The 72,089-nt window shown below is 38.3% G+C and overlaps 3 protein-coding genes and 1 pseudogene across 3 annotated transcripts; 3 read left to right on the forward strand and 1 right to left on the reverse strand.

Annotated features, from left to right (window-relative positions):
* The first annotated feature begins 24,506 nt into the window (after positions 1-24,506).
* On the forward strand, positions 24,507-25,052 carry LOC143544674 (uncharacterized). Its single transcript, XM_077036723.1, has one exon. The coding sequence runs from the start codon at positions 24,507-24,509 to the stop codon at positions 25,050-25,052; it is 546 nt and encodes a 181-aa protein (XP_076892838.1).
* Positions 25,053-49,640: 24,588 nt separating this feature from the next.
* Positions 49,641-50,840, forward strand: LOC143544676 (uncharacterized). Its single transcript, XM_077036724.1, has one exon. The coding sequence runs from the start codon at positions 49,641-49,643 to the stop codon at positions 50,838-50,840; it is 1,200 nt and encodes a 399-aa protein (XP_076892839.1).
* Positions 50,841-52,961: 2,121 nt separating this feature from the next.
* Positions 52,962-53,627, forward strand: LOC143544677 (secreted RxLR effector protein 161 pseudogene; annotated as a pseudogene).
* A 14,040-nt stretch (positions 53,628-67,667) lies between these two features.
* On the reverse strand, positions 67,668-71,673 carry LOC143544663 (uncharacterized). The gene is made up of 9 exons (XM_077036714.1): positions 71,529-71,673; positions 71,387-71,452; positions 70,545-70,650; positions 70,413-70,455; positions 70,172-70,244; positions 68,969-69,056; positions 68,145-68,201; positions 67,983-68,061; positions 67,668-67,859 (listed from the first exon to the last, which is right to left on the reverse strand). The coding sequence occupies exons 1-9, from the start codon at positions 71,597-71,599 to the stop codon at positions 67,846-67,848; spliced, it is 597 nt and encodes a 198-aa protein (XP_076892829.1). The 5' UTR covers positions 71,600-71,673; the 3' UTR covers positions 67,668-67,845.
* Between the last annotated feature and the right edge of the window lie 416 nt (positions 71,674-72,089).

Consider the following 72,089-nt stretch of genomic DNA (forward strand, 5'->3'; position numbering starts at 1 on the left):
TATTTGATTAATTACATCATTAAGCATGTTAATCATAAAACCTAATTGTTAAACATGTTGATTATTGATATGCTAGGGTTGTATGTATGATTGTTAGTTCATAGGTTAATAGTTTGTTGAGTTTTGGATGAAAACTGATGCTGGACAGATTCATAATTACATGTTTAAACGACTGTAACTTGATTTTAATAATGTGTTTTGAAGTGATTATTGATTCTATGATGTAGTAGGTCGAGTCTAGTTTCTAAAGATTCTGAGTTTGTACTTTTTGGATGTGTGAAAGTTAGTTTTTATTAATTTAAATATGTTGTGCAAGTCTGATTCGGGAAGCCTTATTGCAAGCTGTTTTGTAATTATTGTATCTCACAAACGACAAGACCAATTGAGTTGATTCCACTTCTGGAAGTTAATAATATGAGTGAAGAATATAACCCAATTGGCCTTGCATTAATTGGATTAACCATGTAACGGGACAGTAAATACCGTTTTGTTGCGCATGATAATGACTGTTGTGTGCTTACTGTGTTGTTTTGATCATTGTGAAAAACCGTATGTGATAAAAATATAATAAAAATATTTTTAGAAACCTAACTCAATTGTGCTTATGTGATGATTTTTGGTGGTTTTATTTACATTTTATGATTTACAAAATAGAGTAATCTTGTCGGGTTAAAATCTGTCTCGGTAAATTAGCTGCTGAATTATTTGAGTTAACATGAAAAGTGAATTGTTGATCGATGTTTGCTATGTGTTTGACTTATTGGCCATTGTGGGAGATAATATACTGATAATGTAAAATGGTAATACTTTCACAATGACCAATAAGTCAAACACATAGCAAACATCGATCAACAATTCACTTTTCATGTTAACTCAAATAATTCAGCAGCTAACTTACCGAGACAGATTTTAACCCGACAAGATTACTCTATTTCATAAATCATACAATGTAAATAAAACCACCAAAAGTCATCACAGAATCAAAATTGAGTTAGGTTTCTAAAAATATTTTTATTATATTTTTATCACATACTTTTTTCTCAAAATGATCAAAACAACACAGTAAGCACACAACAGTGGAATCAACTCAATTGGTTTAGATTCCTCACTCATGTTATTAACTTTCAGAAGTGGAATCAACTCAATTGGTCTTGTCGTTTGTGAGATACATTAATTACAAAACAGACTACAAGAAGGCTTCCCGAATCAGACTTGCACAACATATTTGTAAATTAATAAAAACTAACTTTCACACGTCCAAAAGTTACAAACCCAGACTATTTAGAAACTAGACTCGACCTAATACATCATAGAATCAATAATCACTTCAAAACACATTATTAACATCAAGTTACAGTTGTTTTAACATGTAATTATGAATCTGTCCAGCATCAGTTTTCATCAAAAACTCAACAAACTATTAACCTATGAACTAACAATCATATATAAAACCCTAACATATCAATAATAAACATGTTTAACAATTAGGGTTTATGATTAACATGCTTAATGATGTAATTAATCAAATAGAATAGGTTAAAGAGTGTATTTGATTACCTAGTTAGCACATTGGACCTAAAAACAAGCTTGTAAATTATTAGTATGTATGTGTGTGTGCCTTGTGGTTTCGATCGAACAAGAGAGGGGATGGGGGGGGGGCTTCCGCTGACCAAAGGGAGAGAGAGAGGGAGAGGGAGTTAGGGTTTTTGGTTAATATTATGTTTATACATATTATTACTTAATATATATATATATATATATATATATATATATATATATATATATATATATATATATATATATTATACTATGCGCCCTCAACTTCTATTTTATGTAAGTCTAGCATAACTAGTTTATTTTCTTCATGATATGAGGTTATACATGTAAGTACCAAGTAACACATAGATGTAACACATAATTATATCAAATACTTGTTTGTGATTTGAATTGTTTGTTCACCAACGGTTTGATTCAACTCGTGTGTGTTTCGGTGAAATTCCGAAAGACTACTTGTGTAATGATTGTCATGCGTCATTTAAACCCTAATTAGATGTAATGAGATATGCGTTAACTGGAATGACATAGTTCGTGTGATCTTGATTTTGAATTAACGGCGTTCAGATTAACAGAATTAACCTGAAATTGACGAGTGTCACATCATTCCCACGTTGAAAGAATTTTCGTCCTGAAAATTTGTGTCATGTCGTGATGGCTGTCTGAAAAAGGCAAAATTTTCAGTTTGTCACATCATCCCCCTGTAGAAAGAATTTCGTCTCGAAATTTAATTCATACCTCTGGTGTTTTCTGACGGTTTGTCGGCTTTCGCGGTTTTCGGTGCTTGGTCAACCCTTCGAAAAGGTGATGATACTTTTTCATCATTTGATCCTCACGCTCCCATGTGAACTCTGGTCCACGTCTTGAGTTCCAACGAACTTTAATGATGGGGATCTTGGTGTGTTTGAGTGTTTTGGTTTCCCAATCCAAGACTTCGACTGGTTCTTCGATGAAGCGTAACTGTTCATCAACTTGCAACTCGCCCAAAGGAACTACTTGTGTTTCGTCAGAAAGGCATTTCTTCAAGTTGGATACATGGAAAACTTTATGTATGCCACTGAGTTCCGTTGGTAAATCCAATCGGTACGCTACCGGACCAATACGTTCAGTTATCCGGTATGGGCCAACGTATCGTGGGTTGAGTTTGTTTCGCTTTCCAAAGTGAAGTACACCTTTCTAAGGTGAAACTTTTCGCAAAACCTTGTCATCCACTTTGAATTCCCGAGGTTTTCGGCGCTTGTCGGCGTAACTCTTTTGGCGATCCCGTGCTGCTGCCATGCGATTCCGGATTTGGACAATCTTTTCTGAGATTTCAAGTACTAATTCGGGACCTGTGATTTGGCTATCACCCACTTCTGCCCAGCAAAGAGGTGATCGACACTTTCGTCCGTACAACGCTTCAAACGGCGCTGCTTTAATACTGGTGTGGTAGCTGTTATTATACGTAAACTCTACCAAGGGCAAGTGGGGTTCCCAACTCTTTCCGAAATCCAATACGCATGCACGCAACATGTCTTCTAAGGTTTGAATGGTGTGTTCGCTTTGCCCATCCGTTTGAGGATGGTATGCTGTGTTCATATCAAGGCGGGTGCCTAGTGCGTTCTGTAGTAACTTCCAAAAGTGCGAAGTGAAACGAGAATCTCGATCAGATAAGATTGAGACAAGCACTCCGTGTCTAGACACTACTTCTTTCATGTAGATGCGAGTTAGTCTTTCCATTTTGTCTGATTCCTTGATCACTAAGAAATGCGCAGACTTAGTCAACCGGTCAACGATTACCCAGATGGTATCGCATCCCGTCGGTGTTTTGGGTAATCCTGTGATGAAGTCCATGGAAATGTGTTCCCATTTCCATGTTGGGATTTCCGGTTGCTGTAGCAGTCCAGATGGTTTTTGATATTCCACTTTGACTCTTGCATAAGTTAAACATTTTCTCACGTATGTGGCAACTTCGGCTTTCATGTTTGGCCACCAGTAAAGTACCTTTAGATCGTGATACATTTTGTCTGAGCCAGGGTGAATGGAATATCGGGACTTGTGTGCCTCGTCCATCACCAGATTTCTCAACTCTCCGTATCGAGGGACCCAAATCCGGTTTTCGAAATATCAGACCTCGTCCGATTTGGTTTCAAGCTGCTTAGCTATGCCTCGCATGAGTTCTGATGGGAGGTTTTCATCTTTCAAAGCTTCGAGTTGAGCATCACGAATCTGATTAGGTAGATTGGCATGAATCGTGAGTTGTAATGCTCGCACCCGTCTAGGCTTAATGGTTTCCTTTCTGCTGAGTGCATCGGCCACTACATTGGCCTTGCCAGGGTGGTACTTGTTGGCACAATCATAATCCTTAAGTAGCTCGACCCAACGACGCTGTCACATGTTCAACTCCTTTTGATCATAGATATGTTGGAGACTCTTGTGGTTGGTGTAAATGGTAAACTTGGTACCGTACAAGTAATGTCTCCAAATCTTAAGGGCAAACACCACAGCTCCAATTTCCAAGTCGTGGGTCGTAAAGTTCTTCTCGTGTATCCGTAGTTGTCGAGAGGCATAGGCTATAACCTTCTCAAGTTGCATTAAAACGCAGCCGAGACCCTGTATCGATGCATGGCAATGTACTTCAAAATTTTCCATTCCCTCGGGGAGGGCTAGGATAGGCGCGCTACGGAGTTTTGTTTTCAACAATTGGAAGGCAGACTCCTGCGCGTCACCCCAATTGTACTTAGTACCCTTGTGAGTCAGTGCGGTGAGGGGTTGAGCAATCTTTGAAAATCCCTCGATGAAATGTCGGTAGTAGCCAGCCAGCCCTAGGAATTGTCGCACCTCAGTCGGATTCTTAGGTGCTTCCCAGTTTTTGATGGCCTTTACCTTTCCTGGATCGACATGAATACCATTCTCATTGATCACATGTCCTAAGAAGTGAACCTCGCGAAGCCAAAATTCACATTTCGAGAGTTTAGCATACAATTGTTCCTTCTTTAGTAATTCCAGGATTAACCTCAAGTGTTCCTCATGGTCGGTTTTGTTCTTGGAGTAGACGAGGATATCGTCAATGAAAACAATAACAAACTTGTTGAGCTACGCCTTGCATACTCTGTTCATGAGGTCCATAAATACGGATAGTGCATTGGTTAAGCCAAAAGGCATAACCGAAAACTCATAGTGACCATACCGAGTTCTGAATGTCGTCTTCGAAATGTCTTCCTCGCGCACTCTTAATTGATGGTTGCCAGATCTCAGATCAATCTTCGAGTAGTAACTCGATCTTTGAAGTTGGTCGAAAAGATCATCAATTCGGGGTAGGGGATAACGGTTCTTGACCGTCACCTTGTTCAGCTCCCGGTAGTCGATGCACATGCGGAAAGTCCCGTCCTTCTTTCGAACAAATAGGACATGGGCTCCCCATGGTGATGAGCTGGGTCGGATGAAACCTTTATCCAACAAGTCCTGTAATTGAGTGCACAACTCCTGAAGCTCCGCCAGTGCGAGTCGATACGGGGCTCGTGCTATAGGTGCCGCACCGGGGGCTAAGTCGATTTGGAACTCGACTTGTCGAATGGGTGGGAGTCCTGGCAAATCTTCCGGGAAGACTTCGGGAAAATTTCGCACAATTGGTATGTCTTCGATCTACTTCTCATCCGCGGGTTTCTCGATTACATGAGCTAAGATCGTCGGTTGACCCTTTCGTAAATATTTCTGCGCCTTCATGAGGGTGATGATGCTGGTGGTCATGCCGCTCTTCTCGCCCTGTATTGAGATGATTTCGCCGGAAGGGGTAGTGATATGAACAATCTTGTCGTGGCATATAATCTCAGCTCTATTCTCGGATAGCCAGTCCATGCCGACAACAACGTCAAAACTACCAAGTGTAAAGGGTATGAGGTCGATATCGAAGGTATGACCCGACAGTTTCAATTTACATCCCGCTAGTACATGAGTTGTTTCTATAGACTTACCGTCAGCTAATTCAACAGGAAACTTAGCATCTAACGGAGTTGGAGTTAAGTCTAAGAGTTTACTAAAGGCTTGCGACACAAAACTCCTATCAGCTTCAGTGTCAAACAAAATAGAAGCATAGCAGTCGTTTACAGGAAACTTACCAGTAACCACGTTCCGATCGCTGCGGGCCTCGCCCGATCCAATGACAAAGGCTCTACCCTTAGTACCGCCTCCGTTACTGCTATTGCCTCCGTTACCCTCATTCTGCTTCATTTAGGACAGTCCTTCCTGAAATGACCTTCCTGACCACACTCAAAACACCCTTTCGTTGTTGCAGGCTGTTTAGGAGCGCCCTTTCCCGTGAGTTCTCCTCTACAGTCCTTAGCCTGATGACCCAATTTACCGCATCGTAGACACTTGATACGGTCGCATGGGCCAGCATGGTGATAGTTGCACTTGTTACACTTCGGTTACTTTCTAGCATAGTTACTCGAACCCTGTCCGCCACCGTTGTTGTTGTTGGAACCCTGATTATTGAAGTTCCGAGTGAGTTTGGGTTTACGGTGATGTTGTTGCTGTGGGGGGTTCGACGATGAGGACATGGTGTTATCAAACTTCCACTTTTCATTCCCCAAGTTGTTGTTGTTGTTGTTGTTGTCATTGCTCGAGTTGTCACGGGTTTTAGAGGTGGAACCTTTAGGTGGTGACGCACCTTGGGCCACTGCTTGATCCATCAGCTTGTGGGCTATTCGGATTGCTTGCTGAATAGTGGTCGGTTTGGAAGACGTCACCATACCCTGAATCTGGGGTACCAAACCATCAATATACATCTCAATCCTCTTACTTGGCGGGTCTACCATCCGCGGGCACATCTGGTAACACTAAAACACAACATTTAATTTATGTAAACCTGTGAACTCACCAACTCTGTGTTGACACTTTTAGTATGTTTATCTCAGGTAGCCGAGGCGAGCGAGCGGTATAGGCCATGCATTCTCTGAACACCAATGTTTTAAACTTCTTTTATTTTTTTATCATGATAACTGTGTTTTAAGTCGTCATGTGTGGCGCAACTATTTACTTTACAATTTACGCTTTCGCATTTTACTTAAGACTTGATGTCTTGGTGGTTTTTGAAAACTTTAAATATGGTGTTTGATATAACTAATGATTCCGATCCTGTAAGTTCACACACTCTGACGGTAAAACTCCATTAGTGGATTTAGAGGGTGTGACATCTTGTGTCTGAGTTCATGATGCACAACCTTTGTGCATATTATAACAAACCTTGCTCATGTTTTATAGATAACAAATGCTCAAAAAACTTTCTAAAGAATTTCCAGGATGAAACTTCTGTAAACACAAATGGCTTCCCATAAGACGTAACAATTGGAATTTGGTTCTAAAGTTGGATGTTAAAATTGATAACATAAGTGTTGTACCCTACAGCAAAAAACTTTTGAAAAGATATCAGTGTCACATAAATGTTAAATGGTATAACTAAAGATCATATATCAAATACCTTTTCAATTACATAAACAAAGATCCTGATCGTGCTACTATGCATTTTGCTAATGGCAGGGATGGTCAAAATAAAGCCGAAGAAGACATTGATGAGATTAAAGAGTTCTATGACTGTCGATATCTCTTGGCATGTGAGGCTTCATTGCGTATTTATGCATATGATGTCTATTATAGGTTACCCGCGGTTATGAGACTACGTTTCCATCTCCCAGGTAAACATCAGGTCATTTATGGTTTTGAAGACGATATTGAAAATTTGTTAGAAAAAACTGATAATGTTGCGTCTTCAATGTTCGAATTATGGATGAAATGTAACAACAAGAATGAAGAAGCACGACGGCTAATATATTCAGAATTCCCTACAAAAGTCGTCTGACATCTAAGTCCAAGTGGTTTGCAACGAAGAAAATCAAGTTTTTGTATTGGTAGAATCCACACAATTTCTACTGCTCTTGGAGAAGCCTATTTCTTAAGAGTGCTTATAAACAAAGTTAAAGGCCTGAGGAATTTTCGAGTAATACGTACTGTTAATGGTCAGATATACAATACTTTTAGAGATGCATGTTATGCACTTGGTTTGCTTGATGATGACACTGAATATATCGAAGGAATTGAAGAGGCAAGTTTTTCTGGTTCAGGTGAATACCTACGATCATTGTTTGCTACAATGTTGAAAACTGATAGTCTCTCAAGACCCGAACATGTATGGAACAATACATGGAAGCTCCTATTGGAAGACATAATCTATAAACAACGAAAACTTTTAAAATCTCCAAGTATGTCTTTCATTAGTATTATTGTTAATATAAACATTTAATAAAATATAAAAGATTATAATTGCTTAAATATTTTACAGATTTTAACATGACTGAAGATCAAATAAAGAATCTTACTTTGATTGAAATCTAGAAAATTCTACAACAAAACAATAACAGTTGAAGTAGATACGAGACGATGCCTTTTCCTGATGAAGAATCCATATCTATTGCTAGTAATAGACAAATTCTGGATGAGCAGTCATACAATCATTGAATTGAAAGAAATGAATTCCAAAAGCTTTTTGGAACAATTACCCCTGAACAAATTTTTTTTTTGACATAATAACAAAAGTTGTTCACAATGGTTCAGGAGGGGTGTTTTTTGTTTACAGTTATGGTGGAACAGGGAAAACATATGTGGAAGACATTACCTTTAGCAATACGATCACAAGGTAATATTGTTTTAAATGCTGCATCAAACGAAATTGCATATTTACTGCTATCAGGTGGAAGAACAACATACTCAAGATTTCATATTCCATTAACCTAAATGAAGATGCTTCTTGCATAATAGAGCATGGTTCTGATGAAGCCGAGCTATTACCAAAAAACAAAACTAATAATCTGGGATGAAGATCCAATGACATTCAAACATGCTTTTCAAGCTCTAGAGAGATCTTGCAAAGATGTGTTACAATTTAATTTATTATTTGGAGGAATGGTCGCTGTCTTTGGAGGCGATTTTAGACAAATCATGGCAGTTGTTTAGAAAGGAAGTAGGCAACAAATAGTAAAAGCATCTCTATGTTCTTCATATTTTTGGCATCAATTTCGTATTCTTAGATTAACAAGAAACCTAAGATTAAAAATTGGTCACCATATGCTGATATTGAGGAAACAAAAATATTTGCACAATGGTTACTAGATATCGGAGAAGGCAAAGTCGGTGGTCCTAATGATGGCAAAATAAAAATAGAGATTCCAGATGATTTACTTATCAAAAAATGTGATAATACTATTTCAAGCCTATTCAGTTTGTGTATCCAAACATTTTAAACAACATTGAAGATATTGATTACTTCCAAAAGAGGGCATTACTTACACCAACAAATGAGATCGTTAATGAGTTAAACGATCGTCTAATTGAAAGATTTCCAGGAGAACCTGCTGAATACTTAAGCTCAGATTCTGTATCAAAGTCTGATTATATAGATGGTAGTGCAGATCCAACTTTATACTCTACTGAGCTACTAAATGAATTAAAAAATACCAGGACTACCAAACTATCAGCTTATACTAAAAGTGGGAGTGCGAGTTATGCTTCTAAGAAATATTGATCAAAAGAAAGGCTTATGTAATGGCAATAGGCTTCGGGTTGATTCATTGGGTGCCTGTGTAATTAAAGTCAAAATTATTTCAGGAACTAATACTGGTGAACAAATATTTATTCCTAGAATCGCTTGAACACCTTCCGACAAGAACATAGCATTCAAATTTACAAGACGACAATATCCTTTATCAGTTTGCTTAGCTATGATTCTATTGACAAATGCCAAGGACAATCATTAAGAAGAGTTGGTTTATATCTTAAGAATGATGTCTTCTCTCATGGACAACTATATGTTCTATCAAAAGTTACGAGAAAAGAAGGTTTGAAGATTCTTATTCTAGACAAACATGGTAAACAAACTAACAAGACAACTAATGTTGTCTTTAAAGAGATATTTTCTTACCTAAACTAAATGTAAAATGGTTTATTATTATATATTTTTTCATCTTCGTAATATATCTAACTCCACAATGTCACTCAGCTATATGTGTTTTAGTATTAATCAAATAGTGAATTCATTTGATACATACGCACGTGATTTAAATACTGGCCTAATAATGATACTACCCAAAGACATTTCCGTCCATTCAATCAAAAAGACCTTTGCGTGAAAAAGCTCATCTTTATAATCTGATGTATAGTTGACAAGCTCAGTAACTAATTTAAGGGATTTTAATGTTTGTTTAAAAATATAAAATATATAAACAACGGTATCTACTTTGACAGTTCAAACTGACATACTTTGATCATATAAAGCCAGCTTTGCATTGTATGTATTTCTGGTCAGAAAACAAACATAGCAATAAAGAACAATTAAGTTGCAGCCCAAAGTAGTAAGAAAACTTATGTGTCTTTAAGTACTAGCACATAATCCAAAAACAACAAACGAATTTCAGCTCCATGTAATACTAATATTCCGATTATGATTGTTAGGTAACAATCAGAGTCGGTACGCAGCGGAAACACAAACACACACACGCATAAACGAAAGCAATAAATAAGAGACGAGATTTTACGTGGTTCGGTCAAGACGACCAACGTCCACGGGCTACAACTAGGGTATTTTTATTAAGCATCGTACAACGGATTACAATACATGACTAGGTATATATAGATAACAGTTAGGTTTAATAGAGTAAGGACTAAGAAAACTCCAAATGGGCAATCCTCCATAATTAAACGGGTCGTCCCCTTTTGGCTTCTAATTGTCAACCAACGAACCCGACCCAAAGGCCTTCACCAATATCATTTATACAATCCAACATATTTTAACAACAATACGTAAACTAAACATAGCATCAAAGAATAATAAAGTTACAACCATAATTCAAAAACAACTAACGAGTTTTAGCTACAACTAATAATAATATTCAGATTATGATCATTTCAAATATATAATCAACACAATCAAAAAACAATATGAAAAAGCAACATTATTAGTTTAAACTAAGTTCAAATACCTTCATAACTTTAATATTACAATATTCACATAACAAAATGCTAAGTAGAAGTTATATTTAGCATTAGCTACTGCATGATATAATCAAAAGATAGTCAGCATCTCCAAAAAACTGTCCACTTCATAACTTGTAAAGAAAACAAACAAGCACACTAAATATGGTAAAAGCATAATACGAACTAAGATTATGTAAATACTTGTCAAACTTGATCTAAGATCATGCGCAGTCAAAACTAGGCACACTCGGGCATTTTACGCCATGTGACGCCAAGTTAGCTTTTGGGCATTTTACAAAAAGTGGATGTAGTGGGAAAAATACCCCAAAACGCCTCTCTCTCTCTCCTCCCCATCTCTCTACATCTCTCCCAAAAAACCCTCAAAACTCGCGCCACACCAGCGTTTTATAGGAAACGCCTTGTCCATAATGCCTAGCCAAAACGCAACGGGGGGTGCCCCCGACGTTTTCGGCTCAAAACGCCCAAATTAAAGGCCACTACGGATGGTCTAAGTGATTCAATTCTTCACGAGTAATGATCTAACCAACCTAATAGCTCTTCCTAATAACACAAACTGTATTACAAATTTCAAAAACCAAACTGTTGTAAACTTGTAATGTTATAAAACTTACAACAATATACACAACATAATTGATTAATAACAAAAAGTAACTATTAAAAACATATTACTTAATCTTCATCATCAGACACCATATTATCAGAAACATCATCATAATCAAACTCACTGTTCAAGCAAACATCCAACCAACCTTCTTACTCAACTTATCCTCTAAATCAAAATGAGCCCTGTATTTCCTTGCATTACTAGAATTCAAGCGTTCCATCTCCCTCAACATAGGCAAATTTTTTGATTTTAATAACATCTCCCGACTCATAATTTTGACACAACCATTTTCAAACTTAACCACAACCCTGTTCTCATTGGGAAAGAAGAACAACTGCCTCACATAAACTATCGGTTCAACATTTTCAGCAAGGCGATCAAGTCTAACAACAATCTGGCCCATAAGAGCATTCTCCTCAACAGACAAAAAATTCTTCCTACTTCCTATAGAATGTATTTATTCCAGATATCTAGAGCTTAAAGAACATACCTCATTCGCATTAGCTTTTCCGATTGTAGACCAATCACTCAAAACGACACATATTTGTTTAACAACCTATCATACTTCCAGGAAACTATGTTCACCATTGTCAATCCGATTGTATTTTTGAGTTAGGGTTTGATCTTTATCGGTTGTTGTAGATAGTAATGAAGAGCATAGATAGGTGAAGATGTAGAGTCTTTGATTGATTTCTTGGAAGAAGATATGATATGATGATTGACGTAGATCCCGTGCTCTAATAAAAAACAAGTATTTATGAAGCTTAATTACCTATAACCAGTATGGGTAAGTAAGGTCGTCTCCACAGGGAATCAGTGAAAAGTGCAAGTAAAGTTCATAATTATTAATTAATTATTATTCTAAGCGGACAATCGATGTCAAGCAGTTCATAAAGATGATTATAAGAACACACGTTACTTTAATTGAACTGTAAACAATAATGAGAAAATGATTCGCTTACCTATAACCAGTATGGGTAAGTAAGGTCGTCTCCACAGGGGAATCAGTGAAAAGTGCAAGTAAAGTTCATAATTATTAATTAATTATTATTTTAAGCGGACAATCGATATCAAGCAGTTCATAAAGATGATTATAAGAACACACGTTACTTTAATTGAACTGTAAACAATAATGAGAAAATGATTCGCTTCAGGTTCAGGTAATGTGATGACCGACTAATCACATATACATAAGATTAATTGCGCGGGAATTACTAAACCTAACAGTTTGATTGTGATGACAAACGATTCCCTAACCGAATTGTTGACACAACTGAACCCCGGTTTACCCAATTACCAGTTTAATATATAAAAACCAACTTTAAGCAATGACTAACGAATACTGGTTCAATGACATAAGAGCTAACCCTACATGTGATGTACACAACCAAAAAAGTGATGCAAAGTTTGATAATCAAAATCATAAACTGTTTAAACAATTAATTCATAATGTAAAACAAGATTGAAGACGTTCAATCAAGTTCATACTCATTCAAATCATAGAATCTTATCAAAGTTAGTTTACACAAAACCCTGGCCTAAAGTGAATACAATGGTTTTAGCCTGACATCGGCATCACGAAGGATTCGCTTATCTGATGAGAGGACGAAAGCATGCGATGAACGGACGAACCGGAGGCTTCGGTATAGTGGAAAATTGCCCTAGGGCTTGTACTTGGTTGCTAGAATGAAGGTTAGGTCGAAATAGGGGCTCAAAGCTGATTATATCAAAATTATGGTAATTTTCCCGTCAGGAGGGATGTTAGCGCGGCGCTAACATCTAGGGGTGAGCCTTTAGCGACGCGCTAAAGACTAATTTGTCTGATGATCTTAGAGTATCTCTAACATCACCCTCAGGACCCCTTAGCGCCGCGCTAAGGGTGTCTGACACAATTTTCTTTATTTTCTTCTTTTATTTTGCATAGGAAAGCGTGCCAATCATCATAAGTCATCTACATTTTCATTCTAAGCCCGTAATTCCTCCCGCTAAGCGTCCTTAACGTCAAGTATCCTGAAACACATAAACACGCTTGAAGTACCAAAGTTCACATATTATTTAAACTAAAAGTAAACAAATAATATAATAATATACACGACTTTTACCCGACCATCAATGATACCCGCTATTTTCAAACACCGGCTGATAGTAATTACTAATATTAACTATAACATTAAATATTAAACCCACCCAATAATTAAGCCGCCCCTTTTTATAAAATCCTAAATGAATACAAACCCAAAATATTCTAATCCCAAATATATAACACATCTTAACTAATAAAGCCTAGTAACATAAAAACACATCTTAACAAACTTTATAAATATGCAACTTAAAACATGAAGTTAAAAGATAATATTATAAATAAATTTTGATATCAAATAATCCCAAAACATATGCCGCAACTCATTTCATAAGAAACTGTTTTAAAATATAAAGTTTGTTTTCACATAAACAAAAGGCAATATAAAATATGAAACGTTATCATTTTAAACCCAAATAGGTAACTCAAGTGATAGAATCATGCATGAAGTTAAGTCAGGTGTTAAGTGTACAATCATTTACCTCATTTGTGAGTATCCACATTCACATGGTCAAAATATTAACATTTAAACAAGAGTTTTATTTCCTAAAACATCAACAGAAATAGTTTATATATAGACAATATGATATCAAATAATTTATAAAACCAATACAATTCTATACTCTATTACATAACCAAGTAGAACTAATAGAAATCCATTAAACAAAAAAATCATATATCTTTATAAAACCCATTTACTTAAAAAGAATTAAAGCAATCCCGAATCATGATGTTAAACATAATGTATTAATAACATTTAACTCACTTAAATTATTACAAATGTTATACATTACCATATTTTAAAAAATTATAGTAACCCGCGTAACACGTGAGCTAAAAGCTAGTATAAAAATATATGACATTGATAAGATCATTAAAATAATGAGTTAACGTAGAGCATTCTCATCCTATCCCCTAAAATAATGTGAGGATAGTTTGGAAATTATAGGGTGAGATTGTGAGTGGTTGTGAGTGTAAATTATAAGGTAGAGAGATAACTGTAATGATTTTTTTTTAAATTTAGGGAAACTTTGTTTCCCCTATTTATTTTTTAATATTTGTTGAATTGATTGTGAGTAGATGAGAGAAAAACGATAATGATACAAGCATAAAAAATATTATTTAATTGAATATGAAAGAGAAATATAATGTTTTTAGTGTAATAATAGATATAAGACTATCCCCATCAATAATCTCACGATCTCAATCTCACATTATAAAATTAATTTCTCTCTCTTCAATCTACAAAATTTAACCCACTTCAATCTTTTACTCCTATTAACAACTCAATCTCATCCTTTTTTTATTAAATAAATTCAATTTATAATTAGTTTTGATTAACTATATAAATATAATTAAGTAATATGAAATCAGATAGAGATGGAAGGTGTGAGTGAATATGAAAGTTCTTATAATATTAATAGGGTTAAAATACGAATTTAGATATTTATTTTATTTTTGTGAACAGATAATGTTTAATTTTTTAGATTATAAATCTTATCCAAAAAATCTGACTAACCAATAGAAAACTAGTGGTTCAAATAAGATAATTCAATAATGGTTAAAACTAAAATTTTATATAAAAAATACGATTTTTTAAACAAACTTTATTTTTAACGAAATTTATACCGGAATGCTCACAAAAAAAAACTAAGTAAGACTGTGTTTTTAGATTTTTTTAAAAAGTCAAATATAATAAGTTATAAAACAAAAACCAAAATATATATATAAATAATTGTTATGAATTAAAAAGGAAAAATCAAAATAAAAAGTAACAAATGAAAATGTGACATGTGTGAATGAGACAAACAAATTGGGTTTGCAATCTGGTTTGCCATTCCGATCGAGATTGCCCCCTTTACTCCTTTTTTCTTTTTTTTTTTAATTCTCAAAATCTCAAGATTGCAATCTTGAGAATGCCAATGGTTGTAGTCTAAGGATGGAGGATAAGTTGAGAATGCTCTTATAAATAGTATATAGTAACCTACATGCTTGAACTTTGTCAAGTAGTGACTTGTCCTTCAAGTCTTTTAACACATGAGTCAAGTGTAATTTTTAACCGTATAAACAATATATCAGGCATTCTGCATGCATGTTTAACGTTTTTGTCCTTTGAAATCCTTTTAACTTTAGGACACTTTGAATTACAAGTTATTATTATGAAAAAGTATGATACCCAAACCACTTGTAAAGAGCCATAACATCTAAATAATTTTGAATCATGCAACGTGCATTGCCGGTAAAAGATAAAGACAATATTGCACATTGTCTGGTGTTGGTCATATAAAATTTTCCATTATATAACTATAAAATATTCATATATTTCACATCTAGTTACTTTTTTGTTGGCAACGTACTAAGAAAAGCTTTTTTCTTTCAATCATTGTGTATGGTCAACTAAGAATTGTTGAAAAATCCTTCTTGAGTTTAGAATAATCTAGTTCACTTATACGTTCAGCGGTCATGCTTGAGTATTTACAATAATAGGTATATGAAGAAACACGGATCTACTCCCCTTAACGGGTTCTAGATCCAATGAGTCCACAGGGTAGGATACGGATAACAACCAACAACGATATGAGCTCAATCTCCCAAAGTCCAGTGAGTGGAGGCTGCAAAACAGACACCGTGAGCTCATTACGGGAAGGACAAGAGGGGGGGGGTCTACCCGTAACCACCCTCCGGCGTGAGAATAAGTACAGTTCTTACAGAGAGAAAGTACTTAAGTATTGAGAGTAGATAGTTGGGAGTGAATGAATACCTCATGAAGATTGAGAGGGTATTTATAGCCGAAGAGCGAGGGAATATGATTGAGCCAGTTGTCCCATTCTAGAATATGCTCTCGTAACCACCTGGACACGTGTCCTCATATGATAGGTTGAGCTATGCGTTGCATGTGCATGGGCATAACAACCTAGACACGTACCGCTCAGTAATAGGACGGGTTATCACCCTGGCCATGTGCATGTCTATAACAACCTGGCCATGTGTCCTTCATTCATTGGTTGATGGGCCACGTATTCTCCAAGTAATAACCTTGGTGATTCTTTTAGAAGGTAATTGGTTAATTACAGATGTCCTGTTGGCATTGCCTCATGGTCATTTTGGTGGGTGAATGTGCTATCACGCGGGTGACGTTTGAGGGTGCCTGAATGTTTCAGCGTATGAGTAAAGGATGTTCTTCCTTTACAAAGCTATGCGGGTGATCCATATGTCCCGCGGGTATCTTGTGAGGAGCTTCCCTCTGACCCGCGGGTGATACTTAAGGGCATTTGGGTTTTGGTACCCAAACTCTATAAGTCCCCCAGTCCAGTGTTTCTTCCGCGTGAAGTTTTTATGCGGGTGGAATATTGGACTTAAGGTAGAATTTGGGGATTTTAGATTTTGGAGTTGGTGGAAATATTTTCTGTTGGTGGTGTGGATAACCGTGAAAAAAGACAAGTTGACCACTTTCAGGCGCGTGGGCAAGTGATGGGACGTTTATGCCAGCTGTCACTGTACCTGACTGTACACCTATTCCTCTTTTTCGAATTTCCCGCATGACGTGCCGTCTGCTGAATGGGTGATGACTTTCTCTCTCCACTGTTCATATCCCATCACATTAATTGCGATGGGCGTAAATAGAGGAGGTTAACTCCTTTGCGAAGTTTTATCACCCTTCATATTTTTATTATTCTTTGTTTTCTTTCGGTCTTTCGACCGAGCTTTCGATTCTTTTCACGATTGATCGCTGTTTTCCATTCACGATTAAATCGATGGCTAGTGATACAAAGATCCATGGTACCAGGCGTTAATACTGTAGAAATTAATTGGGATATCGCCGAATATGAAACGTTACTTCATACTTACGGTATCCCACCTGAATGGGGACCGGAATTCCTTAGCGTCGGGTCTGTTGCATGTGACAACCGCCAAAAATTAGACTAATCTGGTAATTATCTTAACTGTAATCCCGTATTAATTAGTAAGATAAACATATAGGAATAATATTTTTACCTAAAGTCTTTGATTTTAGTTGAGTTTTAAAATATGGAACCCGAAAAAGTTCAATTTTGTCATGTAGCTAACACTGTACAGATTGACACCGGGTAATATCTCGAAACAGATAAATTTGTAAACATGTCAAGATGACCTCGAAAAATTAATTTTTGTGTTAGGATATTAGAGATAGTATATAAACTTAATTTTAGAAGGTTCGAATCGCGAAAATCAGAAAATAAGTAACCGAAAGCCAGTAGAGGACACCGTAAGGGCCCGACATCAAGTTTTTCAGAAAATTATGTTTTTAGGCAGACATTGACTGTAATCTAATTTCGTTTAAAGTCTGATAAATATTATTAGAAACGGAAGTCGTTTGGCTAGATAAATTATGAGATACGTTAAACCTTAACACCTGAACAATACCACATATAATATTATTAACCACCAAACTCTTCCAATTCCCTCTTTGTTCCAGCCGAGCCACCCTCACACAAACCCCAACCCACTTGCATTATTTTATTCAAAAACACCTAATGATTACTAGGTTACTTGTAAGAACTATAACACTCCAACACAACACCCTATGATACAATTTATCAATCCTATACTCCTCTCTCTCTCCATATATACGTATATCACCACCATCATTCCACCATCTCACCATTTCAAAATCACCATACCCACCATTTTTGAAGATTAGGAGTTCTTGATGGAAGCTTAAGCAAAATAGGATTTTAGGAAGCTTAAGAAGGAGTCATAAACTAACTTAAGGCCATATTATCACCTCCTTAGACACCAAATCCGAAAATCCAAGGTAACCCACTTCAAGATTTGTGTATATTAGTTGTTAATTGATGTTTAAAGCTTGATTTTAGTATGCTTGATAGTGTGCATGCAAGTATAATATGGATGTATGCATGCATGTGTGTGACCCGTGAGTTTGCATGTGAATGTATAAGATGGATTTTGTTGACCTTAGGGCTTATTGTGGTTGTATTTTAACTTGTATAGATTGTCCATATTGATGTTACTTGAGTTTGTTTAACAAATGGGTTAAGTATTGCTTTAATAATGGAAGTAAATATGTAAACGGTCAAAAGATTGGAAATGGGTTATGGGTAAAAACACCCATTAGATCCGTGGGTTTTGGTTTGGGTATTGGATTGAGGTTGTTAACTTGATTAAATGTTAAAATGGTTAAAAATAAAAGATAATTTTGAAAACCCACTTGGTTGATTTTTTTAAAGATTACTTGAAAAGTTGTAAGTAATAATAATAATGGCTTTGAAAAGGTAAAAAGGATCTAGGAAAAGGGTTGACAAAAGTGTAGAGATTTGATTATTTGAAAAGTTACTTACACATGCAATTAATACAAAAGTTTGATTTTTGATCATAAAGCTCATACTTGTCTTGTATTGATTTGATATGGATTGAAAATGACAAACTAAGTGATTGAATGGGACATATGGAAAAGAATAAAATCTACTAGAAGTACTAGGATGCATGAAACATGGTAACTTAGATAAACAAGAGTTTGTGTTAAACTTACTAATAAAAGAAACTTTGTAAATTATACAAGATGTTTTGTAAGATGATTTGATAAGTGAACATAATCTTGTGTGGATAATTAAAGACTTGTGGTTAGGATTACTTTAGTAAACTCTATTGTAAAGATTGTTTGTATGATAATAAGGTTGTTAAAAATTGCTACTTACTAGTAATAGAAACTTTGTTGTTAAATAATCAAGAATGTGTTTGTTTAAAGGATGATAATGGGATGAAATAAGAGGTTAATATGGGTTATTAAGATCTGGAAATTTTGGTACATAAACACTTTGTAGAGATTGTAGAAATAACATGTTTATTGTATAGTTGAAAACTTAAGCTAAGGCTTGAGCATGTGTAGTTAAAAATTTGTTTTGTGTGCATACTTGGTGCTAGATGATCAAACATGGATGTGATGATATATTACTTGTTATTATATGTATATTTGCTGTACCAAATGGTTTGGTTTTGACATTGTGACTTAAATAGCTTGTCGGTGACTTTAACGGTCGGAAAGTTCGACTTTTAAAGTGAACCGACATGAATTTTTGGAACTGAACTAAAACAGCTCCTAAATTCATAATATTCTTATATTTAACATAAGTTAAAGTATAAGAAAAGTCAGGAATAGCAAAACTTAAACCAACCCGGTTCGTGTCACAAAAACCGACACGAAAACGTTAAAAATTAGCATTTTTAAGAAATTGGCAACAAAACAAAAACCATAACATTTTTTATTTAATAACCAATAAAACTTGACTAAAAACTATATAAAAAGTGTTTTAGATAATTTAAAACTAAAAGTTTTCACAAAATAACAACCGGTTCGTTTTTAAGCTCAAAACCGACGAAACCGTCAAAACCGACAAAACCGACTATAATAGAGTTAAAACTTTAAATAAAATAATAACTTAAATTTTCCAAAACACTCCAGCAACTAAAGGTAATAATTTTTATAAATTTTAATAATTAATATAAAATTATTAAATAAAACAATTATTAGTTGATTATTTCTTGTTTATATTTTTAAGTGTGTATTTATAGAATTATAAGTAGTAAACTTTATGTATTGTGTGCTTGTGTGGGTTTTTAGAATAAGAATGTATATATATATATATATATATATATATATATATATATATATATATATTGGTCAAACATATATATAGTTAACTAATTATGGGCAAACCCGAATTTAAAATTAACGAACGTGTACTAATATAGGACATGAGCGTTTATACAAACATCGGATTCAAAGGTGAGTTCTTCCTCCGAAAAGCATATTGTATACTTTTATTCGTATTTATATATATGTTTTGAAAGCGCATTATACTTTACAAATTGTCATTATTGTGGGATGAATCAATTTGGTTAAATAACTGTTAACCGAATTGAGGGCACAGAAATGTTGGTAGATCTATCGGGGTGACACCCCCCACTTCCATCCGTGTTGGGTTAAAAGTGGGAATATTTCGAGTATGGTACGTTTCGAGTTATCAAATTGGTAGTTATACACGCGTTGTATTCTTAGCTAGTTTACAACTAACGCTTTTTGTGCTTAAAGGTAAAATGCGGGTTTCGTTATTATGTTGTACCGTGTAAAGATCGGTATTGTTGGGAATATAATGGCCGTACACTATTATATTCATGTGTTGTTTATATATATAAATTGTCTATATTTATATAATAAGTTTTTCTCGGGAATAACTCACCAACATTCGTGTTGACCCAAATATTATTTGATAATGTTTTGCAGGTAAATGATGGTTTCGTGTGAAGGCGTGGAGCGAGGCGTCGGTGTTTGTATAAAAGTGTTGTATGGGACCATTATGGTAGTTTTTAAATAATAAAAACTATGTGTACTCTGATATTTAAATAATATGTTTAATATAATATATATTAAACGTTGTGTTTTATGATTGGCTATTCGTTACAACAACTGTCACCGCCCAAAAATTTGTTTAGTTGTAAAGACTTCCGCTGAAATTATTATTATGAGATTTTCGGGGTGTGACATTGCAAGCATGCCTCCTGCCGGTAAGATGGCAATATACGCTGACCACTTTATTTATGGGAATTTCCGATTTCCGATAACCAAGTTCTTCATGAAGGTGTTGAGCGCTTACGAGATCCATTTATCCCAGTTACATCCTCTCACCATTATGCAAATTCAACACTTCGAATTTCTGTGTACGGCCAGAGGAATGCTGCCTCGAATCGACCGATTCCCGGTGTTCTATCAGATAACCAACCGTGGAGGGTGGTTTAAGTGCTACCCAATCGCTGAAAGGATTATCGGCCTTGTCTCCAAAGGAGGCTCTAAGGATTGGCGCAGCAAATTTTTTGGATTTTGGAGGACGTCGTTCCAAATGCTATGGTCCATTGTCCGGCCACTGAGGCGCTTCCGAAGGTCGTTACTGTTCCTCACGAAAAACAGGAATGGTTCCGCGTCTTGGTTTCGGAACCATCTCCAATGCGGGCGCTGCCGGAGGAAGCCCTAGTATGGGCGGATATGAGCCGCTTGTGGCCATATCCAGATTTGGATCCCGTCTTTATGGGAGTGAATGAACGTAAGTTTTATTCTTTTGTTCTCCTTTTTGTTTCGTATAAGGCTTTTCGACCGACTTCTTGTGCGTTTTTTAGCTGAAGGGCTTATGATGAATGCCCTCTTTGAAAGTAGAGGTTGCACGAAAAGCGTATCCGTGACGTTAAAGAGATCCCTGTCTTGGAAAGGACCTGGAATCAGTTTCTCTTCCCTACTAGAGTATGTGCTGAGCCAGTGGCGTCAGAGGCATTTTTCAGACAGGTGCGTATATCTTTAACCCTCATCCGCTCAACGCACTTACTTCTGATAGGGTAATCGTCATTCTTTCTTCGAGTGACGGGTCATTATCCCAAGAAGAAGAAGATTCTGATGATGCTTCTGAAATTTCATCTGTCTCACACCTGCTGGCAGAACTGGAGCGGAAGAGGGATCTTCAGGCTTCTCAGGCAAGTGGCGCGGGCGTGAGTCACGCGAATGCCGAAGGAGGTCCAGTGAGGAAGAAGCGTCAGACACAATGTCCGAAGAAACAGAAAATCAGCCTTGCGAAACTCATGGAAGGAATGGTTGGTAGGTCAAAATGACGTCTTTTCTTTAAACATTAATGCTTTAATTGATATTCATGTGTGATCTTATTGTGTAGATTCGTCTGTAGTTGTTGGAGGAATCACTGTATTAGACAAATTACCGTCCCCAACTCCTGAGAAGGAAGGCAAGCCGCCAACTCCTCCATTTGAGGAGAATCAAGAGGACCCACTTCCTCCGCCGGAAACTGAAGATCCCCTAGACTATCTGTTTAGGACCGAGGATGCTTCTAGCTTCAAAGGAAGGGACCTGGGTGCGGATGAGGAAGCACCCAAAACACAGGAAACTCCTCGGTCTCCTCCACATTTTTCCTTCTCATCTTCACCATTCTCCATGGGTGAAGGAGAAGGGTCTCATTCCCGACGTCCTTTACAGAACGTCTAAGGGGTGGTGACACGTGATGCCCCCATCAAACTTCCTCTATCCTTGTGCGTCCCCAAGCAACAAGTTCAGATTATTACGGGGAGCCAAATCCAGGGGAGGGCTATCACATGTTTATCCCTCACTGGGATATTGTGAATGGGTTCTGTTTCACTAATCCGGACATTTGTGCGGCATTCGTCGATCAGTGTGTGCCTCATGCGGAGCGGATCCACCAGCGTGGACGCTCTCTTCATGACCTTCATATTGACTATTCCTCGTCCTTAGCCAACACTATATGATGTGGGCCCAGGTATTGAAGACCGGCTATTATGTATTTGGAGGCCCAAGATCGCGCTATAAAAGGTGGCCCATGAAAACGGGCATAAGTTGGCCCACGAAGCTCCGTTTCAGGCCTATTACCAGTCAAATCGAAGCTTGAGACGAGGAGCACATTTTGGCAAACTTCCCAAGGCGCTTTGGCCCCTGTCCAAAGCCCAAAAACGCCTCTTAAATAAAGTTTTGGGCCTTTTTATGTTTTTCAGCACTTTTTATGTTTTTGTTTTTAGGTTTGTGTTTGGCCCATGGCCCATTTTAGGCCCATTTCGTATTAGACTCTTTATTTATATGCTGGTTATGTAATCCAAAGAGACAGACTTGAATTTTAATAATTATCAATTTTCTCTTCATTTTCCCTAAACCTTTAGGTGGGATTTGGGAGTTTCGAAGTTCATCACAGGTATTCTCCGAATCAACTTGATTCGATCTTCTTTATTTTTTATACTACTGCATCAGTTGGTATCAAAGCCGAATTCCTGGCTCAAAAATGCCTCCAAGAAGACAACAGAGACCGCTCGATGAGGTTTACGAACGAGAGTTGGACCAAGATTTATGGATCGGGTGGAGCAACGATTGGATCAAGTGGTCGATCAACTCACTGATTGAATGGTTGACTTGATGAATCGTAGAAGGCCGGCCCCATAAAACATGAAGTTTGATAATCCATTTTTTGGTAATTATGGTTCGTCTTCCGAAGAAGGTTACGAGAGGGGACCAAGACAAGAACGTGGAGATGGAAACCGACGTTGGGATGCTGGGATCCGTACTGATATCCCAGAATTTGATGGGACTAGTTTGGATCGGAAGGGTTCATCGATTGGTTGGTTATTGTAAAAGAGGTGTTTGAGTTCCGAGAGGTCCCGGAAAATAAGCGGGTATCTTTGATCGCTGCCAGGCTACGTGGGATGGCATCGGCATGGTGGAAACAATTGATGATGACACGAAATAGACTCGAAAAGTCACAGATCGTGACATGGGCCAAGATGAGAAAGTGTTTGCAGGATACCTTTTTACCTCACAAATTTCAACGGTTGATGTATCAACGTTTGCAGAATCTGAAGCAAGGATCCTGATCGGTTGATGACTATACGACCGAGTTTTATCATTTGGTTGCTCGTAATGATATTCAAGAAACCGATGAACAACTCGTTGATCGGTATATTGGGGGTTTAAGGGTTCGGATCATGGACTTTGTAAATCTTTTTAATCCTTTAACAGTCGTTGAGGCGCACCAACGGGGGTTGGCTTTTGAAAAACCCAACCGTCGGGTGGGCGGTTCGTATTCACCAGTCCCTACTGGAGGAAATTCGGGGTCAGTAGTGGAGGACCTCGTGTCGTGCCAAGTCAGCAGAGGTTATGGGCCAACAACACTAGGTCGACTTCTAAAGGGGCTAGTAGTAGCGGGGTGAAGTGTTTTAAATGTGGTGAGACAGGTCATCGACAAGTTGACTATAAACAGGCGGGTAAGAGGCATTTGTTTGTTGAATCTGATGATGAACAATATGAAGAATATGAAAAGTCCTCAGAGTATGATGAAGAACCCGAGTATGAGGAGTTTGTGACCGGTGATGTGGGGGTGAACTTGGTGGTTAGGCGTTCTTGCTATACACCAAAGGCTGATGAAGACGGATGGCTTAAGCATAACATCTTCCACTCCACATGTACCATTCTGGGGAAGGTTTGCACGTTTTTTATCGATTCTGGAAGTTGTGACAATCTGAGGCAATCCAAACGTTGGCCTTGAAGACGGAGAGTCACCACAAGCCTTATAAGCTTCAATGGCTTAAAACGGGGGGGGGGGGGGGGGGGAGGTAACAGTCTCAAAAAAAGCCCTTGTTTCTTTTTCAATCGGGACCACATATAAAGATGATGTTGTGTGTGATGTGGTTCCTATGGATGTGTGTCACTTGTTGTTTGGTAGACCTTGGCAGTATGATCGAAATATAGAACATGACGGATGGTCAAATTCTTATAGCTTCATGTTTGGTGGGGTAAAGATAATGCTTGTTCCTAGCAAGCCCAAGCAGCTAGCCACAAAGCAGTCGGGTAACCTGTTGACAATTAGTCAGTTTGAAGATGAGTTGGTGGGGGCAGACAATGTGTTTGTTTTGATAGGGAAACCGGTGCCCGAGGAAGTTGAGATTACTGAAGCTATGATTCCTTTACTTGAGGAATTTTCTGATGTTTTCCCTGATGACTTGCCGGATGGGCTGCCACCTTTGCGTGACATCCAACATCATATTGATTTGGAGCCTTGTTCACAATTGCCCAATAGGCCACATTACAGGATGAGCCCGAGAGAGCATGAAGAGTTGCGTAGACAGGTTGAGGAGTTGATTTCTAAGGGTCATGTTCGTGAAAGTATGAACCCTTGTGTTGTTCCTGCTTTGTTAACTCCAAAGAAGGATGGTACCTGGCGGATGTGTGTCGATATTTGAGCCATCAACAAGATTACTGTGAGGTACATGTTTCCTATTCCTCGACTTGATGATTTGCTTGACCAAATTAGTGGTGCCACTATTTTCACAAAGTTGGATTTGAAGATTGGTTATTACCAGATTCGTCTTAGACCTGGGGATGAGTGGAAAACAGCCTTCAAGACTCATGAAGGGTTGTATAAGTGGTTCGTGATGCTTTTTGGTTTATCAAACGCGCCTAGTACTTTTATGCGTGTGATGAATCAGTTGCTCAGGCCTTTTATCAGGAAGTTTGTGGTGGTATATTTTGATGATATTCTTATTTATAGTGCTTCTTTCAGTGAGCATGCCGTGCATGTCAAGAAGGTTTTGGCCTTACTTCACAGAGACAGTTTCTATACAGATACAAAGAAATTTGTGTTCATGACCCCTAAAGTTTTGTTCTTAGGGTATGTTATTTCAGGTGATGGGATACAGGTGGATGAATCTAAAGTTGCAGCTGTTCAAAACTGGCCAACTCCTACCACCATTACAAAAGTCCGCAGTTTTCATGGGCTTGCTTCTTTTTATAGGCGGTTCATTCCACACTTCAGTTCCATTATGGCCCCTATGACAGATTGCATGAAGGGAAAGACGTTTGTATGGACAGAGGGAGCAGAGTTAGCTTTTCAGGTTATCAAGGATAAGCTCACTACCACACCAATTCTGGTATTGCCTAACTTTTCACAAGTTTTTGAACTTCATACTGATGCCTCGAAGGTTGGGATTGGCGGGGTTCTAAGTAAAAGGGGTCGACCAATTGCTTATTTTAGTGAGAAGTTAACAGGGGCAAAGTTGAGATATAGTACTTATGACCTGGAGTTTTATAAAGTGGTCCAAGCTGTAAAACATTGGCGTCACTATTTTTTTCATAAAGAGTTTGTTTATTCACTGATCATGATTCTCTAAGTCATATTCGCACGCAAGATAAGATATCTCATAAGCACTGGCGTTGGTTAGCTTTTCTTGAAAAGTTTACTTTTGTGGTCAAACACAAAACTAGTGTTTGAAACCGTGTTGCTGATGCCTTGAGTAGGAGGGGAAATCTGCTTGTTTCTGTGAGAATCAATGTGCTGGGGTTGGATGTTATTCGTGAGCAGTTAACCACTGACCCGTATTTTTCAGTTGTGTTGCAGGATGTGCAAGCGGGTCAGAAGTCAGACTTTCTTTTGCATGACGGGTTTTTGTTCAAAGGGAATCAGCTATGAATTCCTGACTCCAGTCTTCGGTTGAAAATTATTCAGGAGTTACGTTGGTCGTGACCGTACTTTACATTTGGTGCAGTCTTCCTACTTCTGGCCTACTATGAGGAAAGAGGTAGATCATTATGTTAAAAGGTGTCGAATTTGCCAAGTCTCAAAGGGCACGGCTACTAATGCGGGTCTTTATATGCCTTTGCCGGTCCCCTCACAGCCTTGGAATGATATTAGTATGGATTTTGTGTTGGGGTTGCCACGGAATCAGAGGGGAAATGATTCGATCTTTGTTGTGGTTGATCGGTTTTCTAAAATGATGCACTTTATTCCTTGCAAGAAGACGACAGATGCAGTTAATGTGGCTCAGTTATTCTTTCGGGATGTCTATCGTTTGCATGGTTTACCATCTTCTATTGTTTTTGATCGGGACACTCGTTTCTTGAGTCATTTTTGGCGCAGCCTGTGGAAGATGGTGAACACTCAGCTTAACTTCAGTAGTGCCTACCACCCTCAAACGGATGGGCAAACGGAGGTTGTTAATCGGTCCCTTGGTAATCTTTTACGATATCTTGTGGGTGATCATGTGAAGTCTTGGGATCAAAAGCTATGTCAAGCTGACTTTGCTCATAATCATGCTGTCAATCGAAGTACCGGGTTTAGTTCTTTTCAAGTGGTTTATTCTGCTCAGCCACGGGGACCTCTTGATCTGATGTCACTTCCTGTTCCTGGTTCTGTACCCAATAAGGTGAAAGATTTTGTTGAAGGGCTACGTGAAATTCATAAAGATGTGCATGACAACCTGGTTCGAGCCAATTCAAAGTATAAGCAGGTTACGGATCAAAAGCGAAGACATGTTGAATTTGAAGAAGGTGATTTTGCCTGGGCTGTTTTGACAAAAGATCGTTTTTCTGTTGGGGAATATAACAAATTATCAGCTAAGAAGGTTGGACCCGTGGAAATTGTGGAGAAGATAAACTCAAATGCTTATCGTCTAAAGCTGCCGAGTCACGTTCATTGTTAAGATGTGTTTAATGTGAAGCATTTACTACCTTATTACGGGGACACTTCTGATAATGAAGATGTTACGGATTCAAGGTCAAATTTTTTTTATCCAAGGGGGAATGATGTGGGCCCAAGTATTGAAGACCGGGCTATTATGTATTTGGAGGCCCAAGATCGCGCTATAAAAGGTGGCCCACTAAAACGGGCATAACTTGTCCCACGAAGCTCTGTTTCAAGCCTATTACCAGTCAAATCGAAGCTTAAGACGAGGACCACATTGTAGCAAACGCTCACGAGGGTTTGGCCCCTGTCCGAAGCAAAAAAAAAAGCCTCCTAAATAACTTTTTGGGCATTTTTATGTTTTTTCAGCACTTTTTATGTTTTTGTTTTTGGGTTTGTGTTCGGCCCATGGCCTATTTTAGGCCCATTTCGTATTAGATTCTTTATTTATATGTTGGTTATGTAATCTAAAGAGACAGACTTGAATTTTAATAGTTATCAATTTTCTCTTTATTTTCCCTAAACCTTTGGGTGAGATTTGGGAGTTTCGAAGTTCATCACGGGTATTCTCCGAATCAACGTGATTCGATCTTCATTCTTGTTTATACCGCTGCATCACTATGGCTGTTGGACAGGAAATTCTGCGCGAATGGCGGACGATGGGTGAGAGGTTGGGAGAAGTGACCTGATCCGCCGAGGAGGCTAGGAAATAAGCCGACGAACACCGTGCGGCAACCAATACAACCAAATGGAAACTATCTGATGCTGAGATTGCTCTCAGAAACGAGAAAGATAGGCACACGGCTGCTACACGTTAATGGGAGGAAGCTTGTAAGAGACAGAACTCTGTTCTTCAAGCTGCCCGGGATGAAGCCCATAGAAAAAAGGAGGACCTGTCTAAGGCACTTGAGGCCAATTCAGCCTTAGAAACCGAAGTGACCCGCCAAGGTGCCAAAATTCAAGATCTTGAAGCGGAATTGAAGCTGCAGAAGAAGCAGGCTGAACTTAAGATAAAAGGGATGATGATATGCAAGTCGTGTATGACTCGCTTCTGCAGGTGTGTAATAAAGCGAAAGCCTGTGCAGCTGAATACCTAAATGACAAGGAAAAAATTGTCGACAGAATCTGTGAATTTCAAGAGCGTGCGGAGCGGGCAGAGAGGGAGCAACAGTGGCTGTTGGGCCAGGGTCTTAACGCGGTACATTATCCCAGTCTTCCACTTGTTATATTTTTTTCTCTGCCAACTATTTAAAGGGGTGTTTGGTAGAGGGAATTGAGGGGTGAGAAATGGAATTGGAAAGAATTCTCTTGTTTGTTTATGAAAGAAAGAGGTGAGAAATGGAAATAAACCATTTCCATTTCTCTGATTTTGTTTCTCTAAAAAAAGCGGAGAATTGGATTTCTAGGGTTTCATTTCTCAGCCTCACTCTCTCACGCCTCTCCCTGCTGTTCGATCCACTTGCAGCCTCTAATCACCCACAAATCATCTCCAATCCAACAACCGAGTTCGTATTCGCGATCCTTGCTTCGATTCCAACGATCCTAGGTATGAAACTTTCATTTTTTCGACTTTCTTATGCTCGACCAGACCTAAACCTCGATCCAAACTCAGCTGCTGATGTCGATTGTTATCGTGGGATGTTTGTATGTTGTTGGTAATCGATTTAGATATGTTAGATTTCAATGGTTTATATTTAATTCGACTCTTGATGAAATCTTTGATGTCTAGGTTGGGAATTGAACATTATATGGTATGAAATTGATGAGTTTCAATCATGAATTTTATGTTAGAATGATATTTAGATGCTAGGTTGAATGTTGGAACCGATAAATTGAATGTTTACATGAGTTGCTTGAATGTTGTTGCTGATGAAATCTGTAATGCTGTTTTGTTCAAACAATATTTTGATCATAACAGATGCAAATTGATCGTTTCTTGAGTCTAACATTAAGTTCAAAGAGTCTAGTTTCAAACCCCACTGGTTTCGTAATTTTTAGAGAAGTTTTGATTACCCAAACGTGAAAAATAAAACCGAAGGTCAAATCTGTTTTTGACTGACAGATTTTAGGTCCACTTCTAAAGAGCATAACTCTCTTGTTTTTGAAGTTTTAGACTTCATTCCTCTTTCTAATGAACATTTTAAGTGTCTAGAATACTTCTCAATTGGCCTTGTATGCAAATCCTGAGTAGTCAATTTTTGAGAAATTTTGACATTTACAAACTCTGAACAGTAAGTTTTAGATACCTTTGATAATTAGCATTTTAGTTGAAAACCTTATGCGTACTTTAAAATTTTGAGAAAAATATATAAACACCTAGAGATGTTGAAGTTTCTGTGAAAATATTTTCATAATTTATTTCAATTGTTTTGTTGATAAATAAATCTATATTTACAAACTCAAATCTGACCAAAAAACTCAGATTTCTACATATCAACAAATCATCACTTTTTACACCATTTTTATCTAGAAATTGACTTGTAACTCACATGGAAACCTTAGGGATCTTGTATAACATTGACTTGTAACTCACATGGAAACTTGGATGTTCAATTTCATCCAAAATAACATATATATTGATGTAAACATTGGCAATTAAACAACATTCAGCAAGTCAGTGAATAAAGTAGCCTGTAATCATTTTTCTTGCTTTCATGATCACTTTGTTGCTAATATTTGGATTATATTTTGGAGTTATTTGCTTTTCTTGATTTTTCTTATATTTTCATGTGTAGATGGCAAGATCACCTTCCAGACAAAGAATAGTTGCCATAGGTGCATTTTATGTCATTTATGTTACGATTCGTTGGTGGATGTTGTGTACTTATCATTTGCGTCGGTCGATTGAGTCAATGACTTTACGTACAAAATATTTAATGAGTTACCATAATAGGCGTGAAAACATGGTGAGGATGGTTTATGAAAGTGATGTTACGAGTGTTGTTAACATAAGAATGAATATACATGCATTTACAACACTTTGTGATATGCTAGAAACTAGAGGGGGACTAAAGAATAGTAAAAACATGATAGTCGATGAGCAAGTTGCTATGTATTTACATACCCTTGCTCATAATGCAAAGAATATGATACTAGTCAACAGATTTCATCGGTCCGGGGAAACTGTAAGTCGGTATTTCAAGTTAGTCTAAAATGCTATATGTCGATTACACAAAGAACTCTACAAGTCACCCGTGCCAGTGCCAGATAATGAAACTGATGAAAGATGGAAATGGTTTAAGGTTAGTCAAACACATTTTTTATTAAAGATATTTTTTGCTAACATAAATTAGTAAGTAATGTTTTCTTTTAACTCAGGGTTGCTTAGGAGCATTAGATGGAACATACATTAAAGTTAAAGTCCCTGCTATTGATAGAAAACCTTATAGGACAAGAAAAGGGCAGATTTGTACTAACGTACTCGGAGTATGTACGAGAGACCTTTTATTTACGTATGTCTTAGCGGGATGGGAGGGTTTTGCAGCTGATAGTAGAGTTTTGCGTGATGCAATCAGTAGACCCAATGGTCTTAAAATAACTCCGGGTATGTGATAGACAATTTTCAAAGAATATACATAGATATAAGTATGATAATTAACATAGAGTTTATGGTTAATTGTAGGAACATACTACCTTTGTGATGCCGGTTATACAAATGGTGAAGGATTTTTAACTCCATATCGAGGTCAACGTTATCATCTTAACGATTCGTCTTGTCCTCCTACGAATGCTAAGGAGTTCTTTAATATGAGACATTCATCGGCCAGGAATGTTATAGAAAGATGTTTCGGAATGATTAAAGATAGATGGGCTATTTTGCGTGATAACTCATATCATCCCATAGAGTCCATGCCACGTATCATCATTGCTTGTTGTTTATTGCACAATTTCATACGAACAACAATGAGTGAAGACCCTCTTGATAACGAAATCCCAGTAAATCACACACAACTTGCAAATGACCATGACAATGTTATTTCTATGATCGAGCCCTCACAAGAATGGACCTATCGTAGAGACCTTCTTGCTAATGAAATGTTTAATAGTTGGACTGCGATGCGTGCGCAGCGTGCCAACAATGTTTCTTAATTATGTTTGACAATTATGTATTTTTTATTTGTAGAACCAAGGATGTTTCTTATTAATGTTTATTTATGCACTTTATTTGTTTCTTATTAATGTTTCTTGTTATATTTGTATTTGTAGTTACATGAATTATGATTTTTAATTGTATAATTATGCATTTGTACGTAGACATGGCAGATTCAAATATAGTGAGAGGAGTTACTCGGAGCAAGCATACCTGGGCAAATGATGAAGATGCAAAGCTAATTGATGCATTAATGGAGATACATGCATCTTGAAAGTATGCTGGTGCTGACAATGGATTCAAACCAGGTTATTTAAATGGTGTTCAACAATTGCTAGATGTAAGTCTTCCTAACTCTGGCCTCAAAGCAGAACCACATATAAAGTCTAGGATGAAGACATGGAAGACACACTTTAGCATTGTATATGATATGGTGCATACAAGTGGGTTTGGTTGGGATGAACAAAAATGTTGTATTATTGCCGATGATAGTGTTTGGAATGAATACGTGAAGGTATATTCTAAAAAATATATTTTTTAGATTTTAAAATTTTAGTCTAATTTATTTGTAATTGTCTTGTAGTCTCACAAAGATGCTGTGAATTTTCGTGACAAGTCATTTCCTTTCTATGACAAATTGTGTACCATATTCGGTAAGGATAGAGCTACTGGTAGTAAAGCAGTTGACCTTGGAGAAGAAGATGTTGTTCAAGAGACGCAAAAAAGCTCACCTGTTGATATTGAAAACTTTGATTTTGTTGATGAAGCCGTTCCAAATGTTGATAGATCTGAAGGACAAACAGGAAGTGTAACAAGCAAGCGCAAAAGAGGTAGAAGCACGGATGCAGATGAGATATATCGAGAGTCTTGCAAAGATATCAAGGAAGTTTTGCTTCGATTTGGGGAGATGGTGGGTGAACAACTTAGCAAAGAATGTATGGAGGCTCGTGAAATCTATGAAAAGGTTAGTGATGAGTTGAAAGCTTTACCAGGTATCACTACGAAAAAACGGTTCAAAGCAGCTCATTTGATTGGTAAAGATGTGGATCTAGGACGTTCTTTTCTTGCGTTGACAATAGAAGAGAAAATTGAGATAGTCGAGTTGTATACCAATGGTTCAATGGGATAGTTGTGTATGGTTGAAGTATGTTTTGTATGTGAATTGGTTTTAACTATGGTTGATGTTTTTTGCTTAAAAACTATGTTTTGTATGTGAATTGGTTTGATCAATGCATATTGTGGTTGGAATTTATGCATCTTTTTATATGTTTTTTATTTTTTAATAAATATTTGTTATGAAAAAAATACTTGTGCTAATGATAAAGTTGATATAATTCTCTGTTTATTTCCTATGTACCAAACAAGAGAAATGATTCTCAGCTATATTTCTCTACTGAAATCTCTGTACTACCAAACAGAACAGTCAATTCTCATTCTCCAGACCAATTCCCTTTCTCTGCAATTCCATTTCTCTATTCCATTTCTCTACAATTCCATTCTCTGTACCAAACACCCCCTAATAGAATTCTCATTCTTTGATAGGTTATTAAACATATCAAGGAGGGGCATGAACTGTCTGATAGTCTTGCCTTCTTACTTAAAGCATCTTCTCAATCCGGCCTCGTAACCGGTTTTAATGAAGGGATGATGTATGCCCAAACCAGCCGTCCTTTTGAAGAACATTCGCTTCATGGGCTTGACGTTGCTCAGGAATATGATATGTGTATCAAGCGAATATGATAATTTATCATTTCCTTTGCAATACATGCTTCCGGAGTTTGCTGCGGCAAGTGATGGGGTGGATCAATTGAAGGAGTACTTGGAGGGAGAATCGGAAGACACTCCGCCTACACCTCCGGAAGGCACTCCGTCCACTCCTCTGGAAGAAGCTTCCGTACAAGACCCTTAGGATAGTTTAAGACTTGTAATTTCTTTGATGTTTTGTAATTATTTGTTAATCATGAATGAACAGAAATCTTTTTGTCTTCTTTTGAATCTTGTATGGTTTCGCATTTGAGATATTATCTTGTGGGATATTTTTTGCATTATCCATTTTTGAATATTTGCAAGTAGTACGAGAGCAATGACGTGGCGGGAAGAGAAATCTCGCAAAACAACTGATAGGACGTGCATGACGTCTTTTGGCAGTCTAATTTTGCTTTTTCGCCTTCCCGACTGACGTGTCAACCCCCAATTGGGCCACTTCTTCTCTCTCAGTTGGCATCCAATCAGTCGCATTAATTGCGATGTGTATAAATAGACCAGATCCCACTTCTATTCATTTTTATCTCCTTCCAATTCTTCTTCTTTTTCTCTCTAATCCTGAGATCTAAAATTGCTAAGGCTAATCCCCAACCTTCAAACTTTTCTATAACTTCTGCCCAGTTTGTCTTTATTCCTGATGGCAGGAGACAAGAAGAATGCCCCTTGTATCCATGAGGTCGTTGTTAACCTCAAGGAGAAGGATTTCAAAGATATTGTAAACGTTTATACTTGGCTCCAGAGTGGGAGCCTGAACGTCCGGCGGACGGTTCCATTGCTACTAACCCTCCGACCAACAAAATAGCCGTATATGCCGATCACTTTACCACGGGAAACCTCCGGTTACCCGTGACAAAGTTTGTTAAGGCCATATTGATGGCGTATGGCGTTCACTTATCACAGGTCCATCCTTTTGGGATGTTACGAATCCATCATTTCGAGTTTTGTTGTCAAGCCCGCGAGATAGAGCCTACAGTTAGTCGGTTCGCCGTTTCTTTACAAAATGACGAGTCGTGATGGGCGGTATGGCTAGGCCACTACCGGGAAGGGTGTTATCGGTACCGAATGGTATAGAAATCTTCATGAATGGAAGCCCAAGTTTTTCTGGATCCGAGGAGATGTCATCCCCTTTGCGATGACCTATCGCAAGTCGGATGAGAAACTGCCGACGGTTCCTGCCACCACACAGGTGGATCTTCCATAGTTCAGGACCCTGACTGGTGCACCTACTCCGATGCGGCCGATACATGAGGGAGCATTAGTAGGTGCGAAAATGAGCCGCTTGTGGCCGTATCCTACTCTGGAACCGTTTTATGAAAAACCTAATAAGAGTAAGTTTATCCTTGTTTTCCAAGATTCCGGCTCAAGTTCTAACGATTACGTTTATGCAGGTGAAGGGTCTATCCTCAGCTCGCTTCTTGACAAAGAAGAGGGTCTTATGGTGCGTCGTCCTATTGATCCCAAGGACGCACCTATCCTTGAACGTACCCGCCTTAATTTTTGTTTCCCACCACACTCCGCCTGGAACATGTGGTTTCCGAGGAGATGTATGCGAAAGGTGAGGAATTTGTTGAAAAAGGTGAGGGAATTCTGAAACCCCGACTAATTACTGTTGCCACTTCTAGCGGGGTGATAGTACTCCTTTGTTCTAGTGAAGAGTCGTCACCCTGTGTAGAAAGATTAGCAGTTGATGCTATTGACACTTTGCATACCCTACATTCAACTGTAGGTCTGACCCGCAAGCAGAATCATAAGCCAACTACCAACAAGGTGGTGGGTGGTGAAGGTGCTGATCTCACCATCGAAGGTAAACATCAAGCCACTAATGATGTCGTCATCGAAGGTGAGCATCAAGCTGTTGACGTGGGTGTTTCTAAAGTGGCCGGAAAACGCAAGTTGCAATCAACCAAAGCCGCCCCGTCCAAGAGACAAAAAGGGGCGACGTTGGGAGCTCATCTTCAACAGCTTGCACCCAAAGAAGTTTCTTCAGGTAATTTCATTACTTTTTAATTGTTGTTAATCATGTAAGGCACGTTTGTGGTGAAAAAGTATTGTTTTGCAGAGATTCTGGAGAAGTCTTCTAAGGACCCTTCTGGTCAGAGGGGATCAACTCCGCCACCGTCTCCGCCGAAGACTGTTCCAGATCCAATGATTATTGCGAAAACTTCTCCTTTCAACTGGAAGAAAGACGGTAACTCTGACGACCCTGACAGTTCTACGCCTCTCTACACACTCTGTCGTTTTAAAGATCAGGGAGGGTCTAGTGATTTTGCGGGTGGGCCGCAGGCGTCCACGTTCCGCCGTGAGGAGGACCCTACGGTGCATCGTCCGCATTGGTCCGTACGCCGGGATTCGAAATTTAATGACGCGGACGTGTGTCTAGAATACCCGCAAGAGAACCTTCCTCCCGCGGAGAGGGAACGCCAACGTGGGCGCATCCGTCAAGAGTTATTGAACTATTATTCCTACTGCCTGGCTAACGCTGTCTCCACCAGTCAAGAAATATCCCGAGACTGGCTAGGCATGAACGATGCGTGGGATGATTTGGAAGAGAAAGCAGCCCAGTGGAAAAAGAAGCCGCTGAGGGTATGAAAGAAGCCAAGGACAACCGCCTGGCTACTGATACTGCTGAGCGACAATTAGCGGATGCCAAATTGGCATTAGAGGCAGAGAAGGCCCGTCACTCAGTTGTTGAGGATGCTACCGTTGCTCTTCAGCAGCAATTGGAAGAGTATAAAGCCTCTATGGAGGCTTTAATATATGAATCATCCGCTAAGGATGAACGCCTTGCTACTCTTGCTGCCAAAAACAAGGAGCAAGCCTTAGAGTGCGCAGGGCACAAGATGGATCTTGTCCGAGCCAAGGCGGACAAAAAATGGTTGCTAGCGGAAGGAGTTCCCCAGGTAAATGTTACTTCTTTGTTTAGGCAAATAGTCATATCCGAAACAATTGTTCACATCTGATTGTTTTAACAGGTTATTCCCCACATCTGAGAAGACGATGAACTTGGGAATTGCCTTGCCGCGCTATTGATCGCATCTTCTCAAGCTTGCTGTCAGATAAGTTTCCGGGAGGGTTTTAAATTTGCTAAAGAAGGTAAACTTCCTGAGGAATTCGTCTTGCACGGCCAAGATACCGCCAAAGCTCTTGCTGATAAAACGAAGACTTTTGATAATTTAAAATTCTCTATTGAGGATCAAATATCAGAGCTCGCGGACAAAGAAGATCGGATCGAGCAGTTAAAAGTCCTTCTTGCAGTTGATGTAGGAAATCAAGAAGATGCAGAAGGCGAAGGCCCGGAGGATGACAATGCGGAAGATGAAGATGTAGCTTCCTAATTGTATATGCATAGGTCCATCTTTCTTGTAATCATAGTGTAAAATCTTTTGTAATCCCATTTGATAATTAATAAGAAGTTTGTCTTATCCGGTACATTTGTCTTATTTTTCATAATATAAGTGTTTGTAGCATCTTCTTTGTTGTCAATAAAGGATTACATACTAGTGAAAACACATATTACATGAAACTAGAATGTAGAAGTAATAAGATTTTTCATAAAAATGCGTAAGCCATACGCAATTACAAACAAATGACATTAAATGTCTCTTTACTAATCTATTAGGCGCGCAGGACAAAATAAAAAGTGAACATAATTTTTGCTAGATATAACACTTCTTCAACTATGCCACATTCCATGTTCTGGCAATCTCAGTCCCGTCTAATTTTTCTAACTTGTAAGCACCTTTAGACAATACTGCTTTTATCTTGTAAGGTCATTCCCAAGTTGGAGCTAACTTTCCCGGAGGTTCCTGCCCGGAATCCTCGTTACTTCGGATGACAAAGTCTTCCGCATCAAATGTGCACTTTCGGACCCGCGAGTCATAATATTTCTGCAGCTGGCGTTTATAGTTATGCTCGCGGATCGATGCCAACTCTCTCCTTTCTTCAAGGAGGTCTAGATTCATCCGCAATTCTTTATCATTATCATTGATCATCAAAATTCGTGCGGATGGAATCCCAATCTCAGCTGGGATCATGGCCTCAGTGCCATAGGTTAAACTGAATGGCATTTCAGAATTACTAGAATTCTTTTGGGTGCGAAAGGCCCAAAGTACATGGGGTAGTTCGTCGACCCAGCCGGCACGTTTAGTACTCAATCTCTCCTTAATCCCTTCTTTAATCGTTCGGTTGGTCTGTTCGACCTGACCATTGGCTTGTGGATGAGCTACGGACGTGAAAATCTGGGTGGCATGAAGTTCTTTCAGCCACTCATGTAGTCCGCTATCCGCAAACTGAGTTCCATTGTCAGTCACAAGTTCTTGCGAAAGACTAAACCGAAAAATTATGAATTCCCAAAGGAATTTCTTGACATTTGATGTCGTAATGGACGCAACTGGTTTAGCTTCCACCCACTTGGTGAAGTAATTAATGGCCACAATTAAAAATTTGATCTGTCCCGGGGCTTCTGAGGAAAGGACCCATAATGTCAATAGCCCATTTTTGGAACGGCCAAGCGGATGTCACCGGAACAAGTTCGTTCTTTGGACGCAATGTATTGGGAGCGTGGCGTTGGGAAGAATCACACTTCCTGATTTCTTGCACAACATCTATATGCATCCCTAGCCAATAATACCCAACGTTCATTAACTTCGCAATGACCATTCTAGGGCCCGCATGAAGGCCACAAATGCCTTCGCGAACTTCCCTGATCAAGTAATTTGCGTCCTCGGCGTCCACACATCTGAGTAGTGGGCCGAGGAAGGATCGTCTGTACAAGATGCCAACTTGGTAGTTCAAGGCCTTATGCTTAATATTTCGAGCCGCGGACTTTTCTTCTAGTAAAATTCCTGATGATAGATAACCCATGATTGGCGTCGATCAGGATTCTACGCCAGTTTGAATTACTAGAACTTGATTTTGTGGAAATGACTGGCGATCTAGGACTTCAACACGTATGTCCTTTGCGAAGTGCTCAAAATTTTTCGACGCCAACTTGCTAAGGGCATCCGCCGACTTGTTCTCGCTTCTCTTGATGTGAATAACTTTGAAAAAAGAAAATTGGAGAATCAAGTCTTTCGCTTGTGACAGATATGAAGCCATTACATCATTTTTTTGCTTCGTAAGTCCCATTAATCTGTCCCGCAATTAGCATAGAGTCCACCCGCGCCTCCAAATGTTCACCCCAAGTTTTTTGGCTATCCGCAAGCCCAGAAAAGCCTCATCCTCCGCATAGTTGTTATTACTCTTGAAGTCTAACTTGATGGCATAAGTAAACTCATGACCCTCAGGATTGACTAGCCTTAAGCCTGCGCCAGATCCGTCGTTGCTTGAAGCGCCGTATGTAAACAATGACAAGATTTGTCCTTGTTCAGGAGATGCTTGGGGTTGTTGCTCAATCAAACATTCTTTTTCTTTGTGTTGCACACCTGCCCTTTGATTGTTGGTCTGAGTTTATATTCGATCGCGTGTTCACCCAACTCGATGGCCCATTTTTCCAATCGTGAAGACAATTCTGGCTTACTCAATACGTTGTTGAGTTTGTACCCAGTTAACACGTTGATGGGATGACCTTGAAAATACCTGCGTAGACGTCGGGCAGCATAAACCAGTGCCAGGAATAGTTTTTCAAGAATTGAGTACATGGTCTCCGGATCTGACAACATCCTACTGACATAATAGATTGGTGTTTAAACATTCTTCCTGCCCGTCAGTAGTACAGCCCCGATGGCAATATCAGACGCCGATAGGTACAACGTCAAAGGTTCTCCCGCATACGGTGCTGTCAGAGTGAGTAACTCCATTAAGCACTTTTAGACCTCCAGGAATGCCTGTTCAGCTTTCGCGGTCCATCTGAATTGTGCCTTCTTGAGGCAATTTCTCAAAGTCGAGACGAACAGGTAAGATTTGGCCGCGTGATTTGCTAGAAATTGATTTAATGCAACCAACCTTCCGTTGAGTGTCTGAACCTCTTTGAGGGAAGAAGGAGAAGGCATGCGGGCTACTGCTTGAACTTTATCCAGGTTGGCCTTAAAACCCGCGCCTGTGACTATTACTCCAAGGAACTTTTCTTCTTCCATCCCAAATGAACATTTAGCTGGATTCAGCTTCATGTTGATACTTCTCAAGGTTTCAAATGTTTCTTCGATGTCCCTCAACATCTGGTCTTCTTCCACGCTCTTTATTACCAAGTCATCCATGTAGACTTCAAGATTTCGACCAATTTGATTCTTAAAGGCTTGATCCATCAATCGCTGATATGTGGCACCCGCGTTTATCAATCCAAAAGGCATCATTTTGTAACAAAACGTGCCTTGGTCAGTGCGAAATGTTGTCTTGTCTTCATCGCCTGCCGCCATGCGGATTTGGTGATAACCTTTGTAGGCATCAAGGAAGCATTTAAACTTGAACAGGGCCACCACATCTACCATAAGATCAATTTTGGGTAATGGATAGTAGTCTTTTGGACATGCTTTGTTCAAATCCTTGAAGTCTATACACATCCGCCATGTTCCGTTGCTTTTTGGAACGATGACCGAATTGGCTACCCATGTTTGATACTTGATTTCACGGATGATACCAACATCTTGCACTTGTTCATTCATAGCTTTGGTTTGTTCTGGGTCTATATTTCGCTTCTTCTAAACAATTGGTGTAAACATCGGGTTTACCCTTAATTTGTGTTCCGCAATACTCCGCGAGACACCAGTCATGTCCGCGGGTTGCCAAGCGAAGATGTCCACATTCTTGGTCAACAACTGCTTCAAAAAAGTTCTCACTATCTCTGAGATAGCAGGTCCAATCACAACTGTCTGATCCAAGAACTTTTTGTTCAATACCCATTTTTCCGGCTTGGTCCTCTGAGTTTGTTTTGGGACTTTGCTGGGCTTTGAACTTTCCGTTGTGAAGCAGTGCCGATTGACATGAATAATTTCTACGCTAGTGCGGTTTGGAAACCCTACCGCACCGTGAGCTGTGGACGGATGAGCATTCAAGTCACCGATTTCTTCCTGCCCCAAAATGATGTCATGCTTAGATGTGGCTGGTAGAACCAAAAATTCCACATCTTCTGTTCTCGAATAAGTTCTGTCAGTGAGAGTGACTGGAAAAGATATAACCCCTCGCGGGTGCATCACTGCGCCTCCGAATCCAAAAACAGGAGCATGAATTGGTTTTAACCTCTCTTTGTGTTCCTCATCCAGCTGTTTTAAGCATTGCTCGTACATAATATCGGATGTACTTCCTGTGTCAAAGAAAACATATTGTGATCGGTAATGACCAAAAAGATCAGTAATTATCAACGGATTCTTATTGCACGGTCCACCCTTGACCAGAGGAAAAATCACTTGTTCATTTTTCCATTCCTCATCCAGGAACTCTCTCCTCTTTCCTCCAACCATATGTCCGCCTTGAATCATGTGGGCATTTAGATCTTTAACTTGCTTTTTGGATGGGCCCTGGTTGTCTCGTGCGGGAGCCTTACCAGTCCCTGGTTTTGCACCCTTGACCAAATGTTCAAGTTTGCCAGACTTCACAGCTGCTTCAATTTCGTTTTTCAAGGCCACACACTCGTTCGTATTATGCCCTATGTCGTTGTGGAATGAGCAGTGCTTTTTGGTGTCAAGGAACGATCTCCTGGTTAGTGGTTGGGGCTTCCTGAAATTCACATTTTCGGTGGTGAGGATTTCTGAAGGTGTTTTCGACAATGGGGTCCAACTGTTGGAGGACCGTGCTGAAGCATTCTGCTTATTTTTGTTGCCAATCAAATATCTGGTGTCAAATTGTTTCGATGGCTCGGATTTTGAATATCTGGCATCAAATTGTTTCGTCGGCTGAAGTCTTGACCAAATTTTTTCTTTGGCCTACCTGTTCGGCCTCGGATTTTGAAACTCTACCTTTGGCAGTTGCTTCTGGCTACCGCAGCTCAAAGTTTTCTCGGTTCGTGCATACAGTCTCGCCGCCGTCATGATTTCGTCCCAAGTTTTGGGCATTCCATCCCTACCTGTCAGAGTACGGATCAGATCATCACACTTCACGTTCTTGCGGAACGCTCCCCTCAGCATATCTTCGTTGACCCCACTGATGTTAAGGCTTTCATTGTTGAAACGAGTTATGAAGTCCTCAATGGATTTATTGTTCCGCCTTATAACATCCAATATTTCTGAAGGGTCACAAGTATGTTTCTTCTGTTGACTGAAATGTTGGGAAAATTTGGCCACAAAGTCATCCCAGTTTCTAATCTGTCCGTCAGGCAACTTCTCAAACCATTCCCGCCCCGCCCCGGTGAATGTTAATGCAAACAAGTGGTCGCTGGGATCCGTCATCCCATCGTACTTCCCAACAGATGTTGGAATTTTTGCATTGACTGGGAACGGGGCTGTTGCAATGCGCGAAATGAAATTTGATTTTTTCAGCAAAGGCTGCTGGATGATAAGGTTTGGAGAAGTCCCGCGCAGCATCACTGTGATACTCCGTGTTGCGGACTACCGTACGCGGATAGCTAGTTCCTCCACGTAAATGAAGTCTGCTATCACCACTATAATAACTGATGTCATCCGGGTGGTACATTGAATCATGACTTTCATACTCCTCTAAGTAAGCAGGTACACGTCTGACCATACGAGGACGGTCATGTGGTCTCCACACTTCCGCAGGATCTCTCTCTGATTGTACACTTTGACGGATCTGGCTCTTCCTCGCTGTTGGAGGAGGAGAAAGAGACCTCCTAGGAGATTCATCATAAGTTAGAGTACGAGCATGGAGTCGCTCTTCACGCACTCTACGCTCGTACTCGAATATCACACTTTCTTGCTGAACACGGAGCCACTCGTCAGGAGATAGGAGTTCTCTAGCTCTGGAACAACGATGATGAGTTCTCACCGGGTCAGAATAGTCAAAATCATCTTCTAGACCCAATTCTGAGCGAGTTCGGCGAGTTTCTCTCATGATTCGTCCCAGGTCATCAAGATTAGAACCTTCTGGTGCTGTGACATGTCCTAAATCAGTAGGAGTAGGACCGACCGGTGCTGTAACACGCTCTAAGGTGAAACCTCCAGGTGTTACATCAGCAGTTCGTGAACCAGGTGCCGTGATACGTGCAAAAACACTTGAAGTCATACCTCCAGGTGCCTTTGTATCAGTAACACGTGAAATAGGCGTAGGAGTTCTCGTCGGCCCTTTAGGAAACTGGCTCATATTGTAAGAACCAAAAACCAAATAATTATCGTAGTTCTAACAAAAGCACGGATGGCGCCAATGAAGAAACACTGATCTACTCCCCTTAACGGGTCCTAGATCCAATGAGTCCACATGGTAGGATACAAATAACAACCAACAACGATATGAGCTCAATCTCCCAAAGTCCAGTGACTGGAACCTGCAAAACAGACACCGTGAGCTCGTTACAGGAAGGAAAAGAGGGGGGTCTTCCCGTAACCACCCTCCGGCGTGAGAATAAGTACAGTTCTTACAGAGAGAAAAGTATTGAGAGTAGATAGTTGGGAGTGAATGAATACCTCATAGAGATTGAGAAGGTATTTATAGCCGAAGAGCGAGGGAATATGATTGGGCCAGCTGTCCCATTCTAGAAGATGCTCTCATAACCACCTGGACACGTGTCCTCATATGATAGGTTGAGCTATACGTTGCATGTGCATGGGCATAACAACCGGGACACGTGTCGCTCAGTAATAGGACGGGTTATCACCTTGGCCATGTGCACGGTTATAACAACCTGGCCAGGTGTCTTTCATTCATTGGTTGATAGGTCACGTATTCTCCAAGTAATAACCTTGGTGATCCTTCTAGAAGGTAATTGGTTAATTACAGTTGTCCTGTTGGCATTGCCTCATGGTCATTTTGGCGGGTTAATGTGCTATCACGCGGGTGACGTTTGAGGGTGCCTGGATGTTTCTGCGTATAAGTAAAGGATGTTTTTCCTTTACAAAGCTATGCGGGTGATCCATATGTCCCGCGGGTATCTTGTGAGGAGCTTCCCTCTGACCCGTGGGTGATACTTAAGGGTATTTGGGTCTTTTTGGTACCCTACCTCTATAGTATATCTTCAAAAGAATCACCAACGTCTCCAACAATTAAAGCAACATGTTCAAATGACATCAATATGTTATATGTCCTTCCATCTTGTTGTCCATCTCCAATAAGTGGTAGCCTTACTTCAACATGAGGGTTTTCTTGAAAATACTCTTTCATCATCCTATAAGTTTTTATCAACTCGTTTTGCATATTATTATTATATATAACATTTGAGAGGCTTGGTGTCACAAGGCCATAATTGGTCCATGTGACGGCACCAGCTTTTGACACATCTTTTTTTTTTGATTTTTTTAAAACTTTAGTTCCAATATCGTAACGAACATAACCGAAACCAACACAATTCAGATCAACTTTCCGCCTTAATGTCTGGGTTTTACCGACCGTTTTTTTTTGTTCTACAACCATAACAAACATCATTGGTTCACATGGCGCACCAGCTTGTGATGCGTTAATACAATATTTTGATTATTTTTTAGTTCAATATTGTAATGAAAGTAACTGAAACCGAACCAATTCACGTCTATCACCAACGTTACGCCTAGGTACCGACCAATTTTTTAGTTCTTGTGCCGTAACGAACGTAATCGGAATCGTTCCAATTCGCTTCTACTTGCCGTTGTAATGCCAAAGTTTTACCGACCCAATAAGCATCGTTTTAAATGAGTTATTTTTTAGTATAATATGTTGTATTCTGGACATTTGCTAATTTAATCTTTAAGTTTAGTGTCAGTTTATGCCTTTATTTGCCAACATGCTAATTGTCTATCTACGCCAAAATTGGTTCGGGAAAATACATGCAACTATGCAAGTATTTGGTAGATGATGTTATTCACAAACAATAACGTATTTACATTGTCCATGTATTTGTCATTTATATTTATCTAAAACCTATTAATACATTTTTTACATTAATTATGTAATTTTTGAATTATGTAAGTGTAAAATTAAAGGTTTAAGAAGTATTGAAGAGCAACTCAAGAATTTGACTTTGGTAGATATTGAGAAATTCTGCTTTGTCAAAATTCCTTAAATTTGCTGATTTTGCAAACAATCTACTTATAACTTGTAAGAGACGTCATTATGATATGCAAAACTATAGCAGAAGTTTGATCGTCTTTTTATCTCATTGACAGATGAACAAGGATTCCTTTGTAATGACATCATGAAAGTTGTTCAAGAAATAGATGTAACATCCAAAATTTGTTTCCTATATAAATAATAATGAATTGATGATTTATATATGTAGAGAGTTAAAAATAAACCATTAACTTTATAAAATTTCTTAACTTGGTAAACTAGAGTTGCACACCCTAGATAGTACAAGGGCTACAAAATTTCCAATTCTACAATAAGAATCAGATTGTGGAGAATGTAATCCATGTTTGTATCACCCTGAACAAGAATTCATCGACTTAATTGATGGTGTGGTGAGTTCGACCCAAAACTTAAGAGCAAGAACACAAAAATGGGTGGAAATCTTGTGATTGATGTTATGCATGTTGAGCATATAAATTGATAGTGTTGTGGTTTCCTTCCATCTTGGGTATTTATATGTATAGTTTTTTCTGATGTCGATATGCTGTTTATATGTTTTGATACTATAGTAAACATTATTTTATATTTTATGTATTTACTAAACCTCACCGGTCAAGATGTAACGCGTTTTGCGTTTCGCCCCGGTACCAGGTGAAAACACATAGACAAACTCTTCACATGGTGCCACGTAAAAGATTACCAACTTTCAAAAGTTTCTAGAGTACCGGAAACTCACTTTCGTATTTGTATGTAACAGTCACTCGATTGGAGGCACTTTTAATATCTGCATTCACTAGTATGATAGATTATAATCTCACGAATTAAATTGTTTTTTTTTTCAAATGATGCTGTTTTTTATTAATTTTATTTTATTATCACTTTAAATCATTAGTTATTGATCTTTTTCCATTTAAAACATAACAAACGACCAAGTGAGAGTATGCATTGTAAAATGTAATGATTAAGGTGTGAAATTGGAGATATGGGTTCAAGCTTTATAGAGTGTAAAAGTTAGTCGTTAAAAAAAAAGTGAGTCTATGACTTGTAAAAATGTAAAAGTATAGTATCATAAGACAATTATTCAGTATTGAATTTGTGGGCCATGTAAGAATAAAGATTGGGCTAGATATGCTCAACAGTTGTTGACTTGTTGGGCATTTTGAAGCCCAGTACAAGATTACCGGTTAAAACTTGCATAATGTATATATTTAACTCAAAATACATTTTATTTGCATTGTTTGTTGTAACATCACGTCTTTTACCCTTTACAATTAAGGCTTAAGTATACTAACTTAGAAAGTACGGGGACCAAAAATGTAAATTCTGAAAATTTGCTCCCATCGCGGTACGTGACGGGGGTAACAATCAACCCATCGCGTAGCGCGATGGGCTTGCTGAGTCAGTGGACATGTGTCTAACAACGTGTCAACACGTGGCACGTTGTGACAGGCCACGTGTCACCACCGCATAAGGCGGCGCAATATTGCGGCGCCACGGTACTCGACGGGTCCCAAGGAACCCATCGCGTACCGCGATGGGGTCCAAAATCGCCTATAAAAGGGGGGTGACGGGCATGAGCTCCATTCATCCCAAACACACCTCCATTTACACACACTTAACCTCGAAAGGCGTGCCCCATTGCTATAACAAGCCGACGTGCCATTTTCTAGTACTTCGTGCAAGAAACGAAGTTATAATCAAGTAGCAATCACTTAAGCGAGTAGATCAAGATCCTGCCTTTTTCTTATTATCAATCTAAGCATCCAATCTGAGGTAGGAGTTACGTTTAAGTTATTTGAATTATTGCTTAGACTATCAATCGAGACTATGGCCTTTAACCTTGATCGTATTTTACAAATCATTCACAATCATGTTTTCAAAAGCGTTACTTCATGATGAAATAATGATTAAATAAAAGATATCTTGACGGGCATGTAGTAACTGGAAAAGGGATATCACTGGTAGTAAGTTTCTTGCCTAAGGAAAAGTAATTCGTATAAATCCCAATCAACCGAGGGACCCGTTTACTTACCTGGAGAAACTTACCAACGTGTTGAACCTAATAGGCCAAAGCATGCTATATCAAACGTCACATAAAACCAAGGGTTTTCATTCACAATCAAAGATAAACGATTTCAAGGTTAAGCTTACAATCATAGCTTAATCATCATTCATGCAAACCTATTTATGTATAGGTTAAAATCATTCACAATCAATCAATCAATCAGTCAAGGGTTTTCAACACCGACGGTACAGGTGAATACGTTCAAACCTTTTATAACGTGAATACGTTAACCTTTTTAATCAGTCAAAACATATTCATACTCAATAAGATGAACGGGTGTTTGTCTTAACGAGTTAATCAATGTCTACATGAGATCTTTTGATCTCTAAAACATTATAATACAATATAGAAAATAAAAGCAACTCAGACCGAGTACGCATGTGTCTGGATCCAAACATAACTGTTCAGCCTAATCAGTCAAAGGCCAGGTGGCCGTGGGTTAACGGTCATGACTAGTTCTCCTTGCAGGGGCGCCATAGATCGGGAGAACATTTGTGTGTGTGTAGGGTAGTGGTACAAATCCCAGATGTGGCCGTGTATCTGCTGAGTGTACAGAAAACTATAATTGCATTATTATCGTCATTCAAAATGCTTTATTGAGTCATACGTGTTCACCAGCATATAGCTGACGTATTTTTCCAACCCATTGCAGGTAATTAAGCATAAGTAGCATTAACAAGGATTGGAGTCTTAATGAAGATAGAGGCGCGTACAAGATGGCTCCGTTTTTTATAACTAAAAATCCTTGTATTATGAAACATATATTTTGTAAACCGATACTTGGGTTTTTAAATCCCAAGTAAATTTTCAATATAAATTAATATTATATTCAACTTAAAGTCTTCCGCTAAAATTAAACCATAAACTCTGATATATTTACAAAACAGGTATCAACTTGTGGTCACACGTCTAGGCCCTAAATCGGGGTGTGACATTTGCACTATATGATAATTCAATATTTTTAAAAATTAAAGATGCCCATATTGGAAGGTTGATACAAGATTTACAAGTCAAACTCAATATTTATCTTTTATGATTGTTTAACTGGAAGTAGCCTATATGAGAGGTTGGTAGTAGTAGCACAACGTCAATAGAAACAACATTGTAATTTGTCAACAAGTGTTGGTGTAATTGTGGATCCTCTTATAAACAAGTAGAAACAATGACATTCGTCAAAAAAAAAAATATAACGTTATACACTATAAAGTTTCAAGCACATTATTATTATTATTATTATTATTATTATTATTATTATTATTATTATTATTATTATTATTATTATATCTTGGTTTGACACACTACAACATGTGGGGGTCTAACACTAGTTGGTAGAAATAGCGAAGTGTTAAACCACCAAATAAGTAAAAGTTTAAGAATTAAATTCTAAAAATTGTCTATTTTGTTTTGTCTATCACTTTTATTGTCTATCATCAAACAACTTTAATACCTTGTTTTTCAAAGTTTTAAACTATTGACAGATTATTTAAAACATGACATTATATGATATTAAATAAATATCACACGTATAAACATAAATAAAAGAAAAAAGTAGAATAGAAGTTACTATAGAAAATATAAATCCGATAAAAGTAAACCTTAATCTGACACATAAATAAAAGAATTTTTTTAGAGGGTTGCAAGTGATTGTGAGTGAAGAAAAGAGAAATTTTTTAAGAGATAAGTAAATTTAAAGAAACAATGTTCACTCTCTATTTATTTTTAAATATATTTGAAAGTGATTGTGAGTGTAGAGAGAAAAAGTAATGATAAAAATGTAAAAAAATACTATTTAATTGTATATAAGAGAGAAAATGTAATGATTTTTAGTGTAATTATAGAGAGAAAGATAGAGGGGCTGTCGGGAATGCTCTAAATCAAATTGTGACATCTAGTCGACTAAATACCATTGTTTAGATGAAAGGCCTTAGTTTGATTTCAGACTAACTCAAGACAGGTGGTCTAAGCGACCATCTTAATGGTGGTGCACCACTTAGTGTAGCAGTCTGCATGATGTTGTGGCATAAAACAAAGGTCGAGATGGGATGACCCCTATCATACCGTCTAAATAAATCCATACCTCCAAGTAATCGTATTCGTTTGTTTGTTAATTGGCGTTATACATTATCGTTGTCGCATCGCGCAGGTTTATGATATTATTATTTAACTGGTCATAATATAAAATTGATGAACTATATATAGATTAAAATAGGCAGCACCACGCTGATAGAAACGTCTGATAGAAACCCGTTTAATAGGTTAAATAACTGGTTAATCTCCAAGAATGAGAAGAAAAGAACATTTGGCGAAATTTACTAACAAATTTATTAATCAAACCAAATGTATAGTATAGAGGAAAACAATTAAAAAATTTTAATCATAAGAAAACCCAATATCAAACAATGTAAGAAAACTATATATAAGATTAAAAAAAGCCATTGATCGCCCTTTCTTGCAAGCAAATGAGCTTTCTTTTTAATAAAACAATTTTTTAGGAGTTGTTTGCTCCTATCGGACTTCAGATTTAGTTGTGACTTGTTTTGGGCTTGTTGGCTTGTATCATCAGTTAATGTAATCTTGCGTAAGTGCGTGGACCTAGTTGTCGTACTTACAAACCTAGGGGGTTATTAAGTTAGTTTTCGTCCTATTCTTGTCTAACAAGTAATTGTATGGTTATAAATAGGGGTTATTTGTAATCAAGTAATCATAACAACAACTTATTAATCAATCTTATTGTCTTCAATTGGCATCAGAGCCTAACGTTAAACACCACCTGCAGGTAAAGTAGTTTTTCCGATCAAGAGAAGTCCGGCCAAGAACAATGAGTTCTTAACTGACCATTGTGTGCGACGGGTTCTAAGGAGAGTTGAGAAACAAGCCGCAGCAGCTTAATCTTCAATCGGTTATCGATTAAAGAGGCGTTCTTAATACAAAGGCGGTGAAGCAAGGATCATCAATCAAAGAAGGTGGTCACCTGAGATCACAATCGCGGGTTCCGAAGAAGGATTGAAGGTCAGGAGCAACACCGGTAATCGACGGTGAAGTAAATCCGATTAAGAATCGAATTTGACGAACGTCTTTGTATTTGTGCCCAGAGTTGTTTGGTTGGTGAAAGGCTATTAAAATTTGGTAGCAGGGGCATCTTTCGATTTTTGTTATTAATAATTGAAAAAGAAAAAGGGATCCTAAAAGTCAACAAAGTGTTTTGTTGTTTTCTGGATTAAAGGCTACGGAAGAAAGCAAACAAAATTATTTTGTTTTGACACGAACTCGTCCGAAGCAAAGCAAAACACAATTTGTTTTGTTTATTGTTTACGGTTAAAGAAAATTGAATCAAGAATTCAATTTAAGTGCCAACAAACAAGATAGAAAAGATGGGTGATCAACCAAATAATCAAGTTGAAGGGTCAAGCAATCAAGTCAGTTTTCCCAAAGAACCGAGTTCCCACTCGATTCAGTTTCCGATTATTACGTCCACTAATTATACGATTTGGACGGTAAAAATCAAGGCCATATTCAAGGTTCAAGGGTTGTTGGAGGCTATCGAACCAAGAACGGGAACGGTGGTTGACTCGAAGATAGACGGGTTGGCGATTGTGTACCTTTATCAAGGCATGCCGAAGGCTTTGGTGATGAAAGTGGCTCACCTTTCCACCACTAAAGAGATATGGGATGCACTTAAGACTCGTTTCGTTGGGGTTGATAGAGTTCGAGAAGCACGTATTGAGTCTCTTCAACATGAGTTCGATGTACTCAAGATGAAAGAAACTGACACGATTGATGACTTCTCGACCAAGATAAGCCAAATAGCTTCCAAAGCAAGTAATCTTGGAGAACCGTTTGAAGAAAAGACCCTTGTGAGAAAGCTTTTGAAGTCCGTTCCAAGAAAGAGGTATATAGCGATTGTTGCTACTATTGAACAGTTTGCCGATATAAAGACCATGACGTTCCATGAAGCCGTTGGACGCCTAAAAGCGTTTGAGGAACGATCTGGAGATGAAGACAAACCCGTGTCTGGTAAGCAAAAACAACTCCTATATACATATGAAGAATGGAAAGCTAAAAGCAATCAAGAAAGGCGTCATGGGAAAGGCAAGATGGGAACTGAATCAAGTCAAAAGAACAAGGGAAAGGGTAAGGTTGTGGATCGGGAAAAGAAAGAATCCCGGGTGAAGAAGGATCGGTCAAATATTAAACGTTATCGGTGTGATGAACTAGGACACTTTGCCACGTCATGTCCTAACCGAAACAAGGACACAAACGATCAAAGTAACCTCGCTCAAGATGGCGGACCGGTTCTAAACATGATGACGGTAGCTCGGAGTAAGGAAGATATCGTTTTTCTAAAAGAAGACCGGGTTGATCCGAAGCAATATGCTTCAACCCCATGCGATAAAAACACGTGGATTCTTGATAACGGGGCGAGTAACCAAATGACGGGAAATTCGGAATGGTTTTCCAACATCGATCGTAACAAGACCGGTAAAGTAAGTTTCGGTGATGGTTCGTGTGTTGAAATCGAAGGTCGGGGCACGATAGTAGTAGAAGGTCAAAGGGGAGAAAACGAGCCTTGAGTGACGTTTATTTTATTCCATCTCTAAAAAATAATATTATAAGTCTCGGGCAATTAGACGAAGGAGGATGCAAGATCGCAATCCAAGACGGTATCTTATGGATATTTAAACAAGATGGAAGACTTCTAATCAAGGTACCGCGTTCCTTCAACCGGGTTTATAAAATTAATTTAAAGGTCGTTTCTCCGGTTTGCTTACAAGTCAATTTGCATAATGTTGCATGGATATGGCATGCTCGATTGGGGCATTTGAATTTCGATGCCCTTCGGGGTCTCTCGAAACTCGCGGATGGAGTGCCAAGAATCGAACACCCGATGCAAATTTGTGATGCATGTATGCTAGGCAAACAAACAAGATCGGATATCCCGAAAGAATCCAATTATCGTGCAAAGGTACCGCTCGAGCTCGTTTATGCCGATGTTTGTGGCGCGATTACTCCCGAGACACATGGTGGCAACCGATACTTTTTACTAGTTGTTGACGATTACACCCACTATATGTGGGTTTTCACAATAAAGACGAAAGACCAAGTTGCGGGTTTACTCATAGATTTCGTGAAAAGGGTGGAAAACGAAACGGACAAGAAACTCAAAACCATACGAACCGACAACGGGGGTGAGTTTACATCCCACGTGTTGGAAGATTACTTATCAAGTATAGGAGTGGCACATCAGTTTACGGCCCCGTACACCCCACATCAAAACGGAGTGGTTGAAAGAAGAAACCGAACCATACTTGGTATGACTCGAAGTTTGTTAAAAGCGATGTCACTACCACAAGATCTATGGGGAGAAGCGGTTCATCACTCGGTTTATTTACTAAACCGGTCACCAACAAAATCTTTGGAGGATTCGACTCCGTTTGAGCGTTTTAAAGGAAGAAAACCGAACCTTTCACATGTTAAAGTGTTCGGATGCACGGGGTATGTAAAAGTCCTTGGTACCGGTCAAAAGAAATTGGACGATCGAAGCATGGTGATGATTCACTTAGGTAATCAACCTGGAACAAAAGCCCACCGTATGTTTGATCCGATCAAAAGGCGAGTACACGTTACGCGGGATGTCAAGTTTGACGAGTGTAAAAGGTACGCGTGGGTTGATCTTGAAAAACAAGAGGGCGAAAAGGGTCCTGAATGGACCGAGTTTATGGTTAGGTGTGATATTGAACCCGAATCAGAGCATGCGACATCCGGGTTTGACACCGGGTCCGTAGATCGACATGATACCGGTGAGTTGGTTCGTCTCAGAAACGGAAGTGAGTCATCAAGTTCAGAAAGTGGCAGCCCACCTGTAATCCCGGCTAGGCCCAACACAGGCCTAAACAAAGAACCGTTACAAGTTATTCAGCCGCGTCGAACTACTCGAAAGACGGTTTTACCAAAAAAAATTTAGCGACTTTCTGGTTGAAGGTATACCGACACCCGCCGAGCAAGACCCGACAACCGACGAGGTAAATCTCCTATTATTATTTGATGATGAACCGGTAAATTTTCGTGAAGCGAATAACGAAAAACATTGGAAAAAGGCAATGGAAGCGGAGATCGAGTCGATTGATAGAAATAAGACATGGCGGTTAGTCGAAGCACCACCTAAAGTAAAACCGATAGGTTTAAAGTGGTTCTATAAAATCAAAAGAGATGAAGCCGGGAAAATAACCAAGTATAAGACCCGACTCGTAGCTAAGGGGTATGTTCAGAAATATGGGATCGATTTCGAAGAGGTGTTCGCACCACTGGTGAGAATCGATACCGTTCGACTTTTACTCTCGTTAGCAGCAAACCGAGGTTGGGAAGTTCATCACTTGGATGTAAAATCCACGTTTCTTCATGGTGATTTAAAAGAAGAGGTGCATGTGTTTCAACCGGATGGGTTCGTTAAGAAAGGTGAAGAAAGAAAAGTGTACAAGTTGGCTAAAGCGTTATACGGTCTACGCCAAGCTCCAAGGGCGTGGAATACTAAACTAGACGGGTCGTTAAAAGAACTCGGTTTCACTCGATGTAAACAAGAACAAGCGGTTTAAAAACGGTGTTCCGGTCAAAGGCTACTACTCGTTGGAGTTTACGTTGATGATTTGATAGTCACGGGTACAAGTGTGCAAGAAATTGCAAATTTCAAAAGACAAATGGAGTCAAGGTTCGAGATGAGTGACCTCGGGTTGTTGCATTACTATCTCGGGATCGAAGTCAAGCAAAGTGATCGTGCGATAAAGTTAAAGCAAAGCGGTTATGCAACGAAGATCCTAAAAGAAGCAAGTCTTTGGGAGTGCAACTCGACTCAATTTCATATGGAACCGGGCTTAAAGTTGTCTAAAGAAGATGAGAATCTGAAGGTAGATCTGACCGGTTATAGAAAGATAATCAGAAGCTTGCGGTATTTAACTCATACGAGACCTGATTTGAGCTACTCGGTTGGTTATGCAAGTCGGTTCATGCAATCACCAACTCAAGCTCACGCTCAAGCGGTTAAATATATTCTCCGATATCTAAGAGGTACACTAGACTTTGGTATTACTTACTCGAGAGGCGGAAACAGTATGTTGCACGGGTATAGTGATAGTAGTCATGCGGTGGATATGGATGATGGTCGGAGCACCTCAGGTTTGATTTTCTACTATGGTACATCACTGATATCATGGGTTTCTCAGAAACAAGGAACGGTGGCGTTATCATCATGTAAGGCTGAATTTATGGCAGCTACATCGGCTGCATGTCAAGCCTTATGGCTTTCGGGGTTTGTTGTCAGAGATGACCGGAGAAAAGGAGGAAATCGTGATGTTGAAGGTGGATAATTCATCGGCTATTGCCTTGATGAAGAACCCGGTTTTTCACGGGAGAAGCAAGCACATCAACACTAGTTATCACTTCATTCGGGAGTGCATCGAGAGAAAACAAATCAAGGTGGAGCATGTCAGTGGAGATTTACAAAGAGCAGACATCCTTACAAAAGCGTTGCCACTGTTGAAGTTTAACGAGATGCGAAGCTTCATCGGTGTCACAAGATTAGGGGGTGATTGTTAGTGTAATCTTGCGTAAGTTCGGGGACCTAGTTGTCGTACTTACAAACCTAGGGGGTTATTGAGTTAGTTTTCCTCCTATTCTTGTCTAACAAGTAATTGTATGGTTATAAATAGGGGTTATTTGTAATCAAGTAATCATAACAACAACTTATTAATCAATACAATAAAGGTTTAGACTTGAAATCTTATTGTCTTCATCATCAACCCGCTACCCCTGCCAACCACCCACCAAAAAAGAAAAAGAAAATATGACCTCGTCCTCAAGGTCTAGCTGAAAAATTAGAAACAGGGGATCAAACTCATCCTTATTTTCCCAAGTAGACTCCATCAGATCTTTGTCACACCATTGAATTAACATTATCCTGCGTCGTTCATCCGACTTGCGTTTATTGAGGATTTCTTCAGGAACGTAATCATCCTTGACAACCGTCGTATGCACACCCAGTGGAGGTTCCTCCTACATGACAATGATGTGGCTTGTTTTAAGGGGAGATATGTAGAAAACCGGATGAATCTTAGATGTGGTTGATGCTAGTCGATAGGCCATGTTACCCATCTTCTCCATGACCTAAAAAGGCCCGAAAAATAGCTTAAAGAGTAACTATGTAGTCGTTTATCGATCGAACTTGACGGTACTTCTGTAACCGATTGAATTATTTTTTTGTAACCGATGTTTTTTAACCTATTGTGCTATGGATTCCCGGTCCCATTCAATGAAAGATTAAGGTTGGCAATGACATTTTTGTCTTCAATTAGAAAGGAATCGACGAACACCGTTTTTGATTAATGGTCATTATAATCATGAATGGTCGTCACATAGACAACACAAAAGTAGATCATTTGTATAGAAGAGTGGTAGCTCGTTTTATAACAAAATTATGTTAAGTACAGGAAACAAGACTATGTTTTAAGATGTTGATGAACGAATTCTTTTAATTATGCTTCCAAACAATGATAAACGGCATTTGTTTGTGCGTCGTTTGTCATTGATACACATTGGAGCATAAAAGCTTGGTACCAAGTTGTCTAATTTCCAAATCGGCTAAAAGAATATTGGGTCGTGGTCCAAGATGATGGTTTTTGGCATACTATGTAACTTGTAGAGTTCCGTGAGGACTAAGGAAGCAAGTAAAGTTGCATTGAAATTCAGTGGTAAGGGAATGAATCATGCAAATTTGCTTAAACGATCGTCGAGTACCAAAATTACCGATTTCCCTTGCAATAATAAAAGTCATGTAATAAAGTCCATTGAAATGTCATCCCAAAGAAATCAAGAGAGGTTGTAATAACCTGTGAGGTCGATGATTTAAGAATGTTGTTTGACACATTTGCAATTGACAAATGGATTCAGAAATGTCGATTTTAGATTTGACCACGAAAAATAATGTCATCCTTTTTTACGTTATGTGAACTCCCAAGTGTCCACCCAATGTTGTATCATTAAATTCCTCCAACAATGTTTTCCTTAGCATAGGCAGACTAGGGACGCACAATTTCCTTTGAATGCAACAAACCCTATCACGAATGGAATGGCTAGGTAATGACGTCGGTTTTGTGCAGACGTGCATCAAAAACTTTAACGTCTTTGTCCGCTTAAACTGGAGCTCATATTCTAAGCCTAGAAATTTGGCAAGCCACTTTTGTTGATCGAGTGTACGAATTGTTTGTGTTAGGAGATACTGAAAACTATGGTGGTCCGTGAATACTCGTAGATATTGAACTAATAAGTATTGCCTCCACTTTTTGATGGCTTCAGTTACAATATATAATTCGCAGTTGCAGCATTGTAGTTGGATTGTGTTTGCATTCGTGGGTCGAGCTAAATAAGGAAATATATCAGTCTTTTTGTGATAAAATGGTGGTAATGGCCACATCGGATCATCCATTTTGAAATCAAATGTATGGAAAAAGTCGGAAGTTCATTGATAGGGATGTCATTGTCTGTTTAAGAGCTATGAGGAGCCGCTTGCTGCTGTTGACCGTTGAAATTTTGGTAGCTTGAGAATGTTAGTTAAAAGTGAAGCAGTTCGAGCATAATTTATTACTAATCAACAAAATAGCATGTTAATCCAATGAATGCATGAAGAGTGGTCATGGAATGTGATGGTTGCCACTTATGGATGGCCTCAAGTTTGTATGGTTCAACTTTAACACTGTCAACCGAGATTATGCGGCCCATAAAAGAGAATTCGTTTACAACAAATATTCTCTTACTGGCATGGTATTGGGGAGAATGGAGCATACATAAGACACATTGAAGGTGTTCGTAATGTGGGTCCCATGAGGCACTATAAACGAGAATATCATCGAAATCAAAGACCTAGAACGTTGATGTCTTATTAATTGAACCGAACGAAATAACCAAGAATTCGTAGTGACATCGAAGTGTAAGAAACAACGTTTTTCGTACATATTCCGAGGAAACACAAATTTGATGATATTCAGCCCATAAGTCTATTTCGGAGAATACATTCGACCCATGCAACATGTCTTGTAATTCATCTTACATAGGGATAGGAAACCGATTGCGTATAATGATTTCATTTAATGGCTTAATAGTCCATACAAAATCGCCATGAGTTGCCTTATTTTGAATCAAGAGGACCGTGGACGAGTACGGACTATTACTATGTTTAATGACCCGTTTTGAAGCATTTCATATATTAAGTTGACCATAATCTGTTTATGAAAGTGCGAATATCGATAAGGTTTGACATTGATTGGTTTGGAACTGTGTAATGTCAGGATATGATGGGCATGTTCACGAGGAGGTCTTAGGATGTTGGTATATTGAAGAGGCTACAATAGGTTCGCAGTAATTTGTGAGTATGCAGGTTTACAAGTGAAAGTTCACTGGTACGATTTTATGGTTTTGGCGTGTTTTGAAAAACTAAGGTGTGTAATCATGCAATCGAGTCTTTGAGAATTAGGTACTTGGGGTAATTACATAGTTAAGGTGTTTACCTGTCAAAACATAATCAGACCCGTTTGAATGATATTTTTATAACAGAAAAATCAGCAGTGATTGGTCCAAATGTACTTAACCATTCTATTCCCAGCACAATGTTCACGCCCTCTACTGGAAGCACGTAAAACGAAACCAAAAAAGTAATTTCACTTAAAACGAGTAGAACTTTAGAGCAACAGGAAATGCAAGCAATACGTTGCATGTTTCCGACCATAACCGAAAACGGATTAATTAATTATGTTGATAGGTGGAGTAAGGATGCAACATAAGGTTGAATAATATTATGTGCGACCTAAATCAACAAAAAAACTTACCTTGTGACTGTGTATACTGCATGTGAGAAGAAGTAAAATGAGGAGACGATGAGATGGAGCGACAGTAAAGAAACCTAGTATCAAAACAATAAGTAAACCTAATATCAAAACATTGTATCGTTTAACATGTTGAAAATGACGACCAAAAAGACACACAAAATTTTAGCTCAACCAAAATCAATTCTGTTAATTATAATTCTTGGCACACCAATTACATAGACCGTAGCCATCTATTTATATTATAACACTAACTAGAAAACAAAACAACAAATTCTAGGAAACTAAATAACCCATAAAATTCTTACCGTACTAAATGAACATACCAAATAAAGTAAACCTATTTTTAAAACTCATACGATTTAGCCTTTCAACTTTTATTTTCCTTCATACCCGACACGTTAAATTCCAATATTTCCTCTTAATCCCGAAATGGAACTTTTCTCTTGCTCGTTTCCTCGAACCACATGGGTCATAATTATTCTTTCTTCTTGTTGGTTCTTCATTCTCTCTTGCTTCTTCATGTTTTCTTTCTTGCTTTATTTCCTTCTTTTTCTTTCTATAACTCCAAGTAAGTTTCTTGCTTTTGTTATAGCTCCAATTGGGTTTCTTACTCTTCCTCTTGGTAATCAGAACCACCACGGTTTATGATTTCTTACTCTTACTACTGATAATAAAAAACATATTACTACGTACTTTCTATCTTCAAAATTGGTTCTTGTCTGACTTTTTTCTTCAAAAATATGTCTCTTGAATATCTTAATTCTTTAGATTTGGCTATTAACTACCTTCTTACTTACTTTCTTTAATCACTACCTTATCATTTTGACACCCCAAAAGGGAAGCTCACTTTTCTCTGTAAAACACGCTTAAACCTTTATGATCTAATACTAATCGTTGAAAATCAGGCCCAATAACATAAACACAAATTTGATCTTAACAAAAATTGACTCTTTTTATTTATTATAATTCTTGACACACAAATTATCTTGATCATAGTCATCTATTTATACTAAAACTCTAACATTAAAAACAGTGGCGGATGTAGTGTATTACGAGGGGTAGCCTCTACTACCCCTCAACTTATCGTCGGTAATGTAGCAAAAAAAATTAGGTCGGTTTTCGTGTTTCGTTACCCTAGAAAAATATAATGTTGTCCCTATGCGTTTTAAGCCCAACCAATTTAAATATTCAACCCAACTAAAGCCTAAAAAAATGTGTAAAATCCAAACCAATAAAACCCATTAACCCTTTAAATAATATATGTTACACTTATAGTTATATATATACACTTGTTGGACGATATTTTTGGCCTCACACATGCTCTATCAAAATATTTTAAAATAATAATAATAATAATGATAATAATAATAATAATAATAATAATAAGACTTGTTAGAAGCGTTTAAGCTAATAAGCAGACAACCAAGCATTGAATATCTAAAGACAAAACGGGTTTGACAAGATGTTAGATATGACGGAAAGTTATGATAATCAAGAAACCGAAAAATATCATTGCTAATCGACATAATTTTGAGGTTGAAGTTTTTAATACCGTTTTGGATATGCAAATTCAAAAAATTGAATAGATTTAGGGTATGTTTGGTTGAAAGTAATGGAATAAAGAGGGAATGGAATGAGAGAAGGAATGGAATAAACAAGGGAATGAAATGGATCATTACCATTCATTTGTCTTGTTTGGTTAACCTATGGGAATGAAGTTAATAATTACTTTATGTTGTTTGGTATCCAAAAAAAATGTATGAATGAAATAGAAATAAGAAAAATATTCCTATCCCAAAATATATTTTTTTTACAAAAAAACTGAAATGGCGACGAAAATGGTGGTGGTGGTGGCGGCGGCAGTTAGGCGGGGTGGTTGTGGTGGTCGGGGTGGGGGTGGGGTGGCGGTAGTAGCATTGGTAATGATGACGATGGTAAGGTGGTGGCGACGGTGGTGGTGGTCAGGCAGCGACAGTGGTGGTGGCAGTTATGGTCAGGTGGTGGTGGTGGTGGCAGAGGTGGTGGTGGTGGCGGCGGAGGTGGTGGCGACGGTGACGGTCAGGCGATGGTAGTGGTGGTGGTGGCGATGGTAGTGGTGGTGATTGTTGTTAGGTGGTGGTGGTGTTGAGAAAGTATGGTGAGGGAGGAATAGAATGAAAAAGAAAAAGGAGGTGGGAATGATTGGTTTTGATGGAATGGAATTCCATGTGTAATGGATGATTTCATTCAATTGAGTAACCAAACATCACTTTCTTCATTTCCACGTACTGAATCATTCCATTCCCCTTGTCATTCCTGCATACCAAACGCTGTCTTAGTGAGATCTCAACTAGTTTGATAGAAAATATGTTCGGTTTAAATCCTTGTAATTCATTTTCTAATTTTGACATATAGAAGTTAGTAACATTTTCTAATATGTATCCGAATGACTTTAGTAATGAAGAAAGAGAATGTATTTCGGGTGATCTCACAACATTTTATCACACTTTAAATGAAGATGATAAATTTGCAAAATTGGGTGGAATGTGTGACAATGCTCGGGTAATAGTGGAAACCGAAAAACACGCCACTTTTCCTTTGGTTTATCGTGTAACATCCCGAAATTTCAAGATAATATTAATTATATTACTTAATAATAGAGGGAAAGTTTACTCGGGTGATCAGGAAATAAATAAAAGAATAGGAGTTGGTATGGGTCGGGCTAGTGTCGGGTAATGGACGTTGGTTATGGATTTGGATTAATTGAGATGGGTTAAATGAGAATGGGATTTCAGGGATATAAATACCCCCAAAATCCCAAAATATCTTCATTTTCACCAAACTCCTTAACACCCCAAAACACACACACACCACACACATACCGCCGCCGGCCGGCCGAGCCAAGGGAAGAGTCGGGCAGGTCCGAGAGAGAGAGATTAGTGTACTAGCAAGTAAACGAGATCCAAACAAGCCCAAAAAGGTATGATTCTTGATCTTTAAAGTTTAAAGATCCAAGCTTTTTAGTGTATAAGCGACCGAAAATGGTCGGGAAGCGTAGTGGATGATATTGAACCATAGCAAGGGTGTTAAAAACGCTCAAAATGCTGGAAAGAAACCGAACAGCGGCTGTCTGGGTAACTTCGCCTGCATCTGGGCAACTTCGCCTTCAACGCGATGAACTTCGCCTGCAAGCTAAGTTCGCCTGATGAACTTCGCCTGCAAGCTAAGTTCGCCTAATGGCAACTTCGCTGTAAAGTTAAGTTCGCCTAACTGGTAACTTCGCCTGAGGCCAAGTTCGCCTGATGACAGCTTCGCCTGAAGCCAAGTTCGCCTGATGACAGCTTCGCCTGAAGCCAAGTTCGCCTGATGGCAACTTCGCTGTAAAGCTAAGTTCGCCTAGCTGGTAACTTCGCCTACAGCTAAGTTCGCCTAAGGTTAACTTCGCCTAGAGCTAAGTTTGATTAGAAAATAAATTAAAAAGCGATAAGTTAAGTAAGCCACTACTAGGCCACCAGATTAGATCAGGCGAGTATTGATACGTGTAACTTGTACAGTCAGCCGAGCTCAGATAGAGAAGGGATTTACAGCTATCAGAAAAAGAAGCAGAATTCAGGTGAGTTTCTAGCCCCATTCCTTGTTATGTTTTCGGGGCTGTGTGCATACTCAATGTGATAGTTAATACACTTATCCTAAGAGATAAGTGTATGCCTTATGTGGATAATGTGAAATGTATGAATTATTGCTTGATGGTACGTGAACGATCTTCGGATATTGCACGTACTGTCAGGTTGTAACGCTATGTATAAGGTAAGTATGTTAGGTATGTTTATGTGTATGAACATGATGGAGATAATAGAAGAAAGAAATGACAATGTATGGTTGTATGGTTACGAAAAGGGTACCGAGCCCTACTAAAACTCGAGGTATGATGTATGGTTGTATGGTAACGAAGAGGGAATCGAACCCTACTAATATTTGGGAATTAGGGAACCGAACCATACCAATATCCGAGAAAAGAGGTGTATGCCGTGTATGACATATGTGATAGAAACGATTGATTGTCTGACGGTACGTGAATGATCTTCGGATATTGCACGTACTGTCAGGATATAAATAAAGATATTAATATTGCATGTAATGTAAGGATGATGTATGAACATTATGAATGAAAGCTTGTCGGTACGTGAACGATCTTCGGATATTGCACGTATCGTCAAGGGAAGTGATTAGCTCCTTACATGGATATTAAATAATAACGTATAGATAGTGTTCCTTTTATGGAAAGTATAGTGTTCCTTTTATGGAAAGTATAGTGTTCCTTCTATGGATAGTAAAGTGTTCCTTCTATGGAAAGTATACAGAGTGTTCCTTCTATGGATAGTATAGTGTTCCTCCTATGGAAATTATATATGGTAGGGCAATGGTAATGGTTCTTTTAATAAATATTACGTGACGATCCTCCTATGGATATTTATACAAGGTTAAGGTAGTAATATGTGTCTTCGGATATGGGAAGTAATATATGGGAATAGATTGTATGCTGCCTGATTAACTAGAACTCACTCAGTGTAGCTGACTTTTAGTATGCACGCAGGTGAGCCGATTACAGAGCTAGCATGAGGATGACACACGGCATGGATTGAACGGCTGGCATCTGAAGAAAGAAGTAAAGATGTTTTAAAAATAAAGTTTTGTGTTATGGTATCAAAGAAAAGATTTAATGTTTTGTAACAAATGATTGATGTTTTATATTCCGCGAAAAGTTTTAATAAACTCTGATTTGAAGGACTGTGTTTATGAGTAAATCCGACGCTAAAGTAGGGCTACCGGGTTCGGGGCCTTACAAGTTGGTATCAGAGCATAAGTTCGAGAGATTTAAGCATCCTACATGCTTAGACTCGAACAGAGAATGGGATTTAAGTAAGAAAAGAAAGAAGATGCCAGTTCAAGAATGCCATGTGTCGCTCAAGCAAAAATCAGTAAAGGTAAGGTGTATGATTAAATGATATATGTTAATGAGAAAGAAAAGATATGTGAACGATAAGGATAGAAGTAATTGATTGTTTGATTTGACTAACTGCTTAAGTAGAACCAGCACAAATAGACTCATAAAGGGAAGCGAATAGGACACGGAAAGCAACGTGATCAGCTAGTCACAGCTGGCCACTGTTATTACCTGTTAGCCTTGCTATCCTTGTACTAAATAGTTCCTTGAGTGATGATGTTTGTGTTGTCCCTTTAAGAATACTGATGGCTGGAGCTGGAGAAGTTGTGGGAACTGGGGGTCGCACTGGACGTCGTGGCAGGCCTCGTCTTGTCCGGCAACCCTCGGTAGAAGAAGCTTCCCACACCGAAGATGAAGGAAGCGCCGCTGGAGGAGACCAGAACAACAACGAAGGAGTTCAACTTAGCCCTGCAGTTCAAGCAGCCATTGTTCAAGCTGTAGTTGCTGCGGTGAAGAACCTGAATCCCGAAGGATCTGCTGGAAGCCGTGAACGAACTGCTGAAGGGGCGGGTGGTGATGGTAGGAAGGATGGGGAAGGAGAAAGAGGGGCCTCGAGTGAGGATAAGTCTGTGGGAGATGATGATAGGAAGAGGGGTCGAGGCGGTTGCAACTATAAGTCCTTCAAAGGTTGTGACCCGCCTAAGCTGACTGGTTTAGGAGACGCAATCGCTACTCTTCAGTGGATAACCGCCATGGATAAGGTTATCCGCATTAGCGAGTGCCGTCCTGACCAAGCTGTCGGTTATGCCACTCAATCTTTTGAAGATGAGGCTATGTATTGGTGGGAGAGTGTGGAGCAGAGGAAGACCCGTGAAGAGATCAAGGCGATGAGTTGGAATGACCTAAAGGACATGGTGATGAAGAGGTTTTGCGCTGATACAGAAGTTGAAAGAGTAGAGATGAAGTTTCTGAATTTGAAAGCGGGAGAGATGACACAACGGGAGTATACTACTGAATTCAACCGCATGTCTAGGTTGGTACCTGACATGGTGAACACCGAAGCTAAAAGGATCAAGTGTTACGTAAGGGGACTTCCGCGGAATGTTCGCACTTTTGTTAAGTCTAGTAAGCCCGCAACATTTGACTCGGCCGTGGAATTGGCCGAGATGATTTATGAGGACCTTGCCAACTGTGAAGGGGAGAAGATGGAACCGAAGAAAAAGAACCCAACCCCAGAACCAGAGGAAGCCAATGAGGTGGATCCACGCAAAAAGAAGGCAAGGCAAGAGGGGTTCACTGCTTGTGAAAAATGTGGGAAGAGACACCCCGGAGAGTGCAGAAAGGGATTAGGTGTTTGCTACAGGTGTGGAAGAGCAGGACATTCCTCTTGGGAATGTAATGATTACCATAGGTGTCACAACTGTGGAGGACGTGGGCACCTAGCAATGGATTGCAAGAAGCCAAAGGGAGGACATGAAGGAGAGAAGAGTGCTTGAGGTTTAACAGATTCCTCCGTATGCTTAGAGAAGCCATTCAAGAAGGCTAGATGCTAGCCATAAGTATTAAATCTATGTGTAACTTATTGATGACTCGATGCGTGTTGTTTTATGTTGAAATTTAGACTGGTGTTTATTAATTATGGTACGAATTGTCTGAATGCATGTTAGTCATGATAAATTGACGTGTTGTGATAGAGTGTCGACTTAGGTTTTAGCATTAATATGATATAAGACAAAGCCTCTTAAAGATCGAAACGAGACTTGGTACATTGAGGGCCTCATGGACAAGCTACCTTAAATAGCTAATACACGTGACCACCATTCGATGACTGCAAAGTCGGAAGTAAGAAGGGTAACTCAGAAAACGAAGGCGATTCAATAAAGCGTGTAAATATAAGAAGTTTTCCTTTTATAGGGAATAAGTTAGGTTTCGGGGACAAAACCTCTTTAAGAAGGGAAGACTTGTAACATCCCGAAATTTCAAGATAATATTAATTATATTACTTAATAATAGAGGGAAAGTTTACTCGGGTGATCAGGAAATAAATAAAAGAATAGGAGTTGGTATGGGTCGGGCTAGTGTCGGGTAATGGACGTTGGTTATGGATTTGGATTAATTGAGATGGGTTAAATGAGAATGGGATTTCAGGGATATAAATACCCCCAAAATCCCAAAATATCTTCATTTTCACCAAACTCCTTAACACCCCAAAACACACACACACACCACACACATACCGCCGCCGGCCGGCCGAGCCAAGGGAAGAGTCGGGCAGGTCCGAGAGAGAGAGGTTAGTGTACTAGCAAGTAAACGAGATCCAAACAAGCCCAAAAAGGTATGATTCTTGATCTTTAAAGTTTAAAGATCCAAGCTTTTTAGTGTATAAGCGACCGAAAATGGCCGGGAAGCGTAGTGGGTGATATTGAACCATAGCAAGGGTGTTAAAAACGCTCAAAATGCTGGAAAGAAACCGAACAGCGGCTGCCTGGGTAACTTCGCCTGCATCTGGGCAACTTCGCCTTCAACGCGATGAACTTCGCCTGCAAGCTAAGTTCGCCTGATGAACTTCGCCTGCAAGCTAAGTTCGCCTAATGGCAACTTCGCTGTAAAGTTAAGTTCGCCTAACTGGTAACTTCGCCTGAGGCCAAGTTCGCCTGATGACAGCTTCGCCTGAAGCCAAGTTCGCCTGATGACAGCTTCGCCTGAAGCCAAGTTCGCCTGATGGCAACTTCGCTGTAAAGCTAAGTTCGCCTAGCTGGTAACTTCGCCTACAGCTAAGTTCGCCTAAGGTTAACTTCGCCTAGAGCTAAGTTTGATTAGAAAATAAATTAAAAAGCGATAAGTTAAGTAAGCCACTACTAGGCCACCAGATTAGATCAGGCGAGTATTGATACGTGTAACTTGTACAGTCAGCCGAGCTCAGATAGAGAAGGGATTTACAGCTATCAGAAAAAGAAGCAGAATTCAGGTGAGTTTCTAGCCCCATTCCTTGTTATGTTTTCGGGGCTGTGTGCATACTCAATGTGATAGTTAATACACTTATCCTAAGAGATAAGTGTATGCCTTATGTGGATAATGTGAAATGTATGAATGATTGCTTGATGGTACGTGAACGATCTTCGGATATTGCACGTACTGTCAGGTTGTAACGCTATGTATAAGGTAAGTATGTTAGGTATGTTTATGTGTATGAACATGATGGAGATAATAGAAGAAAGAAATGACAATGTATGGTTGTATGGTTACGAAAAGGGTACCGAGCCCTACTAAAACTCGAGGTATGATGTATGGTTGTATGGTAACGAAGAGGGAATCGAACCCTACTAATATTTGGGAATTAGGGAACCGAACCATACCAATATCCGAGAAAAGAGGTGTATGCCGTGTATGACATATGTGATAGAAACGATTGATTGTCTGACGGTACGTGAATGATCTTCGGATATTGCACGTACTGTCAGGATATAAATAAAGATATTAATATTGCTTGTAATGTAAGGATGATGTATGAACATTATGAATGAAAGCTTGTCGGTACGTGAACGATCTTCGGATATTGCACGTATCGTCAAGGGAAGTGATTAGCTCCTTACATGGATATTAAATAATAACGTATAGATAGTGTTCCTTTTATGGAAAGTATAGTGTTCCTTTTATGGAAAGTATAGTGTTCCTTTTATGGAAAGTATAGTGTTCCTTTTATGGAAAGTATAGTGTTCCTTCTATGGATAGTAAAGTGTTCCTTCTATGGAAAGTATACAGAGTGTTCCTTCTATGGATAGTATAGTGTTCCTCCTATGGAAATTATATATGGTAGGGCAATGGTAATGGTTCTTTTAATAAATATTACGTGACGATCCTCCTATGGATATTTATACAAGGTTAAGGTAGTAATATGTGTCTTCGGATATGGGAAGTAATATATGGGAATAGATTGTATGCTGCCTGATTAACTAGAACTCACTCAGTGTAGCTGACTTTTAGTATGCACGCAGGTGAGCCGATTACAGAGCTAGCATGAGGATGACACACGGCATGGATTGAACGGCTGGCATCTGAAGAAAGAAGTAAAGATGTTTTAAAAATAAAGTTTTGTGTTATGGTATCAAAGAAAAGATTTAATGTTTTGTAACAAATGATTGATGTTTTATATTCCGCGAAAAGTTTTAATAAACTCTGATTTGAAGGACTGTGTTTATGAGTAAATCCGACGCTAAAGTAGGGCTACCGGGTTCGGGGCCTTACATATCGTATATTGAAGCTAGCGTTGGTTTTACCGGCTGCAATCGCAACCGTTAAAAGGTGTTTTTCTGAAATGAAGCTTTTAAGACGAATTTGCGCAATCGAATGGGTGATGAGTATTTGAATAATGCTTTAATTTGTGCGGTCGAAATAGATTCTTAATAAAGTAAAAGAAGAGGATGTAATGACTGGATATCAAGCTTTCAAAAACCGAATGGGATAAATATGCAGCCCATGTGTTTAATTTATTTATCATCGTATTTTTATTTTTGTTTAATTTGATTTACACTGTATGAAATACAGTTATATTTTTTTTTTAAACGTTACCCTTGACATTTGGTTCTAAATCTGCCACTGATTAAACACACAATGTCATATTCTAAGAAACTAAGTAAACAATAATACTCTTACTAAACTAAATAAACATTCCAAATAGATCAACCATATTTTTAAAAATCTTGTGATTTAGCCATTCAACTTTCACTATCCTTCAAAACCTACCCGTTAACTTTTTTAACGACCCGTTTCAGAATTAACCTCCAATATAACATGCTTATATATTTTTAAAATTATTTATAATTTGTGCTTATAACCGAATTAGTTTTATGCTTCCCACTGCAACACATTTCTTATATCTAGCTTAATTAGATACATACTTTTGGGAGTGGTTTAACAAGTACACAAACAAACCTTGCTATTTATAGAAAGAAGATAACCTATTTATAGTTAAAAAACCGGTTCCAACGGTCAAAAACGGCTATATAGCCGTTGGAACCGGTTCCTAACGGCTATAATGTTTAAATTTCAAAAAAAACCGGTGGAACCGGTTTTTACGTAAAAACCGGTTCCGGTTCCACCCTACCCGGTTCCTAAAAGTTTGCATTTCTGGGCATCGGTTCGGGTCGGGAACCGAACCGGTTCCTGACTGGAACCGGTGTCATTTTGTACCCGGGGTGAAAAAAACCGGTTCCAAACCGGTTCGGGTTTTCAAGGTGAACCCGAATTGTGCACGTCTAATGACAAATGATATAAGATATACTTTTTGGACATATTCAAGGTATTCATGTCTTGAGTTTAACACATGTACTTGTGCTTAAAATTAAACTCGTTGATAGGTAATCCAACTGTGTTATATGCTAGATGCATAAAAGGGGACTTTTAGTGCAATTAACCTAACAGTTCAAGCTCAGATATAAAACTGGAACCAACTTATTACTGAACTTGACTAATACTAATAATCAAAAACTTGAAATTAATCGGTTTCCTAAAACCAGAAAACTAAAATTTAGGTTTTGGTTTGATTTTTCATCTCTTTTAAAACAAAACAGATCTTTGAAAACATATATCTCAAACGCTACTCTTTTAAAACAAAACAGATCTTTGTTCACATCTCGTATTTGTGTCATAAGACAAAACCCATAAAATAAAATGACGACACATTCTTGGAGAACAATAAACAGTTGTAACAACAGCTATCAGCAGTTTGTGCAAAAACTATCATTAAAGCTAATCAGGAATAACATGCAGTAACAAACTTAAACATCATATTCTTGGAGCTGCAACAAGAACAAAAGTAAGAGTTAGTACACTTGGGAGTATGATTAGCGGGTTGATTCGATGAAAACCCAAAGCCATCTTTTATTAATGCTTGCAAGAATATTTAAGGGTGATTAACCTACCTCCACCCATTGTTGCTTCAGGCAATCTTTCAATCGAGTACTTGTGCTGAGTGATATACATAATTGGCACACCAGGTATCTAATTCCAAAAATATCAATCCAATATAAGTTTCTATGTTCAAAACAAAAAGAAAATAGAAGATTTGCTGAAATACAACATACCTTGCGAATCCTACGCTTCAGATCTCTATCACAAGTTGCTACCATATAACATTTGTGCTGTTTCAACAGAAAAACTTTATCAGATTCAGTAAATAGTACATGATGGTTTTGAAAGTGGTTACCTTTGGTTCATACATTAGTAACATATAAAAATTTTAAAATTTTCTTGTTACATTTGTAACAACTAATGATGCAGATTAATTTTGCACCCATTTGACACTATGTTTATAATCAAGAACCATGGACGCTATAACTTTAATACAAAATCTCAAAACTATAATAAATGGTGTTTATATACATACATACACAAACTGTTATCAAATACAATTGTTTTGTAGATGTGAAAGTCTGGCTAAGAAGGTTGAGGCTTGTGAAAGTTGATGTTCTATATCTATAGATTTGAAAGTTGAGATTGTTTAAAGAACAACAGTTTCTTTGACTTTCACAACCCTCAAGTTCGTTTGTTTACTTTAACGACCTCAACTTCCAAAGCTACAAATCTACATCAACACTTACAACCCTCAATTCTGAGATCTACAAAACTCTTATACTTTACATCCATCTGTGCATTATAAATGTATAACTATCAAGTTTCTGATGATGTGTTAGTTGCACCATATACAGTTCGTGATTTCAAACATCATACCACGCATGGGCAAAATAAAAGTGGATCGTTATAAATCTAACTCCGTGATATCAAACATGGGACCATTGATTTTATGTGCTTAAAACTGAGCTAAATCAAGTTGAGTGGAGTTCGAGATCAATTTTCAATTTAGTGATGAACAAAGAAACAAGCATCTAATGAGTATTTAAGTAATTACCCGAGTAACTCTTTCAACAATGCAGTCATCGGCATAAGTCCCTTTGTGAACGCATGGAAGCCTTTCAAATCTTGGATCCTTGGCAATTCTGTTTTAAGCAAATAAGAAAATGAGTATTCCATTGAGCAAGATACAAAGCAATCAGTATGTTTAATGCTCTCAATACATTTTTAAACATCTACGTTCATTTCTTTAAAATAAAAATACCACTTTCAAGTTTCAAGATTTCCTTTGAACAACAAACCTTAATTCTGACGATCGAATTTAGAATAGACCTACATCTAGTTTGGATACAGAAAGGCAAAGAAGAGAAGACTCCTCTAAGTGAGATAAATAACATAAGAAAATTTTCTTTTAAATTATATGCCATTTCATTTCTACAAAGCCTGAAAGATAACACTTACAACAGTAAATTTCTAGAAAACTATCCATGATCTCCACTAACCTTCTTCCTGAGAAATATACATGCAGAAATATGAACAAGGAAAAAGAATATACATGAAATATAAACGATGACATCGACTCTTGCATAACATGGTTTTCGTGGGTTATTGAAACACAAGTGAAGATTGACTTCAACTGCCCAAAGTTGCATTTGCAATCCAATTGACCAGATTACCCTTCAGTGATCTATTCAATTGGGTTGTAAATGGAACATCATGCAGCGAAAGTCAACCTTCAATTTTATTTCTGCAATCCACAATAGCCACGTTGTATAAGTATACATATCAACACTTATATTCCTTGCACATTCTTTTTCTTTATTTACATTTTTGCACATTTAAATTTCAGCAACTAAACTAGTGAAAACCAGAGTGGCTTTCTAGAAATTAAATGTATGTAGATGTTCTATTTAAAACACTGTAGAAATGAAAGAGGCAAACGGTTTACAATAATCTTTCTTGTGTCAATATCTCACTTTCTGATTTAATTTTCTATTCTTTGCTTGCCATCACAGTGAGTCTGAAATTATTGTTGATATCGCACCTTACCATTTGTTTGCAGGTGTTTCCTAATATCCAAACTAACAATATATCTATCCTAAATTAGACCGTTTTATTTGAACATGTGTTGTTTGAACTAATCTACAACAAATAACAATGTCTGAGGAGCTATAACTTGTACTTCATAGGTGAGAAGTAGAACTTGAGATCATCAAACAAAGGTTGACAAACAATTTAACAAAGTCACGAGATAAGCTACCTTAAAGCAACACGATATTTTTGACCAAGCTTCTCAAGCTCAGCCATCACACAATCCGTGATACATGGAGTACCTGTAGAAAAAAAAATATTGGACTAAAATTATTTTTTATTCTTACATACTCCTTGCTAATGTAACAAAAATGATGATGGTACTAGATCAATTACAATTGATCAACAACTATGTTCATTGTTAATCTATAACGATGGTTTTTAACGTAAAAGATGGAATAAAAACTTACATTTTGCATATAAGCAGTCCATCATTCCTTTCTCCAAGTCCAACTACATCAAACATTAAGAACCAAAACTTGACTAACTTTCGTGTAATTAACACCTAAAAAAATTCTCAAATAATATTAAGCAAAACTCACTTTATTTTGGATAGAGAAATTGATAAAATTGGTATCAACCAAAACTTGATAAGGAGGTCCTAACGCCGTATTGTGCGAGAAGAACAGAGCAGACGAAACATAAGGTCTGCAAATCACAAATCCCAAATCAAAAACTTCAAATATGGGTGTAAACGATCCGACCCGTTCGTAAGCTACTCAATATCACCTCGTTACAAACTCGATTTGAGCCGAGCTTAAAAGAGCTAAAGATTTTATCAGGCTCATTTAATAAACAAACCCGAGCTTCACATATCAAGCTCAAGTCTTGCAAGCCTAAATGATCTTTTCAATTGTATAATTTTGATTTACACAATTACAATTATTATGTATAAGGTTACGATAAAAATCATTAATAGTTTAATAGCGAGTGCTATAGCGAATACCGAAGCGCTGGATCATCGCTATCTGCGCTCAATAGCGTGTAATAACGACACTCAGTGTTTTCTTTAAATATTAAAAACCGAATTTTTACGCATTTTAATTGACCAAACAGCTGTAACCTTCACTAACTGCATAAAAAAAACTTAAATTTGTGAATAAAATCCTAATTTTAAAAAAAAAATCTAATACGTTATCGCTAAACATCAAATGGCGTATAGGTAGCTTGTCTCTATTTACCGCTATTCCCAATTAACAACTACGATAATAATTAAGTAATGTATATTATTATACATAAAATATATAATTATCAATGTACAAGTAAATAATCTTATATATAAAATAACTAATTTATAAATAATAAACGAACTCACAATCCGAGCTCGAGCTTTAGATACAAAGCTCAACACGAGCCGTAACACATCTATGGATTAAAGACTTACACGTTTCTGGGGAGATTGTCCTTGGTTAAATCTTTTTTATTAGGGTTCAAAACCTCTTCTTTATGTCTGAAGAAAAATAATAGATACAAATCAATGCGATAAAAAGGTTAATAATAAGGTGAAAGAGAATGAGAATAGTTACTGTTTGATTGCTTTGTGAGAGACCAATTTCTTCATTACAGCGAATTTAGGACCCTTCTTTGATCTACCCATCTTGATGCTGTGAAGGAACCAGTGATTTGGGAACTTATTATAAACCCTAAAACCCTGATTTTGATTTCTGACAAAAACCGCTTCGACCTGATTTGTCAACTTAAATAGCCCATGGAACATAAATATAAACTTTTATTACTTTCTTTTTTTAACAATCAAGGAATTAAATACTTTACTTACCCCAAACGCACTATCTTATGTTTTAGCGAAAGCTAGACAGTAAAACACACTTGTGATTAGATTTGAACTTGAGACTTCACATTCTTCGGTTCGAACTTTCACTTATCCTCTAATTCTAATGTAGTTGAGCTAAAGTTCATTGACAAACTTTTATTAGATGTACTCATTTTAAGTAAATGAAATTTATAACATTTATTTTAATGACTAAATGTCACATTTTATAAATAGAAACTAATTTTTTACCCTGTGCGTTGCACCGGGCAAGTCGGTAAAACTTGGATAGTGGTAAAATTTAAGCATTGTCGGTCAC

The sequence above is a fragment of the Bidens hawaiensis genome, unplaced genomic scaffold (genome assembly GCF_021521415.1).
Source record: "Bidens hawaiensis isolate Kalapana, Puna unplaced genomic scaffold, B.hawaiensis_p1.1 tig00013678_1, whole genome shotgun sequence".
Lineage (NCBI taxonomy): Eukaryota > Viridiplantae > Streptophyta > Magnoliopsida > Asterales > Asteraceae > Bidens > Bidens hawaiensis.

What these genes read in the sequence shown, in the direction of transcription:
- LOC143544674 (XM_077036723.1), top strand. Translation starts at nt 24,507, where the DNA reads ATGGATGTGTGTCACTTGTTGTTTGGTAGACCTTGGCAGTATGATCGA.
- LOC143544676 (XM_077036724.1), top strand. Translation starts at nt 49,641, where the DNA reads ATGGGTGATCAACCAAATAATCAAGTTGAAGGGTCAAGCAATCAAGTC.
- LOC143544663 (XM_077036714.1), bottom strand. Translation starts at nt 71,599, where the DNA reads ATGGGTAGATCAAAGAAGGGTCCTAAATTCGCTGTAATGAAGAAATTG. An exon ending in TCTCACAAAGCAATCAAACA is followed by an intron (nt 71,453 to 71,528) that starts GTAACTATTCTC and finishes ATTTTTCTTCAG; the next exon opens with ACATAAAGAAGAGGTTTTGA. An exon ending in ATTTCTCTATCCAAAATAAA is followed by an intron (nt 70,456 to 70,544) that starts GTGAGTTTTGCT and finishes TGTTTGATGTAG; the next exon opens with TTGGACTTGGAGAAAGGAAT.